General features: G+C 42.5%; 15 protein-coding genes across 15 annotated transcripts; 6 read left to right on the top strand and 9 right to left on the bottom strand.

Annotated features, from left to right (window-relative positions):
- Positions 1-11,251: 11,251 nt before the first annotated feature.
- On the bottom strand, positions 11,252-14,264 carry K441DRAFT_653741 (uncharacterized protein). Its single transcript, XM_067647577.1, has 5 exons — positions 13,273-14,264; positions 12,808-13,209; positions 12,239-12,758; positions 12,062-12,162; positions 11,252-12,007 (listed from the first exon to the last, which is right to left on the bottom strand). Exons 1-5 carry the CDS (start codon positions 13,917-13,919, stop codon positions 11,704-11,706), a joined length of 1,974 nt encoding a protein of 657 aa, XP_067508021.1. The 5' UTR covers positions 13,920-14,264; the 3' UTR covers positions 11,252-11,703.
- A 1,301-nt stretch (positions 14,265-15,565) lies between these two features.
- Positions 15,566-16,616, bottom strand: K441DRAFT_423801 (uncharacterized protein; the record flags this gene model as incomplete). The annotated part of the gene is made up of 2 exons (XM_067641565.1): positions 15,566-15,986; positions 16,057-16,616. Coding segments are annotated over 2 exons (981 nt in total), but the record flags the coding sequence as incomplete, so codon positions are not given.
- A 204-nt stretch (positions 16,617-16,820) lies between these two features.
- K441DRAFT_452279 (uncharacterized protein) lies at positions 16,821-17,126 on the bottom strand (the record flags this gene model as incomplete). Its single annotated transcript, XM_067641705.1, has 1 exon — positions 16,821-17,126. A coding segment is annotated over one exon (306 nt), but the record flags the coding sequence as incomplete, so codon positions are not given.
- Positions 17,127-17,907: 781 nt separating this feature from the next.
- Positions 17,908-18,902, bottom strand: K441DRAFT_653738 (uncharacterized protein). Its single transcript, XM_067647576.1, has 2 exons — positions 18,557-18,902; positions 17,908-18,501 (listed from the first exon to the last, which is right to left on the bottom strand). The coding sequence occupies exons 1-2, from the start codon at positions 18,870-18,872 to the stop codon at positions 18,089-18,091; spliced, it is 729 nt and encodes a 242-aa protein (XP_067508018.1). The 5' UTR covers positions 18,873-18,902; the 3' UTR covers positions 17,908-18,088.
- Positions 18,903-19,233: 331 nt separating this feature from the next.
- Positions 19,234-19,983, top strand: K441DRAFT_653737 (uncharacterized protein). The gene has a single exon (XM_067647575.1). The coding sequence runs from the start codon at positions 19,252-19,254 to the stop codon at positions 19,732-19,734; it is 483 nt and encodes a 160-aa protein (XP_067508017.1). The 5' UTR covers positions 19,234-19,251; the 3' UTR covers positions 19,735-19,983.
- Positions 19,984-20,027: 44 nt separating this feature from the next.
- K441DRAFT_653736 (uncharacterized protein) lies at positions 20,028-21,135 on the bottom strand. Its single transcript, XM_067647574.1, has 2 exons — positions 20,463-21,135; positions 20,028-20,404 (listed from the first exon to the last, which is right to left on the bottom strand). The coding sequence occupies exons 1-2, from the start codon at positions 20,859-20,861 to the stop codon at positions 20,288-20,290; spliced, it is 516 nt and encodes a 171-aa protein (XP_067508016.1). The 5' UTR covers positions 20,862-21,135; the 3' UTR covers positions 20,028-20,287.
- A 149-nt stretch (positions 21,136-21,284) lies between these two features.
- K441DRAFT_287109 (uncharacterized protein) lies at positions 21,285-23,067 on the top strand. The gene is made up of 2 exons (XM_067640965.1): positions 21,285-21,433; positions 21,486-23,067. The coding sequence occupies exon 2, from the start codon at positions 21,543-21,545 to the stop codon at positions 22,785-22,787; it is 1,245 nt and encodes a 414-aa protein (XP_067508015.1). The 5' UTR covers positions 21,285-21,433; positions 21,486-21,542; the 3' UTR covers positions 22,788-23,067.
- On the top strand, positions 23,068-25,662 carry K441DRAFT_287110 (Ser/Thr protein phosphatase family protein). The gene is made up of 2 exons (XM_067640966.1): positions 23,068-25,386; positions 25,455-25,662. Exons 1-2 carry the CDS (start codon positions 23,348-23,350, stop codon positions 25,489-25,491), a joined length of 2,076 nt encoding a protein of 691 aa, XP_067508014.1. The 5' UTR covers positions 23,068-23,347; the 3' UTR covers positions 25,492-25,662.
- On the bottom strand, positions 25,398-27,009 carry K441DRAFT_653732 (uncharacterized protein). Its single transcript, XM_067647573.1, has 3 exons — positions 26,946-27,009; positions 26,211-26,857; positions 25,398-26,157 (listed from the first exon to the last, which is right to left on the bottom strand). Exons 2-3 carry the CDS (start codon positions 26,779-26,781, stop codon positions 25,715-25,717), a joined length of 1,014 nt encoding a protein of 337 aa, XP_067508013.1. The 5' UTR covers positions 26,782-26,857; positions 26,946-27,009; the 3' UTR covers positions 25,398-25,714.
- A 385-nt stretch (positions 27,010-27,394) lies between these two features.
- On the top strand, positions 27,395-27,664 carry K441DRAFT_653731 (uncharacterized protein; the record flags this gene model as incomplete). Its single annotated transcript, XM_067647572.1, has 1 exon — positions 27,395-27,664. The coding sequence occupies one exon, from the start codon at positions 27,395-27,397 to the stop codon at positions 27,662-27,664; it is 270 nt and encodes an 89-aa protein (XP_067508012.1).
- A 154-nt stretch (positions 27,665-27,818) lies between these two features.
- K441DRAFT_456136 (uncharacterized protein) lies at positions 27,819-28,040 on the bottom strand (the record flags this gene model as incomplete). The annotated part of the gene is made up of 1 exon (XM_067641738.1): positions 27,819-28,040. A coding segment is annotated over one exon (222 nt), but the record flags the coding sequence as incomplete, so codon positions are not given.
- A 7,366-nt stretch (positions 28,041-35,406) lies between these two features.
- Positions 35,407-37,483, top strand: K441DRAFT_653729 (uncharacterized protein). Its single transcript, XM_067647571.1, has 5 exons — positions 35,407-35,655; positions 35,727-35,902; positions 36,041-36,585; positions 36,635-36,849; positions 36,901-37,483. The coding sequence occupies exons 1-5, from the start codon at positions 35,479-35,481 to the stop codon at positions 37,030-37,032; spliced, it is 1,245 nt and encodes a 414-aa protein (XP_067508010.1). The 5' UTR covers positions 35,407-35,478; the 3' UTR covers positions 37,033-37,483.
- Positions 36,899-38,065, bottom strand: K441DRAFT_693332 (uncharacterized protein). Its single transcript, XM_067652644.1, has 2 exons — positions 37,786-38,065; positions 36,899-37,705 (listed from the first exon to the last, which is right to left on the bottom strand). The coding sequence occupies exons 1-2, from the start codon at positions 37,810-37,812 to the stop codon at positions 37,256-37,258; spliced, it is 477 nt and encodes a 158-aa protein (XP_067508009.1). The 5' UTR covers positions 37,813-38,065; the 3' UTR covers positions 36,899-37,255.
- Positions 38,066-38,545: 480 nt separating this feature from the next.
- Positions 38,546-44,070, top strand: K441DRAFT_674117 (uncharacterized protein; the record flags this gene model as incomplete). The annotated part of the gene is made up of 2 exons (XM_067650715.1): positions 38,546-43,204; positions 43,342-44,070. 2 exons carry the CDS (start codon positions 38,546-38,548, stop codon positions 44,068-44,070), a joined length of 5,388 nt encoding a protein of 1,795 aa, XP_067508008.1.
- A 156-nt stretch (positions 44,071-44,226) lies between these two features.
- K441DRAFT_287010 (uncharacterized protein) lies at positions 44,227-45,081 on the bottom strand. Its single transcript, XM_067640964.1, has 2 exons — positions 44,948-45,081; positions 44,227-44,866 (listed from the first exon to the last, which is right to left on the bottom strand). The coding sequence occupies exon 2, from the start codon at positions 44,828-44,830 to the stop codon at positions 44,384-44,386; it is 447 nt and encodes a 148-aa protein (XP_067508007.1). The 5' UTR covers positions 44,831-44,866; positions 44,948-45,081; the 3' UTR covers positions 44,227-44,383.
- Between the last annotated feature and the right edge of the window lie 23,003 nt (positions 45,082-68,084).

Here is a 68,084-nt window from a genome sequence, read left to right as displayed (position 1 = left end):
TAACTCTACCTACTAGTAAGATGTCCGGGCCTATAACCTAGCCTTTACCTAAGAAGATGCCTGCCGCGAAGCTAGAAAGAACTCTATACTAATAAAGATACTCTCCTAAAGCACTATATTTAAAGGGGACTCTATATATAAAAGCGGGATAGATAGTTACATAGATAATATCTAAATTGCGTAAATCTAACCGGTATAGAAAAGAACATATTAATAGGATATAAGGGATAACCTTTAAAAGATGCGATAGGAGCTAAAAGGAGTAATAATAACGCTAGTACCCTAGAAGCCCCTAAAGTTATATATGCCCCCTTTATTATATAACCCCCCTATAATAGATATTACCGTAATTAGTACTATAGTGTTCTACTTTAATATATACCGAAAGGATAATAAGGTTTTTATAACAAGCCTATATAAAATTAACCAAATTATTAATAATAGGGAGGAAAAGCTAGCTGAGGAAACCGATAAGGAACTAGTTAAACGCCTTCTTCTTACTATCTATATAAATTATAAGGATATATTCTTAAAAGCAGCTTTAAATAAGTTACCCCCTTACTAGATATATAATTATAAGATTTAATTAGAAGCCGATAACTCGCTAGGCTATAGCCCCCTCTACTAATAATTAATGGATAAGCTAAAAGCAATAAAGTAGTACTTGCTTAATAACCTTAATAAAGGGTTTATTAAGCTAAGTTAAGCCCCTTTTACTTCCCCTATCCTATTTATAAAAAAGCCTAGTAGAGGCCTTTGTTTTTATATCGACTACTAGAAGCTAAACGCTATTACTTAAAAGGACCGATACCCTATTTCTTTAATTAACGAGACCCTTACGCGTCTAAGTAGGGCTAAGATCTTTACTAAGCTCGATATCTGCTAAGGTTTCTACTAAATTAAAATAAACCCTATATCTAAAGATTTAATAATGTTCCGTACCCGTTATAGGTCCTATAAATATAAAGTTCTTCTATTTAGACTAATAAATAGACTGGCTACGTACTAAAGGTATATAAATAACGTTCTTTTTAATTACCTTAATGAATTCTATACGGTATACCTAGACGATATTCTAATATACTCGGACAATAAACTTAAATACTAAGTTTACGTTAAGAAGGTCCTAGAGAGATTACGGAACGCAGGCTTATAAGTCAATATTAAAAAATACGAATTTAGGGTAAAACGTATAAAGTACCTTAGGTTTATTATAAGTATGGATAAGATTAAAGTTAACCCTAAAAAGGTTAAAGTAATCTATAATTAGAAGCCCCTATATACTATAAAGGGGATCCAGTTCTTCCTTAGCTTTTGTAATTTCTATTACCGGTTTATCCGTAACTATAGAGTTATAGTAAAGCCTCTTATACGACTTACCCGGAAAGATACGCCTTTTGTCTTTAATAATGACTATATAGAAGCCTTTAAAGAGTTAAAAGATTGGCTTATCTCTTCCCTAATCCTTTATTACTATAACCCGGACCTTAAATTAATGTTAGAAACGGACGCTTCTAATAAAGTTATAGCGGGAATTCTATTACAGCTATATCTAAATAGTAAATAGTACCCTATTGCCTTCTTCTTAAAAATAATATACTTAGCTAAGTGTAACTATAAAGTATACGACAAAGAAATACTAGCTATTATTTAATTACTATCCTAATAGTGTGTAGAGCTTAAAGGTACGAACTCCTGGATTAAGATATATATAGACTATAAAGCCCTAAAGTACTTTATAACTATAAAGCAGCTTACTAAACGATAAGCTTAATAGGCTAAAATACTCTCCTAATTCTTCTTTACGATTATATATCGTTCTGGCAAGTAAAACTTTAAAGCTAATACCTTAACCTAAAGAGAACAAGATATAGGACCCTAGGATAAGCTAAAGACTTAATACCGGACGCGTGCCCTCTTTTATCCTAAATAGCTTAACCTACGGATTCTTAAGGAGCTAGACCCCTAGTAAAATAAGCTAGCACTATTAAAGGAGTCCTTAGACGAACTAATAGGGCTAGTTAACCGCCTCCTAACTATAAACCGCACGGCGGACGACCTAAAGGCCCTCCGCGATTAAGCTGTAAAAGGAGACCCCAATTTTAAAATAGAGGAAGGATTGCTCCTATACTAGGAGCGGCTTATAGTCCCTAACGTTAATAATTTACGGACTAAGCTAATCCGTAAAGCTTATTGCTAAGTTTCTACGGCCTATTCTAGCAAGAATAAGACCTATAAGATTATTAATTACCGCTACTACTGGCCGAGAATGGCTGTAGATATTAATTGATATATATAGAACTGCGAAGACTATTAGAGAGCTATAACCCTATAAAATAAAACCCTAGGACTACTTAAGCCACTCTTAATACTAGAGCGCCCTTAGCAGTATATCTATATAGACTTTTATAAACTACCTATAGACTGTAACGGATACGATATGGTTATAGTTATAGTTAACCGCTTTAGTAAACGCCTATTCTTAATTCCCTATTATAAGAATATTAATGCTAAAGAAGCAGCCCGGTTATATATCTACTACGTTTACCAAATTTACGGACTACTAGATACTATTATGTCTAATTATAGGCTATAGTTTATATCGGCCTTTTAGAATAAGTTTACCTAGATTTTAGGCATTAAGCTAAAGCTTTCTACGGCTTACCACCCCTAGACAGACGATTAGACGGAGATTGTAAATTAGTACCTAGACTAAAGGCTTAGGCCCTTTATTAACTACTTCTAGGATAACTAGTCTAAACTACTACCCTTAATAGACTACGCCTAAGCAACCCTACCCTATAACTCTATAGGGTTTGCCCCAATTTAGCTAGAAAAGGGATACTTACCCTATATAAGCTTTGACTAGAAAAGGCTAGAAGAACCCTAGACTATATAAGAGAAGCTATTTTATAGTAAGGCCAAATAGTACGCCAAACGCTTAGAGACCTAGATAGTAGCCTATAAAAACCAAAAATAGCCTAAAGGTTAATAGAACAGCAGGCGAACAAATACTATTAAGAGCCTAACTTTGCTTCTGGCGATAGGGTCTAGGTTATAATAAGGAATTAGAAAACTAAACGACTAAGCCATAAGCTAGACTACTAGATAGTAGGACCATATAAGGTCCTTAAAAAGTTAGACAACTTATATAAAGTAAAGCTCCCAGATTTAATAAAGGTTCACCCTATTTTCTCGCCAGATAAGTTATAAAAAGCTATAAACAACCCGTTGCCCAGATAAAGAAATAAGCCTCCCCTACTAATTTAAATAAACGGTAATGATAAATAGGAGGTTAGTAAAGTACTAGCTAGTAAAATAGCATAGGGAATGCTAAAATACCGTATCTAATAAAAGGGCTATAATCCGGACCTAACCTAGTACCCTACGTAGAACTTTATAGGCTACCCCTAGAAGCTTTAAGAGTTCTACGGCTAATACCCTAATGCGCCCGGACCCCCAAAGTACCTAGACGAGTGGATAGTATGCTAGTATAATAAAGATAATAAGTTACCGGAAGAGTATAGGGACAGGAACGCCCTAAGGCCCTAATATAAGCAAGAAAAAAAACAAGGCCTACTACGATACACGTTTACCCAAATTCGCGCGTTACGTAAGACCTCTAGATGTCTAGGAACTTTGACCGCCGGTTAAAGTTATCTAATTAGTTAGATCCTCGCCAAGATTTATAGCAGCTACTCTTTATAGCCTAGTGTTTTTCACATAACCTACTATTACCTTTTGCACTTAGTTAGGACGTACTTACGCTTTTTTTCCCCCTTATCCTATGCTTGTAGTATTACGTTTTGTAAGCCTAGTGCTATCTTATTCCTAACTAAGCCTAAGGGCAGGCTTTCTTTCGAAGAGGGGGGTGATGTAATGGCGCTACGGCACGCCACCTGCTAAATTCTGCCATATTCTGTCGACCTGCGATTGACTCGCCTACTGCTAGCGCCTTAGCGGCTACCCCTATATATTTGTTTACATCAGTCCTAGCATCCCCTTTTCCTTTCTCTTTAGCTTAGTATCTTCGTAATACAGCATTCTACAAGCTTTGGTTTAGAGGCATTTGTATAAGCCGTAACAATACTATCCTAAACTAAGTAAAAGCTTAAGCTTAATATATGAAAGCACTAAAAGAACTAGTATTTTACTATAAAAAGGATATTTAAAGAACCTAAACCTAAATCTAATACTAACTCTATATCTAATATTAAACCTAAAGCCGAATAAAAAACTATATAAGAAACTATAAACAACTTAAGTAAGCTTAACTATTAGGACGTTAAGGCCCTAAGGGTATATAGCAACGTAATAACAGTAGTGGAATGCAATAGGTATCTAGTTCTTAATAAAGTAGAACTATAGAACTAAATTCTGCCGTTTTCTGGTGCGGGGTAACTACGTTTTATAGGCGCCTTGCCGGCGCTAAGCCGGTTACGGAAAGTGCGTCTCTACGGCCTAATAATTGCCCCCTCTTTCTTAAGCGGCTATCCTTAGCCGACGCTATTATATAATAGGAGTGTTATTACTATCCTTTACCAAATAAGAAATGTGCAGTATAATTTAATTTAATTTAATAATTAGATAATAGGACAATAGGATAATAGAACGCTAGGGGCCTATAGAGACCTATAAAGGTAGAAGTCCCCCTAAGGTAAAACACCAGATTTCCCTTCCTATTTTAATTTAATTTATTTAGCCTATAACTCGCCCTCCTTATAACTTCTAATTAACTATAAATCGTAAGCGTTACGCCGCTAGTTCGCCTACTAGTAAGCTTTCCGTAAGTATTCTCTATATTAGCTTATAGTCGTTACTAATCCTACTAAACGCCGTTTAAGCTCCCTTATAGTTCGTAAGGTACTCCTCTAGCCTTACTTAAACTAATTTACCTCTGCTACGCTAAGCACGTAGCTACTACTAGGCGGGCTATTTACTGCCAGTAGGCTAGCCGTAATTACCGTTACTACTAATAACTAAATAAGTTATACTAAGCAGTAAGTCTATATGCGTTAGTTTAGATTCTAATAGCTAATAAGACTAGGTCCCTAAGGCCTTCTATAGCCGCCTAAATAAGTTACTCGCCCTTATTAATAGGGCTAAGCGCCATTAGGTTACTAGCGGGGATATAGCTAACCTTAATGCTTGCGTTACTGCCGCCTAGAAATTCTTTATAAAGGATATTAAGGCCTTAGTGCGTACTGGTGCTAAGTATAGTCTCCGCCAGCGCCTAAAGGACAAAGACTTTCCCCTACTCTAAGTATAGGAATTATAGGCTATCCGTTAAACCCTTAAAGGGATTCTTAATATAATGCGCGCTTTAGTACGTGTTATAGTATAGGGGTTTTGCCGGCGTAGTATATACTAACAGTACTTATAGGCTAATATGCCTCCTATTATAAGGAATAAGGAGGAGAATAAGAATAAGAATAATAAAGAGGAGGGAGAGGAGGATATAGAGAAAGAGGAGGGGGAGGAAGAAGAAGAAGAGGAGAAAAGGGAGGATTTAATAAAGCTATAAAGTATTTATATTTCTATCGGCGTACTACTATCACCCCGCCGTTATTCCGTTATCGTCCCGCTAGTAGGGCGTAATCCTAGTTATAATTTAATTATTCTAGTTTTCCCACCTACTTTCTTTTCCGTTTACCCCTTAGGGTAAAGTAACTATTATACGTCTCCTTTGCGTCTTTATAATATCCTCTACTAGAACCTATTAGTTATATTTTTCTAGCTAGCCTTTTTACTTAACTAGGTACTATAGAGTCTGGTTATATCCTTTTCTTCTACGTATTTCTTCTACCTTATACTAATCCTCTTAGTCCCCTTAATTGTCTAGCTTAATAGGCCCTAGTAATAGGTCTTTAGTAGCGCCCTTATATTATTTATATAGCTTTAGTAAGCTAATATAGAATATAGGGTAGATATAGTAAGATATGGGTAAATATAGCTAATATGCTTGCTTTTTAATTGGTTTAGCTATACTAAAAGGTCTAATAAAGCGTACTGCGAGCTTCTTATTTAGCCTTTTCTATTTAAGGTTTTTAGTTAATCGTAGGACTAGATCCCCTATATTATATATTTATAGTTAGTAATAATAATTATAGTATTTCGTCTACGCCTTAGCGGCGCTTTCCTAGCGTTTTGCTAGCGCTTTATATTTAAGGGATATTCTTTTAATTCTCTTAAAGGCGGCTAGGACTAAACTACTATCGTCTGTCTTAACCTTATATTCTAGACGTAGGTGGAACCTATAGCAGGTATAAAACAGGCTTACACTTATTATACTATATTTAGCATTATTATAGGCGAATTTAGCTAGTAATAAGAGGCCTACCTAATTACTTTGCTTTTTATTACAGAATATATAGAGGTAATACTCTAGGGTTTAGTTCTAGCGTTTTATTTACCCGTCCATTTATAGGTAAAAGGCCATACTTAGCCTATGTTTTATCTTTATAGTAAAGCATAGCTCTAACTAGAACTTACTAGTAAAAATACTACTATAATTAGATATAATCCCTCTAGAGATTCCGAAATAGCTTACTACTTTATTAAAAAAGAGATCCGTAAGTTTAGTTATAGTAATAGTTTTTACTATAGGTAAATATAAGGCCATCTTAGTATAGCGGTTAACTACTATATATATTACGTTATGCACCCTATCGCCTTATCTACTAGGCAGTAGGCCTATAATAAAGTTTATTATAATCTCCTACTATAGCTAGTTTAGGTAAGGCAGCGCTTAAAGCTTACTATAAGGGCGATATTAAGGCGTATATATACGTTAGCATATATTATAGGTATAGATATAGTTTATAACATCCGTATTTATACTAGGCTAGTAGTAATTACATAAGAGTAAATTTAGAGTCTTTTTCTTACTAAAGTGCCCAGCTAGGGTATTATCGTGGTAGATCTATAGGAGTTCTATATAAACTACTAGGTCTAGGGGTATATATAACCTCCTATAGTAATAAAGTGGTCTAGCGGAATTAAACTACTATACTGGCTTTAAGCGGGCGCGTTAACTGCGTCTTGCTATATTTAAGCTATTACTGCGCTTTTATTGTATAAAGTTATCTTTAGTCTAGGGTCCTTTAATAAGCTTAATAACTATTTCCGTACTAAACTTACAAGCAATTTCTTAAGTACCTACTTCTCTAACTTAGGTCCTTATTATATACTACTTAATAATATATATATAGGTTACCCAGTTAAACCATAATACTATATTACTTAGGCGTACCGCCGTCGGGTTGCTAGCTTATAGCCGTAAAAACAATACCTCTATAGAAGGTTCGCTTTCTTATATATCTAATAGGACTTTTAGCTTAGGTTAGTGGCCCTATATTTCTAAAGTCCTTTAGAGTAGTAGTAGTATAGTATCTTCTTCTAGTAGATCCCCTGCGCCTAGGGGTCGCCTTAATAGCGCGTCTTTGGGGTTTGTTTTTCCCGCCCTATGCTTAATTATAAAGTTATAGGCAGCTAATGCTGTAGCCTATCTAGCTTACCGTCTATTAAGGGCTTTTACTTTTATAAAACCCTTTAGATTATTATAATCTATAAGTACTTTTAGGCGGCTTAATCGCCCCTTAATATAGTGTCTTTAATACTTAAAAGCCTCTATAATAGCTAGGAGCTCTTAATTATAGGTCTTATAATTGCGCTTTACTAGTAAAAGCTATAAGGCATATTGGCCAGGTATATAGTAGGGAGTAGGTAAGCCAAGCATAAGTTATAAGGAAAGCCGATAGAAGAGGACGATATAGTAAAGAGTAGGTATGGCAATACCCTAGTATAGAGAGAGACGAACTAATAAGAAGGGAAGGGCTGTAAACTTAAGGAGCTTATAAGGAGGTACCAAGCCTAGCCTTCGGCTAGGCCTTAGCTACCCCTAAGAGCTCCTAGGCGATATAGCTAGTAAGGGGCTAAAAGATCCCTTATAAAAGCTTTTTAGACTAAAAGGCTATTAGGTGCCAAAGGCTATCTTTAAACAGCTGTAATATAATAGCTGCTAGGCCTTATATTAAGGCATTAGTCTCTAACTAGGTTAGTAAGCCCAGTATATAATATTATAGGAGCGGCGCCGTTATAAAGGCGTTATAGAGCTAGCGTATTACCTACTCCGTCTCTTCTAGCTAATTAAAAGGCCTAGCTTTACGGCCGTTCTTTACTCCCTTAAGGAGATTAGTAATAGGCTTCGTAATAGTAGAGTACTTATAGATAAACCGGTAATAGAATATTTTAGGAATTTAATCTCTTATACGCTAAACCTATACTTCTTAAGGTTTATATATAGTTAATATTACTATAACCTACGTAGTACTTCTAGTACGTAGCGCCAGTATTCCTTTAGATTTTTAAAGAAAATTAAAATATTATTAAAGTAGACTATATAGAAGACGTCTGCTAGTCCTAATAAGGCTTAATTAATATAGCCCTAAAAGGTCGCTAGTCTATTAATTAGCCTAAAAGGCAAAACTAAATACTTAAAGTGACCGTAATACGTACGGAACGCAATCTTTTACTTACTTCCTAATAGATATAAAGGCGGTAATACGTATTTATTAGGTCTAACTTAGTAAAGATTTTAGAACCTACTAAGCGGTCTAAGGTCTTACTAATTAATAGTAGTACGAGATAATTCTTAATTATTACCTTATTAAGGCCTTTATAGTCTATATAGAGCCGCAGCTTCCTATCTTTTTTAGGTATAAATAGGATAGGTACCTCTATAGGACTAGTACTTAATTAAATCTAGCCTTTAGCTAAGGCGTTATTTAAGTACTTTTTAGTTTCTCTAGCTCCTTAACTAAGAGGTTATAGAGCGGTCTATATAGGACATCCTATCCCTCTTTTAGGTCAATAGCATAGTCGCCCTAGTAGTATTATGGTAGCTTCCCTACTTCCTTATATAAAAAGATATTACTAACTTCTTTTAACTATAGGGGAAGGACCGGTAAGCTGCCGTTATTTTATTTACTAGGTATTAATCTAGCAATTATTAGGGCAAAGACCCTAGATTCCGTCTAAAGAGACTCTATAAAACCTTTAAGGGTTTATAGTAATAGGGACAAGCTATCTAGCTTCTATTACTACGCCTTTGCCTTATAGTTAATAAGAAGTCGGGCCTTCTTTAACCCTAATATACTTAGGGTAATAGTAGGGGATACGTTAGCTATTTTATAGCAGATAAGGGTTACTTCTCTAATCCCACCCTAGCTATTTTTTATTCTTAATAGTACCTTATAGGCTTTATAGCAATATGCCTAAGTTTTATTTAACTAGAAATAGGTAGGCAATTCCACGTCTAGCGTTTTAAAGTTGTACTCTATAGCAAATTACTAGTTAATTATATTTACTTTAGCGCCAAGATTTAGTATTACTAAGGCCGCCTTCTAGGTCTACTTAGATAGGACTTTACCTAAAATAGTAATAGCTTCCTTATAATCTAGTAATAGCTTATGCCCTAAGGGTATAAGGGGCTCTAAGGGCGCCTACCTCTTCCCAGCGTAGACATAGCGCTTGCGCTATTTAAAGGCGGCTGCTATTACTATTGCTACTAATATTCTAGCTTACTATAATTTTTACAGTTCCCCGTAGATTAGGTTAAACCCCTAGCGGTTTTACTTCGCCCTACTATTAAGTTATTAGCGGTAGTTTTAGAGCCCGCTTTCCCTACATTATCTAATAGGGTAGTCTTTATATTTAAGTTCGTGGCGCGCCTATTATTTCTAGCCTATAGGGCGCTTGCGCTTTTCTAGTTTTCCTTTAATAGGGCAGCTAGGGAAACTAGCTAATCTTAAGTTTATAGAAATTCCTAATAGTTAGTAATAGCAAGCTATAGTTCTAGCTATAGCTTCGCGAATAGGTGTATTATTAAATGCTTTATATTATAAGGAGGGTTAATTTACGCTTTTAAGGAGGTTAGGTAAGTAGTAAACTTATTTATAGGTTAATCGGTTCGCTATATTGCCCTTATATATACTAGGGCTATATAGAGTTCTTAAATAATAGGACTCTTAATCTAATTAAGTAAGAATTCTATAAGATCCTTCTAGGTAAACTATATATCTAAATGGTTATCTGTCACACGGGGATATAGGTGTATAGTATGTGAGGACTCTATAAGGTGGAGTAGTTACAAAGGATGAGAATATATACAACAGGCGAAAGCAATCACGTGATCTTAAGAAGCTCTTGTGGATGCCCACGTAACCCCCCCCCCCTGTTAGCGACTCAGTCAATCGAGGCACGAGCACGGCAAGAGGGACGCGCAAGCCTGTACGATTGGTAGTCTATTAACGAGAATATCAAGACGAGGACTAGAAGAAGGTCAAGGAAAGGACACGTCTATATACACAGCGCCAAGTCTCCAGCCGAGCCCCTGACTAGGGTCCGTAATAGTTCCGTAACGGTGCCGTAACACCCCCCCTATTAACATTATCTTTATATTATAGCCAAAGGGTTCTATTAGTCCCCTTTATATATTACATAGTAAATATAACTTTAGTATCCTTATTTGTAAAGGCGTTAGGCTCTAGGCGGAATGCTAGCTTTAAGCTATTATGGAAGTTTTAGTGCTCTTATATAGTCTTACTATAATATAAAGCAATCTTCTCTATTTTAACGGCCCGTTTTAATAGAGCGCCTATTATATTAGTAGCCTTCCGCTTAAGGTTTAAACGCATTAAACTACCGTCTAAGTACTCTAATAGGATACTTTAAGGTAGCAGATCTAGGTTAGGAATAGGAATTAACGTCGCCTTATTACGTTAACGCCGTCTTAGCATTTCTACCTCCTCCCTAAGCAACTATAATTTTCCCTACTCTAGGAGTTATAGCTTCTCGTTTTTTAGCCATTGTATCTCTTCCTATATAGTGTCCTTATCTATAGCTTCTAGTTCTATCTGGGATATAGGTCCGCCCGCGTTATCCTAGGGCATCCCTAGACTTAGTACTATACACTGCGTTAGCGTTACGCCTACGTCTTGCCATTAGGTTAATAGACTGCGATATAGTTAATAAATATAGGTCGTCTTTTTAATAGAGGGCTGTCGCTATATAGTCGCAGCCTTAGCAGATCGCTATATTGCCAGGCCGCTACGTTAGGGAAAATTTTACCAGCATTTAATTTTACTTTTTTGCTATTTTAGCATTTTCTAGCATTTAGCTGCTAAATGCCGCATTTATAATGTCAATGCATGGACGAGATTAATACTGGGCTGAGCAAGAACGCATGTTGGATCTGAAAGGATATAACTGGCCTAGCGTCTCTAAATCTACTTCTCACTAGAATGGCAAGAAACTCCTCTTTGGTTACCGTAATACTCATTCTAACTTGCACTTCCAGTCCCGCATCGATCGGAGCCCATGACTAAAAACCTTCCGCCGCAACCTCAGCCTTTCAGCATAAAAACCAATTCATCCTTTTTAGCTCGGATGAATGCCTAATCCGGTGATCACATCGCACCCAGAAGCCTTAGAGGGAGCTTTACTCAGGTCATATAAACGTTACTAAGCCAGTTATTATATCGATTTTCTACGAGCTTTATACTTACTTAGGGAAATCTTCTTAAAGCGTCTAACGCTATCTTATATTAGCTTAAGCGTTTCTTAGATAAACTCGTTATTTGGGTATTTATTAATTATAATCTATTTATAAATCGTCCGCCTACATAACCTCTCGGGGGTATCTTAACCTCTTTTTCTCTTCCTTTCGCTTTCCTTGTTGGGGTTAGTGGATATAATATGGGCGTTCATTAGGTCCGGCGCCATTTCCATTGACGCGGCACTCCGCGGCGCAGAAAGTGGCCGCGGCACCGGCACAGAGGAAACGGTTGTACCCATAGGAGTAGTGGCTCTGATGGCGTTAGGATCTCCGCCGATGCCGCATTCAATCTTGTATCCAGGAGGTAAGAATGTGTTGAAGCCTTGGATAAGATTTGGATTGCCCGCGAAAAGTGTGGAAACCCTATCAATTACGCCCGGCGTGTCGATGCTAAAGGGAAAGCATAAGCAGGCTTTTCTGGAAAACAGAGGGCATAGTACTTACGCTTCACTCTTGAAGTCCTTCATGATGTCTAGAAAGCGGTTATAGACATCCAGGTGCTCTAGAAATTGTGCCCGAATCTGGTCGAGGTAGCTCAGAGCGTCCTATTGTCGCATTAGCCACTGAACGTGATTCCGTATCGGATCTATTTTGGATCAAGACTGGTCAATAGGGACTTACATTGATGGGATGTTGAACTTGGCCCGTTCCTAAAGGTCCAGGCTGCATATTAGGGCCACCAAAAGGCATAAACATAGACTGTTCTGAAATTTCATCGCCGTCTTGTTTTGGGGGGGAGGCCGGCGGTGACGTGGCTTTGGCGTCACTATCCAAGGTGGGGCCTGGGAGGCTACTAGAATATGGGTTGAGGTTGCGGTGCGCCGATGCATGGTAAGGGGAGTCGTGGTCGGCGGGATTAGAAGTATCCAGAGGATCAAGGAAGTCGTAATCAGAGGGGTTTAGAAGATCCAGAGGCTTAAGAGGCTCCATTGGAAGCTCCTCGTGAGATAATCTCACATTCTTGAACACGCCCACATCCTCCTCGACAGCTGTGAGTTTAGCTCGTTTGCTAGCTCTCCTAGTGTCGTCAGGCTGATCTTCGCTTGCCGGTGACTTCGATAGCGTAGAGATTGCAAATAGGAGATCGTGGAGCGATCTTCGTTTCCTTTCAGTTGGTGAGAACCACACATTGCATTCACAGCTTTGATATAGTCAGTCATATACCCATAAATAACGTGAATAGCACGTACCAGATCCTACCACCACCAGGGGACTCGGCGGTATGGATGGAGCCGCACTTCGGCATAGGGCAAGTCTCGTCTGTTAATGTTGGACGAGCCACAATAATAGCCATTGTAATGGCCGTTCCTGGGAGCAACCGGCTGGCCCTCGAGAGCACATCATTGCTATTCTTCGTCCTAAAGTACTCGTAGTTGCCGGCCCGGACATCTAAAGAGCCGGGTCCAGTGTTAAACCTTTGCTTAACGACAGCGTCCAGGAGATCAAAGTCGTACTCCGATGGCGCTGGGATCTTACAACCGAGGGCATCTTCCACAACCAATGGAGCCTGGAAGAATGACCATCGTGTGTCTAGTCCTGCTAGGGAGATCTTGATCTCAAGCACCATAGTATATGTTTGCTGGGTAGAGACACTGCATACTTGTTAAGACAAGCTCAGGGGTTAAAAGTTGGATTACGGCTGATTAAGTACCTACCATACTTTAGCCACCATCTCTCCTAAAGACCTCCATGAAGTCCTAAACTCACCGCTTATCATTTCGAGCAGCCGCGCAAGCATATTTTGAGTGTTCTTTACCACCAGAGCCTGCACCGTCAAGCAGCCGCTGATCTTCTTGATTATACCGCGAGTGTCTTCTAACCTCTCCCGAATATGGAGCTGATGAGCGGCAGCCCTATCCGACGTAAGACCCATCTTCTCCAAGCCATGCTCGGCTAACAGGAGGTTGATTGCCCCAACGTGAATATTGAGGTAGCTCTGGAGCTTGCGGACCTCTTCTTTTTGACCGAATCCCCATCGTAGCTTGTCTGCGGTACTCTTTATAAAACCGTCCTTCCCCCATACCCCAAGAGATGTATCATACTTCCGGATCTTCCCCAAAAATTGTTCAAGAGGGCGCAGACAGCTCAGCGCTGCGTATTTGATGGAATCGAGGTTCGTGGACGAGGAGCCACCATTCTGCAGCTTGTCGAGGTGGTGCAGGGCTTGCTGGAGGCATTCGAGCTCGCGTAAAAGTTCTTGATACTCCGCCTCCGAGCCTCCGGCGTCTTGAAGACAGGAAGAAATGTCTTTGATAAGGTTACCAACAGCGACGAAGTCGCCAACAGAGAAACCGAAGGACATTATGACGTCGGAGCGAAAGTTCGATCAGGGTGAAATAGGAGGGGTTACATAGCTGCAGCGGATCAACTCTGTGAAACGATTTCGAAAAGTAAATCTTCGTCGACGATTAGACAAGAGACGTCGAAGGCATTTCGACCGAATCCTCAGCCTTGCGCCGGGATACCACTGGGTAGGAAACGTCAGCTGCGCCTCGTTTTACTGCTCCTCCGCTTGTGCCGCCACAATGAATTCACTGCCATATATCGAAACACCAAAGTAGTCCTTGCGCTGGATTACTCCACTTGCCTATGCCGTAAGGCCATAAGATTGGGTGCCATGGCAGACGTTGGGTCAGGATGCTTCCGGGAGGTTGGCGTACACAGGAACCTTCTTCCCTTGACCCGGTGGCGTCCTAAGAGGATATGGCCCGTGCACAAGCCTTAGGAACATTAAACAAATCTAGCTTTCTAATTGGCCAGTTCCTTATCGATAACTACAGGACGAATTCCACTGTGTTAAGGGATTTTAACTCTACTGAAATATATAATACGTTCAGATAACTATAAATCGTGTTGCCTCCCTCTCTACGTACCTAAGTACCTCTTTACGCGCTCTTACGCCTTAATACCTGTATTCAGTGCTTCGTAACTCGTTATTAGATTAATGCCAATCCTTTTTGGCTAGCGTCGGAATAACAGCCGGGCCGATTCCTTCTTGTTAAGTTAGATTACCTCAGCAAGCTCAGACCGCCGAAAACGCACGTGCCACAATTCTGAGAACAATATTATTGGTGCAAGGGATACCGCCACCAAGCCTTCCAATCGTGCTAGAATTAATGTAGACCTTGTCTAGAAGACTTAATATAACGTTCCCCTAAATAAGACGGCGAAAAATAGCTCCCTCTAAACCCTGGCCGCTGCCCGAATTCGAACCTCTCTATTAATAATTAGGTCGACCATAGTTCACCAAACCTCCCTTCTAACGTTAATACATATGATCCTCCTAAGTTATTCAGGCTATCCTGTACGGGTGAGATTATAGGTAAGCTTATAGGGTGGGCAAATGAGCACGCGGAGCTCTATCCGCCAGATAAGGAAGTAGAACACCCACGCATATGGCTGCTAACATGCGGGCAGGAACTCTACGCGTACTTCGGAGTGCTTGTTCATATGGGAATTATTATAGAGCCGGCTATCAAAGACTACTAGAAGGATTTAAACACACACGGCAGCCTCATATTCCTGAGTACGGGCACCAAATTTAGCTGGTTGATCATTATCCTTATCGATAACCCGAATTGACGTGTTAAGGGATAGCTCCAAAAGTTCGATGTAGTATCAGATTTTTCCGGAGCAAAGCAATTGTTCCGGAATACAACCTCAAGGTGATACACGAATTGTTCCTCTTTGAGGACAACTTGTTCCGGAATGAGGCAGAAATAATCCGGAATGAGGCGTGTACCGGCATGAAGCGGAACACCTCCTCTTATTACTTTCAATGGTCAATTTGGTTTTGGACGATTTGGATTGATGGTCGAGCGCGCACGGAGCACTGCTGCTGGGTTATGACATCAACGCCCAAGACATGCGAGCGCCGGACACGAATTTTCATAAAGTGCGTCCAAACGCACAAAAAGCAGCACCGATAACAAGCCCATCTCACACTCCCAACCGGTTATTGAGACAGCGATTGCAAAGCCGTGTACTGCATCTCTCACACGAATTCACGAATCGCAGATGGTGCTGGCAGATAGAGCATGTTGTGTCGACTCCGGCGGAGCGAAAAATTCTTTCCCACTGATGCACACAGCCACCCTGTTCATCCGTCTCCTCTTCAGGCTCGCCATCCATAAGAAAACCACTTGCGACGGTAGCAAGACGTAGATGCATGTCCGCAGCGACTTCGCGGACCGGGTTGGCCTCGGGCATCTCGCGGCGCTCCGGCATGGCGATCTGGTGGGCAAGAGCGGGCCGGACGGCATCGTCCATGCGACCGATGCGGAGGAGGCGCTCTTCGTGCCATTGGGGGCAGGTGCAGGTTTTCCAGGGCGCGGCACAGAGGTAGCAGAACTGGCCGCCGCAGCGACAACTACGTATCTCTTAAACCTCTTTATACTGTGATATCGCAAATTCGGAGAGGAGCGGAGGGGGGAACTTACTACATATGAAAGCAACCGACATCCAACTCGACCATAGTGCGGCACTTATAGCAACGCTGCCACCTCTTCTCCTCAGCCACATCGATTAGTTGCTTCACAGCTGGGTCCTCAGGACACAAGCCCTTGTGCTCTGGATTCTTGCAAGTCGTGCATGTCTTCTGGTCACAAACACCACATGTTGCAATCGCCGCTTCGATATTTGCCGGCGGAATAAACCTCGCGCATGACCGGTTGCTGCAATATGTCGGATCCGGCGTCCTCAATTCCTCATCCTTCTCCTCAATCCTTGTCACCAGCTCTGGGGTGAAAAAGTGGGCACCAGCATACAATGAAATCCGCATTCCACAGCAGCGCGGTGGAAAGAGCGATGTATCTGTGAGCGAGCACTCGAACAGGTCGACGAGACAAGTGCGGCAGTAGGCGTGGGGCGCGATATCGTCTTTCCGCTTGCATGATAATTCGAGGACGTCGAAGCGCGGGTGACGGTCCATGCAGGCGGAGCACAGGGCGTGCGTAATGCCATCGTCCGAGATGACTTGCTTTGTCTTGCCTTTGCCTTTGCCAGTGTAGCTGGATGAGGAGGTGAATGTGCTGCTCTTGGGTCCCTCGGCCACGTTGAGGGCACTTCCGCTATCCTCGTTGAAGTATAGGTTGGTTTGTGTAGGATCGGCGGCGTTGAGTATGCGAATGCTAGTCGTAGAGGATACTGTAATTTTATCATCGCTAAAGTAAATATCTTTAGTTGGGTAGGCGAAAGTGGGCGCCGGGGTTGCCTGGGTAGCGGGGCCAGCAAGTTGACAGGCGAGTTCGTGATCCTGAGCTGCCTGTCTCTCTTCTTCCACAAGGTTTACAAATTGGACTCGGTTTGCGTGGTCTGCTCTGAGGATGCCGAGAGCGAGCACCTGGCCCTCCAACACCTTCAGGATATCTTGGTAATTGGCTCTCGTGAGTACAAACGCCTCGTGCAGATCATCCCGTTCGTTCAATCCATAGATAATCTCGTCAATGTCCTCGAGCTGCAACTCCACTGCCAATTTGGCGGTAGCCGGGTCCATACCAACAACATCCATGATAAAATCTAGTGAGAGAGATGGATCGAGAGGAGGAAGAGAGATTTTAGAGTGTCTCTGCTAGAGATAATGATGTGGAGGTGAGGGTAGAGACCACAGTGAAGGACGGCTAGCTGGGGATTGGAAGTGACTAGTCGCGGGGTGCTGTGAGAGAATGCAGAACGGGAAAACAGAGAAGCGAAGGGAAACGAATGTACGATAATGACGCGGTCCTACGCCTCACTTCTCATCCGGGTGAAACGAAATGTTTCAGCCTTGTTCCTGGACATGACTCAAACCATTGGCCTGTGAGGTTGGTCTACAACCGCAGTATTTTTACCCTTTCAGCTTTAATGATTCCCACCATACCACATGCGGGCTTCCCCGCAGTATAGCTCCCACTGCGATGAGATCTCGGCTTCTTGGGCGTTCTGGTATTGACCGCTCGGCTGAGCGCCCGCTCCCCCAAACCAACCTTAATCTAGTACTATGCCTCCCTTTGTCTTATAATCTAGTTTTATTAACTCCAACAATAATTCTAACGCCCAGCCGGATATCTAAGCTTAAAAGTAAACATTTTAAAGACGAGAATCTAACGAAGAATCCAACACGTTATCCTCTACCAAAACACCTACCGACTCCTCCCTCGAATCCTTCGAACAGGCCAATAAAAAACGGAAACTTCGGGCAGTAAATATCGAGCGATCGGAGTGCTTAAAGTTGTGGGCAAGAGGAGGACTTGTAAATGGCTGGAGGAGAGAGCTACTGGTAAATGTTCAAAGGGGCTTCAAGGGAGACGTCGGCTACATCGATTTAGTACTACACCATGCCAAGACTAGTGATATCTACAATATCGCTATTATCCATTCATATCGCGATATTTTGGCTGGCTTACGAATTAAATATTGGGCCTATTTATTCATTCATTCATCGTTGCCAACGCTGAATAGTTTCCATTCGATGCCGACATCAGCCAATATTCTTCATGCCATTATGCCAGCTCTCATACCATAGGTATGTAGGCATTCCAATCCAATCAAGAAATTTAGGAGTTTTAAACCATCACTACTAGCATCAGTGGAACCATTAAACCCCGTACTGGCACTACCTTTCCAGTCGTTAAACCTCAAAACACTACCGTCAATGTGCTTAAGCTCTACCTCCCAGCATACTTTAAAGCCATCTGAGACTCTCGGTGGCGGCATACCAAAAATAACAGTAATGCGGTAGAGGAGAAGCTGTGATGAAATTCGAGCCGAAAACCCAAATTCCCAGGGCGTGGAACAACCGCATCGACCCAGGTGGGTTGTGCAAAGCCCTAGATCCGAATCTGCCGACTCGCCATGGAGATCGTAGCTATGCCAACTCGTGTCACGCTTGAACGTTGTGCTAGTCTCTGTAATCTCTTGTCAACTCTTTGGCTTTTCGAACTGTCCTTGAAACATATTTACCGTGCTCATTTTCACTGTACGACCACTTTTCTCGAAACATATCCATTTGTTTGTATCCATCATCTTCACCATCTGCATCATCTTCGGAACCGCCTGGCTCAATCCTAGTGGATGGTAGGTGAATCTGGGTATCTAAACGTGGACACCATGTCAATCGACACCAGTCTTTCTCTATTTCTTGCAGGCGAGCAATCTCTATTCGTAGCGTGTGAAACAGTGCTTCCTGCTGGCCAGGTTCAAGAGATTCAAACTTTGAAACCGTAAGATCCTGAAGTGATGGCGGAGTCGGTAACGAAGAGGCTTTGTTGTTGGACATATTGATCAGGATGAAGATAATCTAGAGCCAACGGCCCAGGGACGCGTTTAAATAAATATTAGAATTATGATGTGGATTAGGCACCAACACAATGTAAACCCGTTTTAGAGTCAAACCCCGTGGATAAGGCTGCCAAGTATGGAAATGAGTCACCGACCCAGTGAAGTAGCTAGTAGTTCCTAAAAAACTTCTCCATTGTGTTGGGATTTTTACCGTTTTAGTCATTCGACCGGGTCTAGTCCTCCTACATAGATCCAGTTGTCTCTAAAGGCCGCTCTGGGCCCGCTTTAGTCCTCATGAAATTTTAAATTTTAAATCCAGCGTGGTGTATTTCTTCTCTCGATTAGAAAGCTCACACACTCACGCAGAAAGTTCCGACATGTCACAGCAAATCCCCCCGAACTCATTTCTATCCTCCGACGGGAATGTGTATTCCAATGATGGGATGTACGTTCTTGTAAATAATCGATGGGTCCAGCTTCAAAGCGCAAGCAGCAGCAGCACATCGAGTCAGCAATCTCTGCAGCCTCTGCAACCTCTGCAACCTCCGCAACCTCAACAACCTCAACCAGCGCCGCGTGCCTCGTACACCCCCACGACATCCTACCAGCACCCAGGAACACCGCTTGGCCCCATTTCCGGCAATGACATAGCCGCCGCCATGCACGAACAATTTGGGCTAGACCCCTCAACCACACAGCTGCCGCAGCAGCAGTCGACATTTGGAACATATCTGGCGACAAGCACAGCAGCTGGTTTTACGATGGACGTGGACCCAAGCATTAGGGCCGCGGCGGGTCGGCACCCGATGATTGGTGCCTTCGTCGAAGCCTTGGACGAGCTGTGCGGCCGCCTGGCTTAATTGGGGAGTAATAAAATACGGTGGTCTGACTTTGAAGGGTTTATTACGGAAGGATAGCTTACCGTGCCGGGCCAAGGAGGAATAAGAAAGCCAGTAGTTATATTCGAAAATGTGTATAATATGGACCTCTATGTCCTCTTGTGCATCGTGGCTTTCGAACACTAAATTCTAAATGCAACCTTGTTGCCCATCTTCTTTGACTCTCAAGTAACTTGGTTTAGATTGTTCCAAAGTCTAACCATAAAACTGCCATATTATTATAGCTTAGTGAGACGCGTTACAATTCTGTTAACGGAGGCATGACGTGATATTTTATATTTTATATTCAGCTGCAAATAATCAGCGACTATGGTTAATGTAAAGCGGTTAACTAAAGCTACCTAAGGAAAATTACTGCCATCTTTCCCCATCTCGGTGAACGCGTCTGAAAACCTTCACTCTGTACCTACAAGGGGTGAGTTCTAGCATAAAACCCATTGGCGTCGTAAATCCAATAAGCTTGCGCAACTCTATTTCGCCAATCTTAATCCGCGATTTCGAATCTACCTGCGCTCTAGCAATCAGGCAGTGGGTTTTGGTCTTCGGATATTCCGTGCTCGTCGCAGCGATGCCTCATCCGGTCTTCCCAGAGACTGCAAACCGTATCGCACACGCCGCACTGTATAGGCGCCTAATCTGAGTTAGCCGGCATTATTTCACGTCTACACGTTACAATAAGGTCAATTTACCGTGTTGCGTCTAATCAGCTCTTCCGGAGTCCACGACATGTCCTCGTCGTACACGACATACCTCGAGACGCCCGACTCGGCCTGGAGCGACCTGCGCAGACCTTCGAAGGCGGGTGGCACTGGCTTTTGCAACTCACCCTCAATCTCTCTCGCGGCAAGCACAAAGATCCAATCGCAGCAGACGAATAGGTACTGCGAGTTGTTGAATCCGGTCGCATACGGCACGAAAACTCTAACTTCGCAATCGACGCCTTTGGCCCTAAAGAGCTTCGCAACATCTGCCGCCTCGTGAGGGAAGAGCCGGTATCCTTCAGTCGGGTTGAGTCCGTTGACCATAAGAAAATTGTCAAACTTGGCGACACTGAGTTTGAAGCCTTGAACGACGGCGATTAAGCCCATGCTTAGTAGGAAAATGCTTTTTTGTCGGGTGCAAGGTGAAGGGAAGGTAAGAGAAAGACGGGATATGGTTGGAGAGAGAGTGTTAGTAGGAAACTTAGGATTTATCTTATAAATCAGACCCCCGGTGGACCATTGGTACATGTACTACGCGCACGTGCGGGCATACTGCTCTTTATCACCAACGAATTCTCCGCCGAGGTCTGAGAGCTTATGGCCGTCGTTTTGGTGGTACAGTGGTATTTTAAGCCGTCGTGGTTAAGCAATTCAACCGAGAGTATAGGGAAAATCGTAGAAAATGTCGGAAAATCAGACGTGATTCTGGTGGTCTCGCACAAATGTAGTTAGTCAGCTTGCGGACCGATTGAAAATCCGCACCAACGGAATCACGTCTGAGCTTGCTGAGGAACGATCCCTCGCAGGGGTCACACCCACCTTTACTGGTAAGTCATACTTTTAGCCCTTATACTCCAAGTGGTTGCATCTCTTTCGAATCGAAGAATACAGCAATTATCCATGTAGTGCGACATTGAAGTTTCCCACCGGGTGGCTTTGCACCTCAAGAATTTCAAGGAGTGTGTGCTGCAATCCTTCTGCTGCTGGCAACCGTCGCTCACCAGACAACAGTTGCAACTCTTATCCTCCGCGACTGTTTATAGCCTCTCTGGGCTTTACGGAACCACAATGTCCTCCCTTGTCGAGCTACCCTCAGAACTGATCGATGCCATCGCTACGAGTCTCCCATCTAGCGACCTCTTGAACCTTCGTCTCACCTGCGCGGAACTCGACGCAAAAAGCTTCCACCAATTTACAGAAGGATACTTCAGGGCAAAACAATTCATGTACTCTCGCTATGCTCTGGATGCTCTTGTTGAAATATCGAAATCGAGGCTTGGGCGTTATGTGCGCGCGGTGTCCCTCGGACCCGAATTTTCCCAACCCGATTTAACTGATAGGGGCCACATGGGCGAGGCTCGAAATAGGATACTTGAGTGGCTGAAGGAGTATGAAAACGATAACAGACAAATGGAACGGACTGGCCTGGACAATTTGATGCTCCACGAGGCCTTCCAAAATCTACCCAATTGCGAAGGAATTGAGTTTCGCGATTACAGCCTCGCGGACTACGGAACGGATAGCTTTGGGGAAGCAAGTTTTAACAGGAATGTTGGGCAAGACATTGTTAATTTGAGAGAACCTTACCCATTCCGCTCGTTGTCAAGAGCATTTACCTTGACCCTCGAGGCAGCGCAGGCCGCACGGTTGTGGATTAAATGGGTTATAGTACAGGTCGCCGATACTTATGAGCTTTGTCGGCCAGCCCTTGAGTTTCCTCGGCCCCCCAAGGAATTAGATACTTTTACGTTCAGCCATCTACGCGTTTTTAAAGTATCAATAAATAACGGCTACGCGCAAACGGCTGAAGACGACTCACTACGTCGCTATACTGATTTTCTCGCACGTACACCACAACTTCGACTCCTTGGTTTGAGTTTTCTTTCTTATTATGATACTGCCGAGATTTTTAATAGACTGGTATCCGCCTCTAAGAACTTGACCGAATTGGAGGTTATATCCATGTATGTATCAGAGGACGAACTACTAGAACCTATCTTACGTTTGGCTCCAACATTGAGGTCGCTGCGCATTTCAGGAGTGATTCTCCACACAGGCACTTGGCAGTCAGTATATGGCCGGCTGCGAGATGACATGCGCCTCACGAAAATTGAAATCGAGTGTGTTGAAGATGTCAATCCAATCAGTTACCTGGGAACCGACAAGGTAGCAAGGTACAGTGGACAAACCGAGATTTGTTACGATGGACCTGATATGAAACATTTCCTGAATAGCCTTACCAATTGTATAGTCAGCACTGACGGCAACGGGGGCTCATTGACTGGAATTGATCCACGTTATTTCGTTGTTTAAGGGAGGCTAGTCAAGCTGTGAACTTTGGCCACTTTCGTCATCGTTTCAATGGAGTGAAGCGAGGATAGGAGTCCTCCCAAGGGGCCCCATGCTACTATTTACTTCGTTTTACTGGTCATGTGGAGAATGGTGGATATTCTCTAAGGTCAGGTTTCTACTATCTATGCGCACCATCAAAGCTGAGGCCTGCCTTGGACGCCAAGCTTTTAACGTCCTGCCAAAACGATAGCAGCGGCTCCGATGCATTGGGATTACTCAACCAGAGGCACCGATGTCATGGTACGCACGTTTTCCGTAAAAGCGTTCCTGAGGTAGCTCCGTGCAGCTCTCAATACAGGCACGTGCTCGCCAAGGATCAGCGATTGGTGTCCTCTCTAGACTGAGGATGTGCATGCTAGGATGCTCCCGCATCCACGCATGAACCTTGCCCTACTATACGCGGTTGGAGCGTCATCCTGTTTTATTTATTTTGCCCATCCAGCCCGCTTTCTGATGATGTTTTGGAACCCGCTCCAACAGGACAAACCTCGTCAGCCTCGCTCGGTCACCAACACCACAACATGGACTCCCGCCATGCGGTGTCTTTCTTTGCTGTCCTATGTCTCATAACCTCTGCAGTTGCTGACCATAAATTTCCCCCGGGTGCCACTTCGTTCGTTGCTTCTGCTGGATTTCCGACCACGGCCTTCTCTTCGTACTACTTTCCGCCTTCCGCGACAAAGGAGCCACAGCCCATCCTTCATGATCCAGTCCTGAACATAACTTTTCCACTCAACCTAACAAATCCAAGCACCATCCCGAGCGAGGACCTGGATCCCATTATCTTTCCTAAGCCACTGGCAAACATATCATCATCTGCCGCGGAGTCCTTCATTGACCAGATTCTGGCACAGATTTCAGAAATTATAGAAGGCAGTACCATATCTGGAAATTGTTCAAAATGCATAGCTTCTCTGAGTGTCGCAAAGTCCGCCGCATTTTTCGCCCCCGAGAGTGTTCCCGATGCAATGGTCAGCCTTTGCAAGAAGTTCAAGTTTCAGTCAAACTCATCTTGCGAAGTAGCTTATGAAGCAACTACCTACGGCGCAGTCTGGACGCAAATTCTGAGGTACGCGGACGTTGGAGGCCTTGACGGGCAATATATCTGCAATTCTTTAAGTAGCACATTTTGTTCAAAACTGCATACAATTCCGCTTAACGTTACCGGGCTGTTCCCGAAGCCTAAGCCTGCTAATGCCACTGCCCCACGTCCTAGTGGGAAGCGGGTGAAAGTCCTTCACATATCGGATTTTCATCTGGATCCACGTTATGCCGAATCGTCCGAGGCCAATTGTTCTACAAGCATGTGTTGTAGAACGAATGTGGCAAACTCAGCGTTACCGGAAGGACAAATTTCACTTCCAGCTCCGCTCTATGGTGCATACAAATGCGACACGCCTTATGATCTTGGACTCGCTGCTCTCCAAGCGGTTGGTCCATTAACCGGCACCGGAAAGGGACCGGGAAACGAGTCACTTGGCTGGACTCTCTACACTGGGGACCTTGTTGCTCATGATCCTCAAAATCAACTTTCCCGTGCTTTCACAGAGTACACCGAGACTAGCGTCTACGGTATGTTCAAAAGCTATATCACGGGACCAGTCTTTGCCGCGCTCGGCAACCACGACAGCAATCCATCCAACACTGATGCACCTCATAGTCTTCCCGGGCCCTTAGGGGAACAACAAAGCTGGAACTATGATCATGTATCCGGCCTTTGGCAGCATGAAGGTTGGATCACCCCAGAAGCAGCCGCAGCAGCTCGCTTGCATTATGGGGCCTATTCCATTAAAACACATTACGGCCTCCGTATCATTACATTCAATACGGACTTTTACTATCGCGGAAACTACTTTACCTTTATCAATACTACAGACCCTGACAACTCGGGAATGTTCTCCTTCATGATCTCTGAACTTCAGGCTGCTGAAGACGCCGGTGAGCGCGTCTGGATCGTTGGCCACGTCCTCTCAGGTTGGGACGGCACAAATCCTCTTCCAAACCCTACCGATTTGTTCTACCAAATCGTTGATCGGTATTCTCCCCACGTGATCGCAGGCATTTTCTTCGGCCACACCCACGAAGACCAGTTCATGATATACTACGCCAACAACGGAACCGTCCAAAACACTGTCAACGCCCTAGCAACCGGTTGGATCGGGCCAAGCGTCACGCCGCTCACGAACCTGAACTCCGGGTTCCGCCTGTACGAAGTCGACACTGGATCCTTTGACATTTACGACGCCTGGACTTTCATCTCGAAGGTGTCGTCCTACCCCACGCTGAACGACACCGGGCCTACATTTTCGCTTGAGTACTCGACTAGAGAAGCGTACGGTCCACAAGCTGGGTGGCCAGAGGATGCGCCTCTAAATGCTACGTTCTGGCATCAAGTTACGGAGGCGATGGAAAAGAATATCACGTTGGTGAGCCAATTCAATACGTATCAAGGGAAGACCTCAGTGAAGAGCCCCAACTGCACGAGCGTGGCATGCGCGATGGCGAAGATTTGCTATATGCGGAGTGGGAGTGTGGCTTTAGGAGAGCAGTGTTCGCAAGGGTAAGTTATATCCTTCATATTTCTTGAATTCGTGAAATTGAATTACCCATATTGATAGTTCTGCCTAGGTATGGATCGGTACAAAGCGCTTTTATAGGCAGCTAAGTCCGCAGTCTGAATTGCTGAACGCCCAAAGCCAAACGTAGCGAAAACCGCAAACGCTCAAAACCTATGATAATGTTATAATGAATGGCAAGGAACGCCGCTTCCGTATCTTTGGCGCACCAAATGCAGTACATGTGAAACCTCCAAGTTATCATAACATCGTAAAGTGCCAAAATTAAGTAAAGAATTGGTCGTGACACGTAAAATTCCGTTTCTGAAGAACTTAGGCTGTTCTTAGTCTTTGCGTGGAGTGAGGAATCCGACACTCCTCCGCCCTCTCCGCCCTATCCCCCGTCTTCACACAATCCAGGCAAAGGCCCCTAACAGACAACAGAACATTATCAACAGCTTTGACAAGCGTCGCCTTGATATTCGTGCCAGCCGTGATATCCGTGCCAGATGCACCCCGGCAAGACCCGTAACAACTCGTCCCCCCGCAGCTCGTCCCGACAGCGATGGAGGCGATTTTCGCCTTGATATCGGCGACTTTCAACTTGCCGATGGCCTCGGAGGGCGGCCATAGCCCGGCGCTGTACAGGCTCTGGAAGTATTTGCCGACGACGCTGCGGTGGTCGCAGCAGGCGATTTGGAGCCAAGGTGAGACGGCGGTCTCGATGGCACGGCAGAGGCCCAGCCGGATCCCCCGCTGCCTCTCGCGGAGCTGGTCTGGCGCAAACCCTGTTAGTTCACGTTTTCCTGCAGGTGATGGAAACACAAACCCGTTAGGTCTAGTGGCAGGATATCATATCCCGTGCTCTGTGCGTCTGCTTTTGGTAAGCTGCCGCAGTCCTTTGAGAGGGCGAGCGTCACTTCCGAGAAGGCATCCGGTAGGTCCAGCGCATAGGTGATGAAGAGCAGCTTCCCAAAGCCGTCGTCGCCAGCGTGCGGTAGCCACCGGGGGAGCCATAGCATGCTCCACGGCCTGACGCAGTCCGCGCAGTCGTACTTATCACACAGGATCGCGAGGTTAGCTAGCGCCGCCACTTCCAGCGTTGTCGGGATGTCTATGGTCCGGAAGTGCAGGATCTTGCAGAGCAGGGTGAGCGCCGTCGGGTCGTCATCTGGTAGCGGGATCAGGCGCGGAGAGCTAGAAGACAGGTTCTCGCCCTCGCGGAAGCCGTGGGTGAACATGGCGGTGAAGACGAGCGAGGCGAGACTGAGAACTTTGGAGGACACGAGCAGGTGCGATTTTGTGGCGTCATCTTTGCCTAGCTCGAATAGCACGTCACCGTTCTTGTCCATGATAGTCGTGCTAGGCGGGCTGTCATCTTGAGCCGTAGGTGCCGCCATGACATAGTAGCCTACTCTGGGCGTGAAGCTTGATGCTTATCTTAATGCTTATCTTAATGCTTATCTTAATGCCTATCTTGATGCCGCGTGAATGAGCAGCTGAGAAGCTTGACCAAAAGAGAAAAACACTCAAAAATGAGTGGAAATGGAAATCATCTGCCTACCTTGATGCTTGGAGCAGTTTAATAGTGTATAGCTCCCTGATGCGTTGAATATCTACCCTTCGTGCCCACACAACATGGCCAGAGGCTAGGTCATCTTCCACGGCCTCATCATAAGCTAATCACGCAAGCGAGGACCAATCGCACGAAACGCTTGCAGGAATCCCGACCTGCCACATTGTGGGGTATTTCTTCTTCTCAGACAGGTTCTATTTCAACTCCGGCGATTGTGCTTAAATTCGCTTCCTGACGGCTTGCCGTGTACCAAATTGCGCGGTTACTACCTTGCCACGTGCTTGCTTACTTATGTCCACTAGTTTCGCACGACATACCCGTAACTCCTGCTCTCGCGGACAATATAAGATAACGCCTGGCTTTGCGCTGAGAACTTGCTTTGCATGCAGGCGTTCCTGCAAATCTATTGTGGTTTTTCCGTGGTCGGCATGGTAGAGATGCTTTCGCACAGCTGCGAATCATTGTTGGTTGCCGGACTTCAGCTAATGAAAGACGAAGCGCCCGCTTCAGCCGAATCCCCTCCCTTTCTGGGACCATACGTTGGCATCAGCATCATGTACACGTTCATCAGCTCCGATATTATTTACCAACGTGGAAATACTCTATTAGAGACCAGTAGCACTATCCACCGCAACTGCGGCATATATTATCGTACCAACGACCCCAACGGCAACGCCCCCCTACGCCCGCCCCAACACCAATTATAGCACCCCCCGCCGCACGAGGTAGAGACGCAGCACCGAGAGACCCCCCGGCCACGGACGGAGCTGGCAGAGGTGATGGACTTGGAGCCGGCCGCCGTTCATACCGGTCATGTGCCAACCGCCAATAGTTTTCTAGAAGATGATTGTGCTCAGGGGCAATCATCCCTATACTTAGAACTTTAACGTTGTGCTCAACAGTGTAAGTTTTGCGGAAATTAATCCTTGAGCATACATTAAGCACCTCACTTCCATCGGTAACCACTCTAAGAGCCTGCTTTGTTATACCTTCTCCTTCAAGAAGAGCTGGTGGAGCCTCGTATTTGTCGCCTGTGTATATTACTGCGTGATCTACAGTAAGTATACCAGCTCTAGTGAGACCTTAACGACTGTATGTCTGAATAAGTCTAGTTTAATTAGTATATACAGGATAAAGAGGAGACAAGGCCTAAAGACTGTAACTTACATACACTGACTAAAAGCCCCTTTATACGAACCACCACAAACCTTCTAATCTCGGAGTACGCAGTTTCGATATATTTAGGCACGCTAAAGTAAGTTCGGCCCTTGAGTACGGTCAGGATTAACTTGTCCAGCAGGCTCTGTCCAGAGCATTATACCTATTCACTTAGATTGTAAGCTTAAAAATTAACATATAATTACAGAAACAGTAGATAAGGCATAAATAGATAAGATGTAATACCCGGCCATAACAAAAGAACTTCGTTTGAGATCGCGGGGGTGGCGACGATTAGCATATAAGTATTCGGCGGAGCCCATCTTCCAGCGTGGTTTTCAATAAGCGAAATCCCAGCCAATAAAATATTGGCATTTGTCAATATTTGCAGTGTCAATATTAAATATTGGCAATAGTTTGGATATAATTACTATAGTAGAATATACTTACTTTAAAAATAAAGATTATATAAATTATTGGCATAGATTGGCAGTTATATAATAACATGCGGATCGTTGGTACCCCCCAACGAAAAATTTGACCCGAGTTTATGATTAATAAGCCGATTAATTAACCCAAAACTTTAATTTAGAGCCTTATTGTATAGAGCTTAATTAACATATACTAGTAGGTATGGATTTGTTTCGTAAATCCTATGCCTCCGTCGTGCTTCGCAGTAGGGGGTAAGCTTTAATAGAGCCTTGTGTAGAGCTTTGGCCTCGTGCGGAGCTTTGGCCTCGTGCGGAGCTTCGTGCAGAGCCACGTGCAGACGTGCAGCCGTTTGTTCTGGCGATTAATTGCAGAGACATTTATAGAGACGATTGTATAGGCAATTGTATAGGCGTTTGATTGATCGTTCGTACGGGCGTTCGTATGGGCAATTGATTGATTGATNAATTGTATGGACGTTTGTAGAGCTGTGCGTAAAGCCGTGCATAGAGCCATTTGTAGAGACGTTCGTAGAGACGTTCGTACGGGCGTTTAGTTGATTGGTTGATTAATCGTATAGGCGTTTATATAGGCAATTGATCGATTAATCGACTAATTATATGGGCGTTCGTACGGGCGATCGTGCAGACGTTCATAGAGCCGTTATAGAGCCGTTTGTGTAGACGATTATAGAGCCTTCCTAGTATATCAGTGCTGCATGTTAGTAGAGCTTTAGAGCTCCGTATTAAGCTTCAAGTAGAGTTTCGAGTAGAGCTTTAAGCTCAAGGGGGAGACCCCCTTAGACCCCCCCCCCTGGGGACTGCGTGCTCTATTTACCGCGTGGGCAGGGCTCTTGCAGAGGCTTTGGTAGAGCGTTTGGTAGAGCTTTTACAGAGCTCTATGCAGAGCTTCGGTAGAGCTTCGTGCAGAACTTTGGGAGAGCTTCGTGTAGAGCTTCGGTAGAGCTTCGTGTAGAGCTTCGTGTAGAGCTTCGGTAGAGCTTCGTGCAGAGTCTTGTGCAGAGCCACATGCAGGCGTTCGCACGGGCGATTAACTGCAGAGACGTTTGTAGAGACGATTGTATAGGCAATTGCATGGACGTTTGATTGATCATTCGTACGAGCGTTTGATTGATCGATTGTATGGGTGTTTGATTGATTGATTGATTGTATGGGCGTTCGTACGGGCGATTGTACAGACGTTTGTGGAGCCGTTTGTAGAGTCGTTTGTGTAGACGATTATAGAGCCTTCCTGGTATATCAGTGCTGCGTGTTAGTAGAGCTTTAGAGCTCCGTATTAAGCTTCGAGTAGAGTTTTAAGCTCAAGGGGGAGACCCCCTTGGACCCCCCCTGCGCACTGCGCGCTCCATTTACTGCGTGGGCAGAGCTCTTGCAGAGGCTTTGGTAGAGGTTTTGGTAGAGGCTTTGGTAGAGCTTTTAGTAGAGCTTTTGCAGAGCTTTTGTAGAGCTTTAGTAGGCTCCATGCAGAGCTTTAATAGAGCTTCGAGTAGAGCTTCGAGCAGAGCTTTGTATAGGCGTTCGTGTAGGCGTTCGTACAGACGTTTGTAGAGACAATCGTATATACGTTCGTACGGACGATTGTATGGGCGATTGTAGACGTTCGTAGAGACGTTTATACGGGCGTCTGATTGCGTTTGATCGATTGATCGTATAGACGTTTAATTGATCGATCGTATGGGCGTTCGTACGGGCGATTGTGTAGACGTTTGTAGAGCCATTTGTAGAGCCGTCTGTACGGACGATTGTACGGGCAATTGTAGAGCCGTCGTAGGTGTTTGTAGAGATGTTCGTAGAGACGATTATGAGACTTCCTAGTATATTAGTGCTGTGTGTTAGTGGAGCTTTAGAGCTTCGTATAGGGCACTAAGCAGAGCTTCGAGTAGAGCTTTAAGGGGAGACCCCTTGGACCCCCCTGCGCACTTCGTGTTCTATTTCACTGCGTGGCTAGTACACTGGGTGGGTAGAGGTGTTGCAAAGCCTTTGGTAGAGCTTTTGGTAGAGCTTTTGTAGAGCTTCGTACGGAGCCTCGTACGGAGCTTTTGTAGGGCGGTAGAGCTTGGTGCAGAGCCCTTGCAGAGCTTTCGGTGTTTTGAAGTTCGTCACGTGGATTCTGCCATAACTTACCGCGCGCAACTTTTTTTCTAACCAATGAGAAGCTAGCTTTCTAACCAATTAGAAGCTGGCTTGGTGGGAGTTTGAATTCCAGGACCCCCAACCCGAAAATATAGACCACTCGTACCTCGGGTCAATAATTAAGCTCGGGCCCTTCGCGAGGACCTTTGCGGACGAGCTTAGGGGTAAGCTGTGCACGGAGCTGTGCACGAAGCTCTGCGTAGAGCTCCACCAAAGCTCTACAAAAGCTCTGCACGAAGCTCTACTTAAAGCTCTTCTTGGAGCTCTACTTAAAGCTCTACTTGGAGCTCTACTTAAAGCTCTACTTGGAGCTCTACTTAAAGCTCTGCTTGAAGCCCTATATGGAGCTCTAAAGCTCTACTAACACGCAGCACTAATATACTAGGAAGGCTTTATAATCGGCTGTACGAACGCCCATACGATTAGTTGCCATATAATCGTCCCTACGAACGGCTCTATAAATGTCGCACGATTACCCGTACGAACGCCTATATAATTAATTGACTGATTAATTAATTACCTATATAAACGCCCGTACGAACGCCTATACAATCGTCTATACGAACGTCTCTACAAACGTCTTTATAAATGTCTGCACGAACGCCTGCACGAACGCCTATATAAAGCTCTGCTTGAAGCTCTACACTCCACTCCACTCTAAGCTCTACTAACACGCAGCACTAATATACTAGGAAGACTCTATAATCGTCTATACGAATGGCTCTACAATTAATCGATTTATCAATTAATTGCCTACACGAACGCCTATACGAACGCCTATATAAACGCCCGTACAAACGTCTGCACGTCTAGATATATATATGTCTACATGCCTGCACGCCGCACGTGGTTCTGCATAAGGCTCTGCGCGAACCTCTGCACGAAGCTCTACTAAAGCTCTACACGAGGCTCTGCCTAAAGCTTACCCCCCGCTGCGAAGCAGCCCCCGCAGCGCAGCACGACGGAGGGATAGGATTTGCTTCGCAAATCCCTACCAACTAGTATCTATAGGTTAAAAGTCTTTTTTTACTAGCAGTTAAACAACTCCTCTATATTAAAAAGTAATAAGTCCGCTTTAGAAGCCATAATATTTAATAATTTATCCGTATAATGCTGAAGTTAAAAATTTGTTGGCCACGGAGGTAGCCTTACTACAGAGGTGCGACGGGTGCTGTTCGACATCGGTGTCAGTTCAGTTTCAACGTGTATCATCACTCTCTAGGGACCCCTGTAGGGGGTCAATTCTCTTATGTATATTAGGGCTCTTAGAGCCACCTTCGTGATACCTGCCTGGCTGAAGTTATGAGCCCGGTAACCTTCTAAGCACTAGGGAGATCTTAGTGGCCAGACGATATACCACTAAGCCTCTTTAAGCATAGTTTGTCACGAATATCGCGTACTTTACGCGTAAGCGCGTCTCTTTACGCAACCTTAAAATAAAGCCAATATAGTTAACCAAGGACTCTACAAACCCTCTTTTGCTAACCTAGAAAGACTGCCTTTATGGTTTTAATTTATCCGGTCAAGAAGTAAGTTTTGCGAAGATTTGGGACTTATATGGACCCAGATAAAAGCGGAGAACGAAATTAAAGGAAACACTAAGCTAGAGATACTTTCGATAAGCCGACGCACTAGCAGCTCCTGCAGGCACCAGCAGTAGCTCCTGCAAAACAGCCAGCAGCAGCACCTGTTAACACCAGCAACAGCTCTATAGCACCAGCAGCAGCTTCCCTATAGCTCCAGCAGCAACTCCAGCGTCTACTAGAACCGTCTACACTTAGACTTTACTCTTGAATCAGCAAACCAAACAAACTTCCACAATTAATAGAGACACAGAGAATGCTCTTTAAGCTCTACAAGCTCTAATAATAAGATTACCTAAAACGGGAAGAGAAGCTCTACACCTTTACAGCACTATTGTATGCCACCATAGGCACCAATCTTCTCTAGGTATCTCTAAAAAGACCATCACTACTTATACCATATTTCGGTTCTAAGACAGCTAAAAGAAGGTAGCAAAGCCATCTCAAGCTACGCTACAGCAAATGGTATTAGACGATCTCAAGAAACGGAAATAAGGCCTAAACATTAGACTCTGGAATCTTGCTTTAGCTTTATATTACCATTATACAGAACGGCGAGAGCTAGAGGAAGGTTAATAGAGGTAACGGAAAGCAGCGTTATACGAGCCTTTGTCCAGGACTGTAAGAAGGTCTGTCCAGCTCTATATTATGCCTTCATTTAAAAGGTAGCGAAGAGGTCAGAGAAGCTCAAAATGGCAACAATAATTAAGGAATTTAATTTGCTTTATAAGCATCCGAATTCTAATTACAACGGAGTTCCTACAACGGAAGGCACCCCGGAGTCTGCGACAGTAGTTCCTGCAATAGTAGGCATTATAAAGCCTGCGGCAGTAGGTCCTACAATAGTAGGCATAACGGAAGCCCTATAACAGTAGGTATAACGGAAGTCCTACAACGGAAGGCAACTACGGAGTCTGCGACAGTAGTTCCTGCAATAGTAGGCATTATAAAGCCTGCGGCAGTAGGTCCTACAATAGTAGGCATAATGGAAGCCCTACAACAGTAGGCATAGCGGAAGTCCTACAATAGTAGGCATAACGGAAACCCTATCAACGATAGGCACCCCTATAACACTCTTGCGCTTATATAGCGTAACCATTTAAGACGCTTGCATCGTACTGCTTAAGACACTTACATCGTACTGCTTAAGACGCTTGCATTATACTGCTAAGGACAAACGCTTGTATCGTACTGCTAAGGACTAACAATCAATCACAGCAAAAGCTCACCACCAGCTCGTCTATCCGACTGCCTAATCGGTAATTCTAGCTCTGACGCTCCTGCGCCAGATCTAAGGGGGTATGTTGGCTACGGAGGTAGCCTTACTATAGAGGTGCGACGGGGTGCTGTTCGACATCAGTGTCAGTTCAGTTTCAACGTGTATCATTACTCTCTAGGGACCCCTGTAGGGGGTTAATTCTCTTATGTATATTAGGGCTCTTAGAGCCACCTGAGCCACCTTGAATAAGACAGATCGCTCCTTCAATTCTGTGTCTCTACCTATCAGCTGGCCTATGTCATCTATCGTGATACCTGCCTGGCTGAAAAAATTTAAAGGGATGCCAAGAAGATCTGCCATCTTCACTCACGGACACTCACGAGGCTGAAATTCTGGGCCAAGCGAGGACCAACTATTTTGCATATTGAGCAGTGCGAGAGACGCGCAATTCCCTTCCTGACTATCCCTTTCAACAGTGAAATTCGTCCCGCGGTTACCGATAAGAGCTAGCCAATAGAATCAATAGGATTAAGGCTCCGTGACCATTCGCGTACTTTTGATTCTGATGTTCGCGTATGGTCTGTTGGAAGGGATAAGATAAGCTTCGCTATTTAGAGCTCGAGCACAATTGCCGAATCACCGCTATTTATTCCGCGCATTTCCATTCCCGCAATGCCGGTGGACTGCCTTAGTCCATAATTCAATTGGATATCCGAATCTCCACATTATTCACCTCAACTACCATTAACTCCAAGCTCAGGCCGAGGCTCGGTGAAAGTCTTGCGAGAACTCGGATATGTTTCGCAGCCGCATTTAAGAGCGAACGTCCTCCGCAAACTGCGAAACGGAGAATGAAAGTCATCCCGCATCTTTCGTAGTCATACACCATAATCCAATTCTCCTGCCGCTTTCATCTAATTGAAGGGCCTGGTAAGCCTTGGCAGCGGCAGCGATGTTATGAAGATTTCGCTCTCCCCACCTCAACCAGGAAACATTTTCCGGGCTGAGGCTGAATTCTGGAACGCTGTAGGGCGTTTTCGGAAGCCACTAGCATTTTTCCAGAACATGATATCTGCATGAGGTGTACACTGAGCTTGAGAAGGAGGTTTGATACTCAAATGCTTCATATGGATATACCAAAAACCGTGCCTCAACATGGGCGTCTACTCCGCCCCTGAATGGCAGATTGCTAGATTAATACCTAACCTTCCGTTATCCTGTGCAGTCTTCGCATTTCTCGGTACCTAGTTGCGGGATCCAATGTAAGCTCGCTGTGCTGAGCATCAATGCCCTCCAGATGTTTGTCTCTGGCAACTAGTGTTGTAGCTGATCGATGTATTGCACTTTCTCGGATTTCCGCCGTCTTCTCCGTTTAGGCGTGCAATAAAGCATTTTGCCAATTGCGGAAGGGACGTGGTGCGAGGTTCCGCACGTCAGACAAGGTCACATCGGCTGCAGCTTGGGGGGCGTAGACCCGAATTGGCTTGTGAGATGAAAGGTTCAGGGAATCCTTCATTCGCTGTAACCCCGCATCATCGGTGGTGGGGAGTAATTCCCAGGGGATAGCTCCCACCTGACACCCATGACGAACCCAAATGCTCCGCCACCATCTAAGACCGCATCTTTATTCAGAATAGTCTAACTTCGGAGCGTGGGACCTTGTCTACCCTTGTCTGACTGTCAGGGCCATTATATATATAAGAGGTCCCCCCGCCCTGAGATGGAGATATATCTCAGTCCTCTGACCAGACTTGCCGTGCGCGTAAGCTCCAGCTAGCAGCTAGAAGATAATACCTACGCGACGTCACGTCTCGCTGCAAAAGGTAACTGATACCCTCTAAAAGCTCCGCGGTAAATATGTCCAGAATTGACTAGTTACGTCAGATACCATCCAAGCCCCTTTGCTTGTACATATATCTACTAGCGCGAGCCGTCTTGTCTTGTTCTTCACTTGAGCTTCAACAGCGTCTTCACTCATCATGGTATTTACCCGCTCCGCCTTGCGGCTTGTGCGCCCAGCTTCCTCCATCCTCTCCGCGCGAGCTGCTATCCCAGTTCCATCATGCCGAATTTCAATGTTTCATCAACCGAGCGGGGTCAGAACGCTAACAGCAACATCACAACGACAGGGTAAAGTTCTGCTTGTACTGTACGATGTAAGTGTCCAATTGACCTGATCGTGATCGGCTGGTTTTTGATCGGGTGTTAACCGCGCTTTGCGCTCCAGGGCGGCATCCACGCCGAGCAAGAACCCCAGCTTCTGGGTACCACCGAGAACGAGCTGGGCATAAGGAAGTGGATTGAGGAGCAAGGCCACACTCTGGTAACCACATCAGACAAGGAGGGCGAAAACTCCAAGTTTGACCAGGAATTGGTTGATGCGGAAGTCATCATCACCACACCGTACGTTACTACCCCGCGCTTCCGCTTCCGCTTCCGCTTCCACTTCCACTCCCAATATCACCCCGCAGTTAGCATGCGAAAATTTAATTAGCCTCGCCGCAATTACACATCCCAGTAACTAATAATTGTGTAATACAGCTTTCACCCTGGTTACCTCACCGCTGAGCGCCTTGCCAAGGCCAAGAATCTCAAGCTCGCTGTAACAGCTGGTATCGGATCCGACCATGTCGATCTCGATGCGGCGAACAAGACCAATGGCGGTATCACCGTCGCCGAAGTCACAGGCTCGAACGTCGTCTCCGTCGCTGAGCACGTTGTTATGACTATCCTCACCCTCGTCCGCAATTTCGTCCCCGCCCACGAGCAGATCGCCGCGGGTGAGTGGAACGTCGCGGAAGTCGCGAAGAATGAGTACGATTTGGAGAACAAGGTTGTAGGCACAGTGGCCGTTGGCCGTATTGGCGAGCGTGTGTTGAGGCGTCTCAAGCCCTTCGACTGCAAGGAGCTGCTGTACTTCGACTACCAGCCTCTGAGCCCTGAGAAGGAGAAGGAGATCGGCTGCCGACGGGTTGAGAATCTCGAGGAGATGTTGGCGCAGTGCGACGTTGTCACAATTAACTGCCCGCTGCACGAGAAGACAAGAGGTCTGTTTAACAGGGACTTGATCTCTAAGATGAAGAAAGGTGAGTTGCGAACAACCTGTTTTACTTTGGTATACTGAATTGGAAAAAGGCTCATGGCTGGTAAACACCGCTCGTGGTGCCATCGTTGTGAAGGAAGATGTCGCGGCGGCTCTCGAGTCCGGTCAGCTCCGTGGTTATGGTGGTGATGTGTGGTTCCCGCAACCAGCACCCAAGGACCACCCACTCCGCTATGCGAAGAACGCATGGGGTGGTGGCAATGCCATGGTTCCTCACATGTCCGGCACTTCGATCGATGCACAGAAGGTTTGTGTTCTATCCGTCTCTTAAGCTGGGCATGACTGACGTAAGCATTAGCGATACGCCGTTGGTACCAAGTCCATTCTTGACTCATACTTCTCCGGTCGTGAGGACTACAAGCCTGAGGACTTGATTGTTCACAAGGGTGACTACGCCACAAAGGCTTATGGGCAGAGAGCTAAGAAATAGAATCGGTCATGCGTGGGAGGATAATTTTCTGGGTTCTGTTTTCTAGGGACTGCGTTGTTTGATGGAGACCAAAATGAAACACATGTTGAAGCCACCCAAATGTCGGTAATATGCGATCTGCACTGCCAAATGCGCCATGCTACTATTGAGGTACTTTATGACCGAACATAGGGTATGTGAAAGAATCAGCCGCAGATGCAGATGTTTACACCATATCCAAATGCTACCGTGGATTCCTTAACCCCATCTCCTCCTCATCATCGCTATCGTCTTTGAAGCCTTCTTCCAGCTCCCGGCTCAGCCTCCTGTCTTCATCGCCAACACTACTCCTCCGCCTCTCCAATGCCTCTCTTCTGCGCTCATCGATGTCAAATCCCACCATCCCTTCGCCTTCCTCTTCATCAAATAATTCATCTTCGTTGTGCTCAGCGCCATAGGACCCATCCACTACAGTCCTGTGCCTATGCCGCCAGCTCGTAGGAATAAAAAGTGAGTAGAGAGCATCGGAAAGGCGATGGCGCAGAGACGTTGTACCGGAAGATATCGACTCTAGTCCGCCGTGAACAGGCAGGTACTGGTTATATTTATGACGATGACGACGCACGAATGGTAGGATGACATAGTTGAGGAGGAGGTAGACAATGAGTGCGATTAGGGCAGGTATGAAGATTGTCTAGAGGCAACTGTTAGTATGTTGCGGTAACCGTGGGTTTAAGTGAATAACTAGCATGATTGACATTGGCATGTACTTACTTTGAGAAAACCAAAGAAGCCTGACATAGCGAATAGAGCTACTTGAAGACAGCAGAGGGGAGGCTGAGGGCGTACAATAAGCTACGCGGCTATTGCGATTCCTTCTTATGTAGCTGTATGCGCCTGCAGATGCGCGTCAAGAGAGGGCATGCAGAGTCGCAGTGTGAAATGCCGGACTTTAGGAAGTGTCCCTCAATCCAACGCCGAGCCCGAAGCGTGATGCGAGAGGACAGTAACGAGTGTCGTGGCGGGTGCTGGGAGGACCTCCAGCCACGTGAAGTTCTCGGGGCAGGGAGCGGTGTTGGCTGCGTTTCAGGGGCGTTGTTCGGGTATTGAGACACTCAAAGCGGTAACACCCGAATACTCCCATCAGTCCTTCCCTAGACCCTGAGAAACACTGGCCATATCTTACCTGGACTACATACAAGACTTGATGCGCTGATGCGCTCGCAATACAGTCGCATCGCCATCTCTACGCCAAGGGCCCACAGGACTGTGGGCATTGATATTGAACCGAGTGAGCTGCACCTGGACACTTTTGTTCGACAACGCTTGAAGCACGCTGGGATCGTGTCACCACATATAACGCATAAGGCTGTATCAGCCTGACTCTAAAACAGTGGCCGGCATATACTGAGGAACCCCGCGCTGGGGGTCATCATATACACGCTGGAGGGATAATTTGAAGATCTTCAAGAGAACTACATACCGCAGCGAAGCGCCGTGAACAGGGATACCAATCCACGCCGAACCTCGAACAATGCCTTCGAGCGCACCGCAGGATCCGAAATCGAGACAATCCTCAGGCGGCAAATCTTTCTTTGGAAGGCGATTACACAAGGAGAGGCCGAGTAATGACGCCCACCTTATACCCGACACACCCAGTTTACCGAGCAGTGCGGCGGGATCGCAGTCCTCGAGACATTCACTTAGAGGGTCGGTGGCTTCGATAGAGAGGCCTATATCAATGGGGACAGATACAACTGGGCTGGCAATGACGGCAGGGGTAATATCATCAGTGCCATACGACTGCACGACTCCGGATAGCAGATCACCTATTGCCGTGAACTACCTACCAAAAGACGAACAACGGAGTATTAGACGCCCTGAGCCGCTCCCGCATCACCTAAATAAGGGCGGAGGGGAGTTTCATCAATATCCTTCTTTTCAACCTAGTCCTACGAATAGCTCTCAAAACCTCTCAGGACCTCGTCCACCACCACATGCCTCAAGTACCGTGATGTCAACAAGCCAACCTGGCGAACGAGGAGCTCCAATACAACAATGGGGCGGGGCACGCGCTGGCAACGCAAACGGCAACTATAACCAAATCTACACTTCCGACTCTTCAACCACCACACGCGCCTCCTCCGACCAAGCCAGCATCTACTCCAATGACTCCAAGCATCGCTCCAACATCTTCTCCTCTAACAACCCTTCACAAAGCACATTATCCTCCCTTGGCCTCGATAGCCAATCTCTCCTCCCAACCGCCGCTCCCATGTCCATATCTTTTAATGCCCGTGAATCGCATAGGCATGGCAACTTCCTTACTTCGAATCACTCATCAGCTTTCTCATCCACCGCTTCGTTTTCACCCGAAGGCTTTCAGCTACCAAAACCACCAGACCATGTGATTGAGCAGGAATTCATGAACTTGATGGTGAAACGCGGGTGGAAGAGTTTACCAGAGCAAGCCAGGCGGCAGATGGAAATGTACAAAATTGAGAAGAAATGGACATTAGTATATCAAGACAAGCTAGCAGAGTACCAACACGAGCAGAAAAAGAAGCAACAGCAGCGCACAACGTACACTGGGGCCGACGCTATGGGAGGCATACTCGGGCGCGCTGAAGAGGAGGGATCGCCGGAGTGGTACGTGAGGAGAGTCATGGACAACTCGATATCTCCGAAGCAACTACAGAGTTTGAGTGTTTCGTTAAGGACACAACCGATTGCATGGGTGAAGAGTTTCGTGGAGGCACAGGGACAGATTGCTCTCACGAATGTACTGGCTAAGATAAATCGACGGCAAGGCCAGGGGCCTGCGCCGCCGTCAGGCGCTGGGGCTTCCGCAGATAAAGACCTCGAGAGGGAGTACGACATCGTGAAGTGCCTGAAGGCCCTCATGAACAACAAGTACGGGGCCGATAACGCGCTTGCGCACTCGCAGATCGTGATGGCGCTGGCTGGATCTTTAGTTTCTCCAAGACTTAACACACGAAAACTGGTTTCTGAAGTGCTAACGTTTCTGTGCCATTGGGCGGATGGGCAGGGACATCAGAAAGTTCTACAGGCGCTGGACCATCTCAAGATGCAGCAGGGCGAAAATGGGAGGTTTGACGCATGGATGCGTATTGTCGAGGTTACGATTGACGGCCGCGGCAAGATGGGTTCGTTGGTTGGGGCATCAGACGAAGTCCGCAGCGGAGGCATTGGCATGGAGAACCTGCTCATGGAATACGCCGTCGCTTCCCTATTCCTTATCAACATGATTGTCGATGCACCGGAGAGAGATCTACAGCTCAGAATGCATATTCGGGCTCAGTTCATTTCATGCGGTATCAAACGTATTCTGACGAAGATGGAAGGGTTCCAGTACGAAATTATTGACAAGCAGATCGAACGATATAGGGCCAATGAGGCGATTGACTATGAAGACATTCTAGAAAGAGAGAATAGCTCCATGGTCGATAGCATTGAGGGCGAGGTTAAGGACTTAAATGATCCGACACAGATTACGGATGCTATCATGTCGAGGATTCAGGGGAGCAGAAGCCAAGACTACTTCATTTCGGCCATGCAACACTTATTGCTGATTCGGGATAACGAAGGTGAAGATCGATTACGCATGTTCCAGCTTGTGGATGCGATGCTCAGTTATGTAGCTATGGATCGACGGTTACCGGACATGGATCTCAAACAGAGCCTTAACTTTACAGTCCAAAGTTTACTTGATAAGCTTTACACCGATTCCGAGGCCCGCCAGATACGTGATGACGCCGTCGAGGCCCGCCAAATCGCCGACTCGGCCATCGCGGAGCGCGATGAGATGAAAGCTCAGATCGAGCTTGGCGCGGATGGTGTGGTAGCTAAGCTGCAGCGGCAAATGGAAGAGCAGGTTGCTATTATCGAACTGCGTGGTAGGCAGGTTGAGGCCATGNAGGCTGAGCTCGCGGAGATACAGAGGGTTCGGGCGCAGGAATTACAGCGGAACGAACTGGAAACGCGCGAACTTTATCTCATGCTTCGAGACGCCCAAGACGTCGCTGCCTCTGCTACTAAGAAGCCTGGCAAGGAGGAACTTGGCGCGGCGGATCCGACCCAGATGCAGGGTATTCTGGATCGCGAGAAGCTGATGAGTCGACTGGAGATCCAATTGCAGAGGGCGAAGACGCAGGCGCAGCTCGAGGGCAAGAATCTACAGCAGATCACGCCGTCTGAGAAGCTCCGTGAGCTCAGGGAGAGAATGGAGGGAGAGATGGGAACTTCTCAAGATCAAGACTTCAGCCATTTCGGCAATGGATACTTAGGATCTGTTACCAGGACTAAAAGTGCTACACCGAAGAGGAAGCCTGTTGGGGATGCACTACCTGAAGAAGACCGGGAGGATAGAGAGGAGCTTGATGACGATGCGATTATTGAGAAGCCAAGGCTTGTGGAGCTAAGGCGGCCAAAGATGAACGCGCAACAAGCTACTGGCTTTCTTGGAGAGATTTCTTCTAAAGTCAAACGGTATGATGGAAGCGATGATGAAGATGCAGAGGGCGATGGTGTTACGACTGGTCCTTCCCATCCAAGTCTCGAGTCTGATTCTCCCAAGACCCCCGCCGACGCCGATACTAAGTTTGATGGCCCACCTCCGCCTCCTCCAATGCCTGGAACTAAAGAGGAGGCTGGCGTAGTACCTCCCCCGCCACCGCCTCCGCCAGGAATGCTTGGATTTCCGGGCGCTCCTGGTATTCCTCCCCCCCCGCCAATGCCAGGCTCTAACGTTAACGGTAATATTCCACCCCCTCCTCCTCCACCGCCCCCCGGTATGCTCGGATTTCCCGGTGCTCCCGGCATTCCTCCTCCGCCTCCAATGCCTGGGCTCAATGGCTCTATGCCTCCGCCCCCACCTCCTCCCCCCCCAGGCATGTTCATTCCCGGAGCCCCGCCAATGCCTGGTGCCAGACGTGGGCCTGGATTCTTACCTCAACACAACTTCAATGCTCCTTCCTCCATTGGACTTGCTGTCGCCAGACCGAAGAAGAAGCTCAAAGCGCTCCACTGGGAGAAAGTTGATGCACCGCAGACCACCATCTGGGCCACACACGCTCCTACCCACGAAGCTAAGGAAGAGAAGTACCGCGAACTGTCGAAGAAGGGTGTTCTCGACGAAGTCGAGAAGCTGTTCCTTGCCAAAGAAATCAAAGCTATTGGCAAGAAATCATCTAAGAAAGACGAAAAGAAACAGATTATCTCTCGCGACCTTGTGCACAACTTCCAGATCAGCATGGCCAAATACTCCACTCTTTCTGTTGACGAAGTCGTACGCCTCATCATCCACTGCGACAAAGAACTGTTGGACAATAACGTTGTTATGGAGTTCTTACAGAAACCCGACTTTTGCGATATCCCAGACAACACGGCCAAGCTTATGGCGCCGTATAGCAAAGATTGGGCTGGCCCGAATGCGGTGGATAGTAAGCGTGAGCAGGATCCAAGCGAGCTGACAAGGGAGGATCAGATTTACCTTTACACTGCGTTTGAGCTGCACCACTACTGGAAGAGTAGGATGAGGGCGCTCGCGCTCACTCGCACCTTTGAATCTGATTACGATGAGATTGCAAGCAAGCTTCAGGAAGTCGTCAGAGTTTCGGAAAGCTTGCGCGACTCGACAAGCCTGATCTCGGTTCTCGGCTTGATTCTGGATATCGGCAACTTCATGAACGACGCGAATAAGCAGGCAAACGGCTTCAAGCTAAGCACACTGTCCAGACTAGGTATGCTGAAAGACGACAAGAACGAGTCAACCTTTGCGGATGTGGTCGAGAGAGTGGTCCGCAACCAGTACCCTGGTTGGGAAAACTTCGTCGAAGAAATCGGCGGCGTGGTCGCGGCGCAAAAACTCAACGTCGAGCAGCTTCAGGTTGACGCCAAGAAGTATATTGACAACATCAAGAACGTGCAGATGTCGCTCGACTCGGGCAATCTATCGGACCCGAGCAAGTTCCACCCTGAAGATCGGGTCAGCATCGTGGTGCAGAGGAGCATGAAAGATGCGCGGCGCAAGGCGGAACAAATGGGTGTATTCTTAGAGGAGATGACTAAGACATATGATGATATTATGGCGTTTTATGGTGAGGATCCGCAGGACGAGAACGCCCGGAGGGACTTCTTTGCGAAACTAGCCATATTTGTTCAGGAGTGGAAGGTACGTTATCTATTCACTGTTCTCTTGCTCATCCATCAATCTTACTCTCACACGCCTGCACCATACACCCATATACGGTCAATATTCGGCTATGAAAGTGCGTTATCAGGCCGCTTGGCTAACTCCATGTCTCACAGAAATCCAAAGAAAAGAACATCCAACTCGAAGAACAACACCGCCGCAATGAAGCCTCGATGCGCCGCAAACAAATCAACCCGGCCCTCGCCAACGCCTCCGCCGCCTCCGACACGCCTGCCTCGCCCGCTTCAACGGGCGCCATGGACTCGCTGCTCGAGAAACTGCGCGCTGCGGCGCCGCAGGCGCGCGACCAGCGCGACCGCCGCCGCAGAGCCCGCCTCAAGGACCGCCACCAGGTCCGCGTCGCGAGCGGCCAGAAGATCCCAGATGTGGGGGCTACCGGGAGCGAGGACGGAGATGCGGAGGGAGAGGCTGAGGCAAGTGGGATGCTGAGTCCGAAGTCGGAAGGCGAGGGCTCCGATACGGTGTTGTTGAGCCCGGTCGAGCCGGATGCGGATGTCGCGGATCGCGCTGCGAGTATGCTACAAGGCTTGCGCAGCGACGGAGCCGTAGAAGATGGTGTGAATAGGGATGAGAGTCTTAGGGTTAGGCGCAGGAGGGAGAACGCGGATGACGAGAGGAGCAGGCGGAGGCGGCGCAGACAAGCGGCAGGCGCGAACCAGGACGATCGAGGGGTTGCCAGTCCGCCGCCGATTGCAGAGGAGGGAGAGGATGGCGGGGGGGAGAGGGAGAGCGGCGAGAGGGCCCAGACGCCTGTCACGATTGTTAGCCCGCCGAGCCCCGTCGCGGGGGAGCCGAGGGCGCTACCGAGCCCGCCGTCTGAATGATTGCGAGCAAATTTCCTGATTGATTCGTTTACTTCTTGGAGGCAGTGTGTCTGACAGCCACGGGTTCGGAGTAGGATGATAGCATGGTGGTTGCGCGTATTGCCTTTGGCATATTTTCCTTTAGTATCGTCTTTGTCTGTTTCCTCGGCTTTCCTCTTTCCTCCATATCCTACTCCCCGAGCACGACCCGGGACGGCCGGTTTTCAAATTCTTGGCATAGTTTGCATTCGGAGTTCTCTATCCTCGTTTTTTTCTTTGTTTTTGAAGCGGCACCAGATGTGCTGAGTGCACGGTACACAGACTCTGCTTCTGATTAAGGGGTATACAAGTGTCTGTCTGGTTGGTTATGGGTGTTGTAACTGTACCCTACGCGGCGTTCTTTTTTTTGGGGGTGGGGGAAAGTGCAATATGTGGCGCACTGTCTCCCGCGTCCGGTGGAGGGATGCGGGATGGATGGTGGTGTTAGGAGTTGATTTTGTGGCTTTTGTGTCTCGTTTGGTGGTTGTGGTGGGATGGATTGGAGGACGCTGGGAGGACGAGAGGGTTGGGCGGAAGGGGGGAGAGGGAAAGCGAGGGAGAGAGTAGAGGAATTTAGAATAGGTATCTTAATTTTTGTTCGTGATGATTCAGTGCTGTTGCGTGCTCTACACTGCAAAGTTTGTTCGTATTGCATGCACCCATGGGTTTTGCTTTCTTGTACTGCTAAATCTCTTATAAGTACTGAATCCCTTGTGGTACTAAGTCTCTTGGGCGAAGTCATTCCTGAAGCAGTTTATCAAATTTGTTCCGCACGGCCCTACCTAGCTCTGTCAGATAATTCAATTCATGGGCTTTCGTACAATGCCGAAGTTGTGCTATGCAAAACACCTGAACCCACCTCCTATTATTTGCGCGCAGCATTTAGGCGACCCCGTACATTCTCCAAGCTAAAGCTATCCAGACGCTCCTTGGCGGTAGTTTATAAGTAGTTATTAATATGGCTTCTAAAGTGGTAGTAACCTGAGTTCCAAGGGTCCGAGCTTATACTGTATATACCAATTCGCTAACTAAAGCTTACCTTTGGGCGCCCTTGAAGGACCGTTAAACTGTCTGCTAGAGTTAATTTATAATCGTGAATCATGGTCTTTGCATAGGAGAGTTAAGATTGATAGGATGTCTCATCCCGGTCATGGATTAAGTACGATCCTTGGTGTTATATGCACGGGCCATATATTATCGATAACGGACCTAACGGGTCAATGCTTTACCTCAGTGGAGATTAAGAAATCGATTGCGCTGGCGCGCTAAACTCCTTCGGATATTTGATCGATTCTTGGTCTAAGGCACTTTGGCGAGATTTGTATGGAAGCACTTATCTCAGTTGACTCAGACCCTCGGAGAGAAAATCCGGGGTGCAGCTGAGCAGGGTCACGGAAAAGTTGAACAGGGTCACCGATGGTGGTCGGCGAAAGCTGAACGGGGTCACCGATGGAGCGCCGGAAAAAGGTTGGCAGGGTCACACCTTTACCCATACAGAACACGCATTGGTAGCCACATTTAACTTAAGCGACCGCACAAACCAAAATATCTAGGGCATATGCTACGTATATGCAGGTACACAGGACATACATATATACATATACACACATATATATATATATATATATATATATATTTACGCGTATTACAGTATATAAATAATAAGTGAAAACTATACTGAAGCAAACGAGAGTATAGTAGGATGGTTAAACGGCCTACTAGTTAGTATGCACAACTATATGCTACGCATATGCTAAGTATATACAGGCATTCCAGAGCCTACCTAATATTAAACACAAAGACGATAGTTCTTAAGATAATATAATCGGTGGAGAGGGTATTAAAGATAAAGAGGGTGAGGAGGAGGATAAAGAGGGCGAGGGTTAAGATAGTATATAATAGCGGCTTTTATTTTATATGGGTCTCTTTAAGGTAAAACTATATCCGACTCTGTGCATAAGCTATATATATGCTTAGAATAGCTAGGGAACACTCTAAGACTATAAAGCACTTATTAGCTCTAATGGTAAGCATTAAGTTATTGTCTAGGAGGTAATAGACTATATTATAATACCAAAATATCTAGCAACTAGGAAAGAAGGAATTGTATACTTTATCTATAAAGCAATACCTCTGCTATCTATAGATGCAGATAAAAAAATAGTATATAAGGTTATTAATCGGTATATATTAAAGGTAAGTAATATATATGTAAAGCATATACTATATTTATATATCTAGTAGATTTAATTCTTATTCTATTAAACTGGTAGCCTTAGGATTACACGACTATAGCTTCTTAGTAAAAACAATTAGGAGAGTAAAAAAGTATTCTACTAAGCGTTTAAATATAGTAGCATTAGACACTATAAGTACGCCTATAAGGATATGCTCTGTATATGCTTAGTATATAATAGGGTTAAGCTTAAATTAATTAACGACCTTTAAAAGCGTAGTAGTCGTTTATACTAGGTAGTAGAGATTAATGAAATGCTTAAGTAAAGTATAGAGAAGTAAGCATTATCTATATATATTAGGTATATACTTATAATATACAGCTACTACTACGGTGTTCTATAATTATGGCGGTAGTATATTTACCCTAGTATATAAGAACGTGTATATAGTAAAAGTAGACTAATAATATTTTTTTAGCATGGAGTACGTATATGTCCGGCGTATGCGTAATATATACTTATTATATATAGGTAGAGTTTATTAGTTGTTCTAGTAGCAGTAATACTAAACTATGGTATACTGCCTAGCCTTTATTATTGATAACTGCCTAGGTAGATATTTAATACCTTTGGTTACTTATTAAATATAGAGTTTAGGAAGTTAAACGAGAATATACCTATATTGGACATGCAATGTTAAAGCGAAAATATTATAGTATGTAATGTATATATCGTGCATGCGCTATGCATATACTAAGCTAACGTAGGATTTAACCACCTATAAGGCTAAGGTAGGGTAGTGGGCCGAATATACGGTGTATAGTTAGACTGCTATATTCCTGTTAATATAGCACGGTATCCTTATATTTACCTTATTACACGAAATTCTTATACACATTATTTACTATATTTAATAAAGCTACTAATCGACCTTGCTAATAATATAGTTAAAGCAATAAAGTAGGTGGATATCCTAAGCCTTACTATATATATGCTCCGTATATGTATAGTATATACGAATAAAACTACTTACTATTATATAGGTCGATTTATCCTATTGCCGTAGTACTATATTTTATATAGGAAGTATAAAACGCAGACACTACGTGCTGTATATAGTAGTCTTAATATTAAGGATTAAATTACTACTCTAATTCGGAAGGAAAGGATGCTATAATTCCTAGAGGGGACAGTATATGTAGGTAAGTATAGGCTAGACACATGTTAAGTATATATAGAGGCTAAGCGTAGCAGGTATACTATATAAGTTCTTTATTAATTAATATAAAGAGAACACTAAGTAATGGATTTGAGTAATTTATAACTTCGACAATAAGTATTTCCTTATTGTATGTTGTATGTATACGTAAGCTAAAGCATTTTAACGCGTAATATATATCGAAATAGACCTATTATTTAAGATGGTTTAAGGCAAAATGAATTTATTCTCAATTATAGGATAGGACGAGAATTCTAAACGTATGCATACCCTATACCATATATATGCTATATATAAGCTAAATACTTATAGGAATTAAGGTATAGGTATACGCCTTTCTTAACCTAGAAATACGTGCTATGTACGCAAAGATGTTTTAGCTAGTATTTAAGGTTTTAGGTAATACTGCTTAATTATCTATATAATTTGCATATATTTACGGAACTGGACTTTGTACTGCTATAGTTAATATATGTAAGAAATAAGCTAGCGGTGAGTATACGCTCTATATATGCTCTGTATATGCTAAGCATATACTTATAATATATAGGCTTTGGAGATTACCTATATATAATTAACCTATTCTATAAATAGGACGAATACCTTTAGTATATGTTAAATAAAACTTTATAAAGCGCTTTCGAACTTATAAAGTAAGATATATTATAGAGCAGATATAGGAAGTGAAGATAGAGTAGAAACTAATAGCGCGTATATAAAGTATATGCATACTATATCCGGAGCTTATGTCTTGGATAAACAATAAGAAGAAACTATAGATACTAGCTAGGCTTATAAAGGAAAAGTTAAAGGTTCCTTATAAGTGGTGGGCGTATACACGGAAGCATACTGGAATTAGTGAAAGTAGTTACTTTTAAGATAATAACTTTACCGGTTAAAAGTTATGCGTGCTTGCCGTAGTACTACGGTAACGGTATATGCTCTGTATATGCTCTATATATTCTAATATTTTAGTATAGGCTTAAACTTTGTATATAAGAAATGTTTAATCTATAAGAGCTATATAAAGAGACGGGAATAGATAATATATAGAAAAATTAAAGTAACTTAAAGCGGATAGTAGTATAGCTATAAAAACAATGTATGTATATATAAAGTATATGTAAAGTATATACTAAGCTTAAGCAGCGCAGAAACAGTAGAAATTAGCTAAGTGGCGAGCTAGAAATCCTAGCCTAAATCTTCCTTAGAATCCTTGGAATCTATTTAATACCCCTAAGCCTACTATATCTAGTGGCCAGATTATCTCGTAGATAAGTATAGTAGATAACGATATTGCATTAGTATTAGATACGTCGCGCGTATCTACCGCATATACAGTGGAGATGCTACTACTACTGTCGCGAAGTTAAACACCCCGGACTACGGGTAAAAGGTATAAATCTTACCTATCTATAAAGGAGCTAGAAAAGGAGGCATATATATTATGTATAGAAAATATAAAGTAACGAATTAATAAATTAAAATAAGCTAAAGACGTATATAATAAAGTAAAAGAACTAGTAGAGCTTAAGAAGTGGGTATAGGAGCATAATATTAGCATATAGGGCGTATATGCATAGTATATGCATAGAAAGTATTATATAGAGTTCTATGACGAATAAAGAATTGATTAATATGGGCCTATCGCCCCGTGCCCTATATTAGGTATATGCCTAGCCTATTTACTAAATAAACCCTAACAAAACTCCGACTATGTATAATATATACTATATACTATATACGCAGCGTATAGGCCTAGTATATACCAGGACTTATAGCTTAGGACTTACGCGGTAAAGGTGAGTTAAGTAGCGGGTTCCGCCCGCGGCTTATATAGAGTATAAGTATAATATACGTAACGGAAGGAATTAAACTTACTAGAGCTCTTACCTTTACTATGACGGCCTATTAGCTTTTTGCTCGCTAGTGCTAAATATTAGCTATATATATATAGGGTATGTATAAAATAAGCTTACCCCTTTGGCGGCGGGTGGACGGTAAGGGGGACTCCTCGCGGTCGCCTGGTGGGGTCGGGCCGCGCTATATATATGGTTAGCGTATGCCAAATATATGCAGGTAAAATACTAACCCTGCGTTTTAAGCTAATAAAGGGAGTAGATGGGCCAACGCGCTATTTCTCTTTTATTAGTATATACCTAGCATAAGCACGCGTTAACCTATGGTTAGTAGAAGACAATAGGGGTTTATATATGCGAAGTGTATGCGCGTATAAGCTAGCAATATAACTAAGTAGTGGTTTTGGTAATGTATATATAGGGCCTATATAAAATCGGACTTTGCTAGTCTCCTAGATATAAAGACGAGCGTTTATTTCTAAATCGGGTAGTAGTTCTAGTAGTAGCCGTGCTTATTCCTTATATATGCTACCCTTAGGCCTATAAGCACCCTTAGGTCTAAAATTAAACTTAGGGGGAATAAGTATATATATATATAGATAGATAGATATATTGGGGTATAGTACGTATATATAGAAGCAACACTAGTGCTCTTACCTCGCAATGGAATTGCCTGCTAAATTAGGTAGTAAACCCCTAGTCTTAAGCACTATATCTAGTTAGCTTAAGCTAGATATATGCTAAGTATAAAGTAAGTATACGCGATTAAAGTGTAGGCGTCTATATACTCTAAAATTCTTAACCCTAAAGGGCCACGGCTATGTGCAGTGTTAGTACTGTATATGTAGTATATATATATAACCTACCTGGGCTTATATAGGTACCTAGTATCCCGCTAGCTACTAAAGAGAACGAAACGCTTTAGGGCGCTGCGTTATATTAGCGTTATATATGCGTAGAATATACTAGGTATATACTTCTCCCCTATAATTAACTCTGCAGCCAATGTGTTAGTAGTAGAAGAGTTGGTTACTATATATAGTAAGTATATACCTTTAGTAAACTGTATAATAATATATACGGGCACCGCTGTGCTTATTGCGGACATAGCGGCGGTACTATAACTCTATTAGTAGGATGTAGATACTATATATATACGGAATATACGCTAGGCTAGGCCGTAAAGACCTAGCCGCACATTTGCGTGCTATTTACTGTAATGTCGCAGCTATGTTTGTTGTCAGTATATGCTATATATAAGGTGTAGATATGCGACCTATACTATAAAGTTAACAGTAGATAGTGCGGAGGTAGGGTTAGGTAGATCTAGTTTACGCTTAGCATATATGTACTCTTTACGTAGAGCCTTTCTGGCACCTACTTGCGTTGTCTTAGATAGTTACAGCTAGGGCTGTATAAGGTTAGCATATACTATAGGTATACGGCTCTAGATTTACGTACGCCTTCTACCTACTACTGCTGCGGCGGTGCGTGCTTTATCTATTATAAGTATATACTTTATATACGCGTTCTCTATAACTAACCTAGTATTACCTAGTTGGAGTTAAGGTTAGGGATTAAGCCTATGTACTTCTATTAATGTATGCTTTTTTTGGGTATATATAAAGTATATACTCACTATAGTAGTGCCTAAAGGCGCTAGGGTTGGTAGCACTGGCTACCTACGGATTATCAAAGTCTACGATTATGAGGCTTATGGTGAGCGTAGGCTGAGCGTATACTAAAGTGAAATTGAGATGTTAATATTGCCCTAGCTAGATGTTAGCATATGCAGCGCTTATATATAGGCTATATAGTACATACTTATGGCGTATACTGCGGTATTGTGGAGAAGTTCTAGTATAACCGCTGTTGTTGTAGATATATAACGCATATGCACGGTCTATATTTTAATAACTTAGCTTACTTACTTTATGCGGCAGCTAGTGGGGTGTATATGCCCCGCATATACAAGCCACGCGTTATTTAATATTCACGATTTATTATATACCGTCAATTATTAAGCACTATGAAATTTAATTAAAATTAAAATTATTTTGTATATGCGCTGTATATGCAGAAACTCAGCAGGGTTAGAAGCTGAGTATGGTTAGAAAGGTTCTGACCCTATTGAACTTTGTGACCTTGCCGAGTTTTTCCGTGACCTCGCCGAGCTGTAAGCCCCTGGGGTCGCAGCTAATGTACGCCGTAGGCGTTAGTGCTTGCGCTAGCTTTAGCAGCCAATTATAGAGCGCTAAGGTAGATTCCTCTCCGAGGGTTTAAGAGATTATAGGCGCGTTTTATAAGGGCTATACAGCCTTACTAGTGGACGACAGTTGTATCGCCTTTAATGTTATACTTCGACCCTTAATATAGCGCTTGTTGGCTCGCCAATACCTCCGTTTAAAAGCTTATCTCCTACCCTATATATTGCATTCGTAATAGAGCTTAACCGTGCCCCTAGTGCCCCTGTAAATGTCCCTATAAACGTCCCTATAAACTTATATAAACGTATACACAAACGCCTATATAAAGCTTTGCTTAAAGCTCTATATAAAGCCGTTTATAAGGCCTTTAAAAACAAGCCTAAATATAAGGTCTATATAGGGAAGCTCTTTACTTAAAGCTCTACTCCGCTTAAAGCTTTGCTAAAGCTCTGCTAAAGCTCTACTTAAAGCTCTATACGAGGCTCCACTTAAAGGTTTATTAAAGCTCTGCTTAAAGCCCTACCTAACGCTCTACTTAAAGCTTTACTTAAGGCTCTATACAGAGCTCTGCTTAAAAGCTCTCCTTAAAAGCTTTACGTAAGGCTCTACTTAAAGCTTTACTTAAAGCTTAATACGGAGCTCTAAAACTCTTCTAATACGCAGCACTAATATACTAGGAAGTCTCTATAATCGTCTACACAAACGGCTCTATAAACGTTTATATAATTAATTAACTAAATGCCTGTGCAAACGGCTTTATAAATGTCTATATAATTAATTAATTAGTTACCTATATAAACGCCTATATAAATATCTACACGTCTATACGTCTGTAATTTATACGTCTATACGCCTGTATATAGCTCTATATAAAGCTCTATATAAAGCTCTACTAAAGCTCTTACAAGCCTCTACTTAAAGCTTCCCTCCTACTATAAAGCAAATCTATATGTTATGGGACAACCCTATAACACCTTGCACACGTCTACCTGTTTCTACCGACTTAGCAATTAGAGACTAACCGCGAAATAGCAATCTAACGGAAATCTAATGGCAATCTAACGGCAATCTACGGCATTCTGCTATATTCTGCCAAGTTCTACTAAATTCTACTAAGTTCTGCTAGGACTATAACCTAAACCCTATTCTGCCTATATATGTATTAACTAAGTAACTAAGTTAATAATATATGCCCTTTCTTCCTATTTTCCTACCTTCTTTCCTTATATAACGTCTTAACCTCCTTATATAGTTTATATATATAGCTTAATAATATCTACCTTACTATATATTATCGTCGCTTATACTTACTCTGTAATACTACGTTATATTAACTATCTATACTACCGTTAATATGCAGAATAAACCTAAAGCCCCTATAACAGCCGCCGGTATTATATCCGCACTCTAAAAATAATTAGTAGGGATATAAAAGTCTTTTATAAACGCCCTTAAATAAAACTAAGCCACTTTAAATTAATAATAAGCCGAATAAGAAGTATAATACTAATAATTAATTAAGGACCTTTAAGAAGAAGTCCGCGCCCTTAAGATGCCTATACTAGGACCTTAAGACTAAACGCTATCTTTAGAGATAAATACGCGGAATATAAGCCCTAAACCTATAGTAGCTACTTGCCCTAAGCTAACTACTACACTAAAATAATCCGAATAACTACTAGATCCCTTAATATTTACTAATAAATAATAAAAGCTTTAATTATTTCTAAGCTAGCTTAAAAATAAGCTAACTAGTAATATTAACCGTTACCTAACTAAAGCTAACTAACTCTATTACGCCCTAAGTTAACTAGGAGGAGATATAGCTAACCTTATTAAACCGCTTTAGCCAAACTTAGTATAAAGCCTAGTTGTACTTCTTAAAGCTATATATAGTAACCTAAACTACTAAGCTACTACTTAAAGAAAGATAAACTATATAACTTAAGAAATAAAAAGTTTCCTAGTATATTTCTCTAAATTTAACCAATATATAAAGGAAATAGGCTAAAATAACTCCGTATTAATTAACAGCCTTATTAAATCCCTAAGCCCTAAACTAATAACCTCCCTAATAGGCGTAGACCTACCGGAAGCCCTTAATGCCTATATAAACGTTATTAATAAATAATATAATAATATACTACGCCTAACACCAAAGCCCACTCTATAATATAATACGGCAACCCTATAAACGTTTACTAAGTTATTATCTTAGCCTAAGCACCCTAATGCTATAGATATTAACACTAGGACCCTAGGGTACGCCTTACTAGGGTCCTTGAAATAAGAACGACGCATTAAGCTAGGCCTCTACTTTAAATATAGAAGTAGCTCTTACCTCTCTAATTACTACTTTATCCCTATGCCTAAATACAAATTATAAACGGCTAATACTAGTAGCTATTTACCGCATTGATCTTCTAGTTACTGTCCCTAATCTTTACCTAGTTCTAGCCCTATATCTAATAAGCACCATTTATAAGGATAAAGCTATAGTTAATATCCTATAAGAACCCTACCCTAATTACCTCTAAAAGGAAGGTCTTAAAGCTAAGTCGCTCTTTAGGACGGCTTTACTATAGGATCTTATTAAACGCATTTAATGTTATAAACTTTAACTCTTAGGACTGTAGTATAACTATTAACTGCCGTCTTTAGCAAAATAGTTAATAGGCTAATGCTTAAATTCTAATTAATATAGGAGCTAGTGGCATAGGATTTATTAACAAGATCTTTGCGTAAGATAATAGTTTTACCTTAACCCCCCTTAACCGGTATATTAACGTATTTAGATTTAATAGTAAACGCACTATTTTAGGCTATATTACCTATGTAGTATTTCTAAGACTCTAATACCTAAACTATAAAGAATTAATTAAACTTTCCGTTACCACCCTAGGTCACTTAGTGATCTTTAAACAACTCTAGATAAAGCTATATAAGGTAACTATTAATTAGGACAACCTTAAGCTTCTATTTACCGCCTCCCGTTATAAGTAGAAGTGCTTTATAACTTACTACTTAGACCTAAAACTAAAATCTAAAAAATCTACTACAATCCACTAGTCTAAAATTTCTATAACTGTTTACCCCGTACCTAAGGAATCTACCAGATTCCACTAACCTAGGAATTCTACTAAATTCTATTAACGTAAGATTTCTACTAATGCCCACTCTACGCCTAAGAATTCTATTAATATCCACTAAGGATCTAAAAACTTTACTAAATTCTATAAGTTATTACTAAGCACTATACCGCCCCAAGCCAAGCAAAAGCTTAAGCTCTATATACAAAAATACTAAAAGGACTAGTATTCTACTATAAAAAGGATTCTTAAAGAACCTAAACCTAAATCTAATACTAACTCCGTACCTAATACTAAACCTAAACCTAAATAAAAAACTATAAACAATCCAAGTAAGCTTGGTACCCTAGATATCTGTATAATTAGAGCTACCTTATTAGTGTAACTTACTAAGAAACCCAAGCATATAATCTTTACTATTACGATAGCCGATATTAAGAAGGCCTTAGTACTAAAGAAGCACACTAACCCTGCTATAAAGATACTAATAGAGTATTATTATCGCCTAGATATATTCTTATAAAAGGAAGCTAATAAGCTACTAGAATACCGACCATATAACTATAAGATTATACTTAAAGAAGGAAAGCAGCCTAGATTTGGACCCTTATATAGGATATCCTAAAATAAACTCTAAGTATTATAAAAGTATTTAGACGAGAACCTAAGTAAAGGATTTATTAGAGCAAGCTTATCGCCTATATCTATACTAGTAATCTTTGTTAAGAAACCTAGTAGCGGTCTGCGCTTCTATATAGACTACTAAGCTCTTAATGCCGTTACTGTTAAGAACTAATATCTAATCCCGTTAATATAAGAGACGCTAAACCAATTAAGTAAGGCTTATTACTATATAAAGCTTAATATTATCTCTATATTTAACTATCTTCGTATTATAAAAGGGGACAAATAGCTTACTATATTTTATACCCGATATGGACTATTTAAGTACTTAATAATACCCTTTAGCCTTATAAACACTCCGGGCTCGTTTTAATATTATATAAATAATACCCTGCGCCCCTACCTGGACATCTTCTATACTGCTTATATTAACAACATCCTAATATATAGTAATAACCTAACCGAATATTAGAAATACGTTAACCTTATTTTATAAGCCCTATATAGAGCTAGTTTATAATTAGATATAGATAAATGCGAGTTTTATAAAACGGAAGTCCTATACCTTAGACTCCTTATTTCTATAAATAGTATATAAATAGACCTAAAGAAAGTCGAAGTAATTATAAACTAGCAAGAACCTAAGAATGTTAAGGACGTAAGAGCCTTTATAGGATTTACTAATTTCTACTAACGGTTTATTAATAACTTCTCTACCCTAGTTTTACCCCTTATAGCTTTAATCTAAAAGGATAAAGTTTTTATCTTTAATAAGGAATGTAAGAAGGCCTTTACCTATTTAATGGTTATATTTACTAATACGCCTATACTCTAATACTTTAACTTAAACTAAATAAGTGTTATAAAAGCCAACTTATTTAACTACGTTACTAGAGGCATCCTATCACAATATAATGAGGATAGAGTATTATACCCTATAGTATACTTCTTAAAACGACTAAGCCTAGCTAAATATAACTACGAGATCTATAATAAGGAATTATTAGCCATTATTAGATATTTTAAATAATGGCGACCTAAACTAGAAGGCGCTGGATTTCTAATTAAGGTCTTTAGCGACTATAAGAACCTATAATACTTTACAACTATAAAACAGCTAAGTTATTATTAGGCCCGCTAGTTAGAATATCTATTTTGTTTCTAATTCTTAATTATATACCGCCTAGGCATCTAAGGCTAAAAGCCTAATACCCTAACCTAACGCTTACAAAACGCGTTAGCCCTAAAAGAAGCGTACTTTTACTAAAATCAGACTCTACTTCGCCCTAAACTATTTAACCCTCCTACTAAAGATCTTATAGTATACGTCCTTAAAATAACTAATTAATTAATTAAACAGATTATAATTAATAAATACCTAAATAACGAGTTTATTTAAGAGACGCTTAAGCTAATATAAGATAGCATTAGACGCTTTAAAAAAATTTCTTTAAGTAAATATAAAGCTTATGGAAACCGCTTATATTACTAGAACCGTCTAGTTGTCCCTAATTATAATAAGCTTAAGTTTAAACTCTTTAAATACGTATACGATCTACCTATCGCCGGCTACTTGGGCTAAGAAAAGACCCTAGAACTACTCTAACGGGAGTATTATTAGCTAAATATATATAATATAATATAAAGGTATATCTCTAGCTGCTATACCTACCGACGAGCTAAAGCCTTATATAAGACGTATAACGGTTTTTTAAAGCCACTACCTATTCTAGACTAAAGATAGAAGGATATTTTAATTAACTTTGTTATTAACCTTCCTAAGAGTAGAGGCTGCACGAATATTATAGTAGTTATAGACCGACTATTTAAAATAAGATACTTAATCGCCTACTCTAATATATTAACGCCTGCCGTCGCTTAACTATTCCTAGATTATGTATAGAAACTCTATAGACTCCCCAAAACGATTATCTCCAATAAAGGCAGCCAGTTTATCTTAGCATTTTGGAAAGAACTAACTACTTAACTCCGCATTAAAGCACTATTATCTACTATATATTACCTAGAAACGGATAGCTAAACGGAACGTATAAATGCTATAATAGAACAGTATATTTGGATATATATGTCGTATTTATAGGATAACTAAATTGACTAGCTTATATTTGCTAAGTTTACTATAAATAATTCCATCTTAGAAACTACGAAAGTTTCCCTATTTTTAGCCAATTACGGCTAACACCTATAAATGGGTTTTAAACCCTTTAGTAGTGTTCCTTACCCCGCTTATTACGCCTTATAAGTTATAGAAGTAAATAAATTCGTAGAGAAGATGGAGGAACTATAATAGTTCCTTACTAATAAGATAATATAGGCTTAATCTGTCTATAAAGCCGTAGCAAATAAGAAATAAACCCTAGCACCAGCTTACTAAATTAGTAATTTTGTCTGGCTAGATATAAGAAATCTAAACACGAAACAACCTACTAAGAAACTTAATTAGAAGAACGCTGGCCCTTATAAGGTTAAAAAGGTTATCTTTCCTTATGCCTACTAACTAAAGCTCCCTAATACGGTTAAAATCTACCCCATATTTTATACGTTAGTCCTCCGCCCTACTACCCCTATATTAGACGCCCTGCCTAAATAGATATAAAACCCTCCCCTACTAGTTAAAGTAGATAGTAAGAACGAGTACTTTATTAAAAGAATTAATAATATTAAGTATAATAAACGGAAACGCTAATATATATATTTTATAAAATAGAGAGGCTTTATTAAGTCCTTATAAGAACCTATTAACTCTATAGGACTTATATAAGCCGCAAAAGACTTTTATAAACTCCATTTAGAACTACTATAGCCCTATCTCGCAGAAGCTTAAGTTTAAAGGGGGGATACTGTTATAGGATAACCCTATAACACCTTATACACATCCACCTGTTTCTACTAACTTAGCAATTAGAGACTAACCGCGAAATAGCAATTTAATGGCAATCTAATAGCAATCTAACGGCAATCTACGGCATTCTGCTATATTCTGCTAAGTTTTACTAAATTTTACTAAGTTTTGCTAGGACTATAACCTAAACCCTATTCTGCCTATATACGTATTAACTAAGCAACTAAGTTAACAATATATACCCTTTCTTCCCGTTTTCCTACCTTCTTTCCTTATATAATGTCTTGACCTTCTTATATAGTTTATATATATAGCTTAATAATATCTACCTTGCTATATATTATTGTCACTTATACTTACTCTGTAATACTATACCTACTAATATAGGTATAGTATAATTAGGTAAGCTGTTTATAATAGGGTATAAGAGATATCTTAGGAAGTTTTAGGGTAAATAGAGGTATAGTAGTAAAGTACGGTCGCTATACTAATAAGGCTAGTTAGGCATAACTAGGTTTAAAAACGCGTCTTTAAACTTTAAGGCTGTACTTTACCCCCTAATACATTAATTAGCTAGTTAAATTTACTAGGATATACTAATAGAGGATATTATAATTTAATTGTATTAGAAACTGTTTATATAAATTTAATAATATAAGTAAGCTATATCTAGGGGCATGAAATACGTATAGTATTGTATACTCTTTTAGATGGTAGTAACTGTCAATTCTATTAAGGTAGATTACGTAGTCTATATACTAACGCGCCTTCCCCCTAATTAGTCAGCACTTTATAAACAAGTAGTTAGTGCACTAAACGCGTAGCTACGCGTTTGGTATACTACGTGCTATAATTATATAGAAACTGTAGCTATAGCCGCTATATTAACCCTATTATAGTTACTTAAAGTTAGTATATATTAAGCATTGCGCCCAGTTTATAGCAAATATACGCCTATAATCTCTTAGACGCTTTATAGAGGAATTTTAGGGTTATAGAGGGGGGCTAGGGGTAGCGCGACGTTCTATTAGCTTAGGAGTTCGTAGCAGTTAGTGCGCGCCGCTAATTGGCTTAGAAGTTCGCATAAGTTGGTAGAGTGGGGCTAAATTCCTTAGAGAAGTGGCTGAGGTACCTAAGATAAGGAAGTACAGGCGTTTTTATAAGGAAAACTTACAATTTTTAACAAAATTAATTAAGATTTCTACAACGTCTCTTATGGTAAAAATTATATCAAATTACTCGGGAGATTTAGCTCTATAGATTATAAGATTTTAGGCTTTTTATACTTTTATGCGGGCCCGTATATAAGGGTGCTTACGTTTTTAATAATAGGAATTTTAACTCTAACAAAATTAATCTTAGATTTAGGAGAGGATAATGTAATTCTAAGGTCTTTAATATAAAGTGGCCCTAAGATATATTTATAAACTTCTAAAGACCTTATTTTATTACGTTGTGGAGGAAATCCCCTTATAAAATTGCGAAAACTAATATTTTTAAACAAAGCTCGCTAAACTGCCTTAGACTTACCTTAGAAGCTTAGACCAAGAAATTAATTATACGGATATAGGAATATCCACACCATCCGCTAAGCTAATTTAGGACGGCAATCGTTTTTCTTAGTTTAAGGGACTTCGGCGAGATTTATAGAAAACCTAAACACTGTTTATATAATAAGACTTTATTAACTTTAACAAAATTAATCTACCCTCCTATAATGCCTATTAATATTAAACGTACACTAAATTATAGAGAAAAGCCTACTCTATAAAGCTATAAAATCCTTAGCTCCTTATACCCGCGCGATATTAAAAGGAAGTTGTCGCGGTAGAGGCTATAATTCCACCTCTATATTACCGAGCCGCATAGTGTTACAGTGCTGCAATGAAGTAGACTGAATAACTACGTTATAGTATGAAGAGGGGAAGAAGGTGGAAAGGGGGTATTGTATACAAATAGTAGGGCCGGCCGCTAAGTCGCTAGTGGTGGGCTAGCCAACAGTAGGAAATAGTACAAGATAGATGAAATAGTATGCGTCAGGTCAGTGCCGTGACAGTACTCCTCTCCCATAGATGGTTTGGTCCCTAAACTAAATAGATAACTTAAAAATAGGCAGTATACGGGGTTGCCTATTTTTTACCGCGAAGATATTAATTCCGCTTACCGCCCTTAACTAAGCTAATGGCAATTTTCTATACCGGGCATAGAAAATCCTAATTAGTTAGTTTAGTAAGTAAGGTTGGCAGAACTCTATACCGCTACCTAAATCGATCCGTGTGGCGTTTCTTAGCAAGAATTTGGCCAATTAGATAACTTTAACCGCTGGTTAAAGTTCTATAACATCTTAACCACCATAAATTTTAATACGGTAGTTGGCCGCAACCTTAGCGTAACTTTTCTTTATCTTATACCTAGTCTGGGAGTCTTAGCTTCTTAGGGTATTGCTTATAAAAGCGCTATATAGCTTATTTACAACCCTTTAGGTCTTCCTCTAGCTACTAAGTTATATCCTTATAATATTTCCATTTAATCTTATAAGTTAGGCCCTAGGGGTCTTTATTATATACATTAAGGATTTTCTTAAACTCCTATTTATCTTCTATGTTGCCATTATTATCTCTCTCTGCTACTCATCCTTGTATATTACGGCGCTTTATAGTATTAATATTTACTTAGCTAGAGATCTCTTTAGCAGCCTAGAGGCGGACCTTAGATATATAAAAGGATTTATTTACTTAGATATAGTCTAGGAGGTTTACTATAACTGCCCCTTAGTATACTGCGAGTACGGGGTACAGGCCGTCCTATTTATCGTCCCATTTCTTTTTAGGTTTATTTATTTTTATATTTTCTAAGCTAACTATAACTATATCGCCTTTGTAGAATAACGCGCTCTTATCTTTACGGGTATTAGCATTATCTTTATAGCGTTACTATAAAATCCGGGCTAGGGCCTTAAGCTATATTAATATCCGCTTAAAGTAGTTAGCTATAGAGTCTGCGCGGAAGAACTTCTTCTTTACTTATACTAATAGTGTTAGTAGGTAAGGGCTAGTAGGCTTAATTCTAAGGCGAGGGTTAAAGCTATAGTTTGTAAAAAACGGGGAGATGCCTATACTCTTATTAACTTAGTTATTCGTAGCAAACTTAGTAAGCGGCAGGTAGTTAACCTAGTTATTCTATATAAAGCTAACAAAAGCATAGAGGTATTTATTTATAGCAGCGTTAATAATTTTAGTTTAGCCGTCCGTTTCTAGGTGCTAGGCTAAGCTTAGTCGCAAGGTTATCTTAAGGTATTTACTTAATCGTCACTAGAAGTCGCTAATAAATTATATGCCGTAATTAGAGATAATTATACTTAGTACACCGTAGAGCTTATACACATTATTAACAAAGCCATTAACTAGCTCCTTTATTAAGAGTCCTATTACTAAAACGAGGTATTATATTTTAGTTAGGCGGTCCATAATAATAAGGATATATTTATATACCTTGCCGTAGTATTAGTATACTGGCAGTGTTATAATATAGTTAATTAAAATATCGGTTTATAGGCGAGTAGGTAATTTTAGTAGCTTTAGGAAACCGGGCGGGGCAGAACGGGGGGTCTTAGTGCGAAAGTATAGGGTGCAGTCTTTAATAAAGGTAGCCGTAAACTAGGAGATTCCTAGCCACTAGTATATTCGGTTTAAGAGGTTAAAAGTCTTAACCCGGCTAAAGTAACTAGCGGGGCCACTACTATAAGAGCGATAGGTAACTTCTAGGTAGAGGTCTAGGGCGTTAGGGACGAAGAGATGTTAGCGGAAGTAGATCTGTCTGTTAACAATACTGCATTCTAACTTATTGCAGCGGAATAATTTCCTAATCTTCTTTAGCTAACGGCGAGCTTTCCAATTACGTAGGGCTGCCACTATATCTCTTATAAGTTCGTTCTCCTAGTATCCTAGCTAGATTAACTTATTTAGTGACTTTTTAGCTATTTTAGGGTCTAGAGCGGCTATAAACTTTATGTCGTTAAAGTTACGGGACTTATATAGTAATTCTTCTAAGATTATAGGGTTAACTTTCTAGGGCGGTATAACGACTTGGGCTTAGTAGCGGAGGCGTTTATTATTAGCGTCCTTAGGCCTTATTTCTGGTAGCTAGCTTAGGGCGTTAGGGAGCGTAGCTTTGCTGCTGGGTCTGTATATAATTATAAAGTTAAACTATAAAAGGAACTCTGCCCACTAGACTTGGCACTAGTTTAGCTGCTTAGTAGTTATAAACGTCTATAGGTTCTTATAGTTGGTAATAATTTTAAACAGCTCCTTAGTCCCTTATAGCTTAGAACGCTATTTCTTTAAAGCCTTAATAATAGCTAAGAGTTCTTTATTATAGATCTTATAGTTATATTCCGGCGCAGAGTGCTTTATAGAGAAGAATGCGACCAGTCTTAATTTTCCGTTATTATTATACTGGGAAAGGACTCCGCTAAAAGCCTAATTTAATACGTCTGTCTCTACTACTGTTTTCTTCATATAGTTATAGTATACTAGTACTAGTACTAAAGTAAAGGCTCCCTTAAGGGCCTTAAACGATTTAGCTTATTCTAGTCCCTATAGCCATCCAATATCCTTCTTTAGGAGTTTTATTATAGGTATAGTAATAGTAGAGTAGCCTTAGATAAATTGTTAGTAGAAGTTCGCGAAGCTAAGAAATTATTATAGTTCTTTAATTAATGTTAGGTGGCCGTCGAAAACGGACTCTGCACCTGTACGTGGTGACGGCTACGAACCTAAGTCTTCGAAGTTCAGACTCAGAGCCAACGCAGAGACGTCGCACAGCGTGCGATACGACCTAGTGGTGGTGGTTATAGGTATTGTGGGTGGTAGTGAAAAGTTTTCACATGGGATGGTGAGATCTTGAAAATAACCACTAAGTGCCCCTTACAGCAATAACAACAACACTATTCTCCTATTAAGGCACCTGTACGATCCAACATGGATACGCGGCATTCGATAATATCCCCTAACCCCCAGTAGAGAGCATTGACGACCTCTTACGTCGACGAACGAGCGATTGTAAACGAGCAACGAGCAAATATACGGCCCCTCCTAACCCCCAGGGCAATCGCCCGCGGAGCATGCGGTTACTTGCCATTAACTATTAAATACTACCTAGCAGCCTAGACAACACCGTACGGTTTTCCTGTCTCCTCTTAAGGAGTGGTAACCCTTGGCGAGGGCCTAGTGACTAGGGCCTAGGCACAAAAGATACTTAGGCACACACGTCCCGCTCGCCTTTTGGTATAGTGGTTTATGGATAAATCCCCCTTACGCCTTCGATAGGCCTTAGGGGGGGGAGGCATGGCGTATATGGCAATGGGTAATAAGAGATGGCATATGGGGGGTGGTTAAAATACGGAATACAACCATAAGTGTACAGCAATCGAACGGCAAGGCCTAGCTAGGACGTAGTGAACCCTAGCTGGGATAAGCTAGAGAAGGAAGCAGTGGTTTCTAAGGAGTTCGAACATCTAAGGAGGACAGGACGTAGCCGTAGGCCCGTAGGGCCGCCGCTATGGACGAATATGGCAAACCGGGGTTTTTTATCCTACTGAGGTGGCTTATAGGGTTTTTCCTCCCCCAAACTGCAGGCTTTTCTTCCTATAAATTATAAGTTTTCCCCCTATGACGGAGTAGTCTGCGTGGGCCTAGATAGGATCCGTATCAGACGTTAATCAAGAATTACTACTACTAATTAATGTTAGGTCCTTCTATTCCTATAAGGCCTATACCTTCTTAAGGTCTATAGTTATACTATTAGTTAAGATAATTAAGCCGAGGTATTTTATTTTAGTAGAGTAGAACTTAGACTTATTAATATTAATCTAAAGTCCAGCATTACTAAGTCTTTGGATAATTTCATTTATATACTTAGTATGCTCAGCGTATGTTTTAGAAAAGATAAGGACGTTATTAAGGTAGGCAGTATAGTAGTCGTTAAGGGCGTTATATAGAATATAGTTAATATAGTTTTAAAATATAGCAGGTGCGTTATAGAGGCTAAATAGTATAACTAGTATCTTATAGAGTCCGAACCGGGTAATAAATGCTATAAGCTACTTATAGCCCTCCGCAATCTAGATCTAGTTAAACGCAGTAATTATATTAAGTTTAGTAAAGTACTTAGCACTATAAAGTGCGTTAAGTGTCTCGCGGATTAGTAGTAGTGGGTATTAATTTTTAATAGTGACTGTGTTTAGGCCTTGGTAGTTATAGTAGATTCGCATACCGCCGCCAGGCTTAGTAGTAAGGAGGAGTAGTGCGGTAGCTAATAAGGTTAATTTGCGGATAAAACCCTTATCTAGTATTTTATTAATCCACTTCTTTACACACCTAAGTTTAGTAGGTAAGAGTGGTCTATTTTTATAGTATAGGGCCTAGTTTCCGGGGGTAATCTTAATTTTATAGTCCCATAGTTAGTAAGGGGTAGCTTATCTACGTTTTTAGGGAGGAAGTGTTTAATATATTTACTAAACTCCTTTAGTAGGCGTTGTAGAATATCTTCGCGGGTTAATCCTGGTTTGCCTTTTAGAAATTTTTTAATATTAGTGTCGACTATCTTCCAATATAAAAGCTTAGGTTTAGTTTTTAGATTTATTTTAAGGAAGTTATAGAAATAGGGGGAGAGCACTTTACGGGCTTTCTTTATTGTATAGTTGCCTTCTACTAGCCGGCGGAAAGACCTTTCTAATAGGTTTAGTACTTCTATTAGGCTTATAGGCAGCTTTTTAAGCAGCTATTAGTGCTTATCTTATTTAACTAGTTCTACTAGCTCCGCCATATAGATCCTTATTACCTTTACATCTTTTTATTTATAGAACTAGGTAAAATTAATAGTATAAGTGTATTTAATATCGTCCAGGTTAGGGCGTATCTAGTTCTCTAGTGCTACGGCTAGGCTAGTACGGCTTAGTCGGCCTAGGGGGGCGGAAACGAGGCGGCGGCCCTATATAGTACGCGCGGGAGATAGGTATAAGGTTAGGCGTTATAGTGGCGCGGTTTCTATTATCTAGGTCTTAGTAGTTCTATAGCCAGTCCTTACTATAACGCGAGCTGTAGTGTGCGTATATAGTATATGGCTTAGTTCTAGGTATTAGGTTAGGCGGCTAGGGTTTAAATAGTACCTAGGTTAGGGTTAGATTCTTAATAGTAGCGGCGCAAAGCAGACCTTCTTCCTTAGTCTCGGCAGGGCTAGCTAGCCTATTGTTTTGGTCTTAAGTACTAGGGTAGTCCAGTCTTCTACTATCTTATTTCTTTACAGCTATACAGGCTCCCCTTTATTAGGAACGTCTTCTACTATTAGGGCTTTGTATATAGTCCTAAGCACTAGGCTTAGTAGTGCTAAGTATCTATATAGGGCGTCCCTACTAACGTTGGTTATCCCCTACGGGAGGTAGTGCCTAGAGTAGTAGTCTAAGTCGAAGCGGATCTTAAGTTTCCTAAAGCTAGGACGGGGCTTATACTTCTAAAGCCAGAGTATACCTAGGATAATTAGGGTAGTAGGCGAGAGTTTAGTAATAAAAAAGAGCATAGCTTTAGTATAGAGGCTAATTAATATTTAGGCGGTAAAGTAGTCCGTAATAAGCGAAGTTAGAATACTATCTGCGAGGCGCAGTAGCCTAGGTGCTAGCAGCTTCTTAGTTATAATATTATACTTTCTTATAATAGACTCTGCGTCGGTAAATGCCATTGCAGTACTACTAGAGTCTATTAGGCTTACTGTATTAATATAAACTTAGGGGTATAGGTTATATAATAAGGAAAGTTAGGTTTAAATAAAGATTAATTTCTTATTACTGTTTACTAATCTAAGATTAAGTGGCAGTTTACTAATAGAAAGGACTAATTAATCTAGTAACAGGGACCTAATCTTCTCGTCTTCCTCCTTATATGGTTTAGACCCTTAGACGTAACTTAGTTTAAGGGTCTGCCTTTTAACAACTGGGGTATAGGGCTGTATTGGCGGGGCGGTTTAGTGTCTATTTAGCTGGCGGTGTTAGTCTTAGTTTCGGTTAAGGTATACCTTGCTAACGACATAGCCGTGTTTGTATTCGCTAGCGCGAAGTCGCTAATACTAGGCGTTATTAACGGGTTGGGCTCTTATATAGGGTATGGTTTAGAGTAACTAAACCATAGGGTTAAAGGGGGGGGGGTTGTCCGCCGCGGCCATAATAGGCTCCGCGGTCGCCGCGTCTATAATAGACTCTACGGTCGCCGTATCCGCGGTTATTATTTCACGTTATTTAATAGGGTGGCATTAGGACTGGGTTTGCTGTCTTAGTGGGGTTATAGGCATCCTTCTAGTAGCTAGGTAGGCTATAGGTAAGGTATAATCTATTATTAATGCGGCGCTTACGCTCTATATCTAAGATTCTATTAAGGTCTATAGGTTCTCTAGTTACTATTAGGGTTAAGGTTAATATAGGGGTAGGGGCTTAAGCAGGTAGGTGGTAGTTGGCGTTCTTCTTAAGGTTGGCTTGGTGTATATAGTTTGCGAGGTTTTTAGTAAATATATCTATCTACTTACTCCAACCTATATAGTTGCTGTTATTAATTTTATAGGCAAGTCCAAGTACTAGCTCTTCTATCTTTAGAGAGATAAAATTTTAGAGTAGGTCTACCTTCTATTTATCTGTCTTCTTAGCGTAGACTATTAGCTTATTAAGCTCTCCCTTCTAGGACCAGTAATTATACTTACCCTAGGGGAAATAGTTAAGCTTATTCTTTGCGACCTAGGTTATATTAAGGACCTCATAGTAGGTAATAAGGTCTTTAAGCATATCTTCCTTAGTAGGCCATTTCCACGCAAATATATTGTTTAGGTTCTCGTGTATAAGCTCTAGGCCCTACTTAATAAACTTATAGGCCTTATCCTCTAGTATATCCGAGATGTAAAAGATCTGGGACTAAACTGTGTTAAAGTAGTCCTAGCCCCAGTTAAAGACTCCCTTAATTTTAATGTGCTAGGTTTTAAAATTAGCTTATCGTTCTAGTAGGGTGCCTTTTCCGCTAAATATTAGCGGGTCTTTAGATCTCCGTTTTTTCTGCTAGGTTACTACCGTTATTATAGGGGTTAATTGTTTTAGAACGGTAATAGTCTCTGCCTAAAAGTTAATAGTTCCTATTTAGAAAGCGATAAGGGCACTAAGGTTTTCGTTAGCTTTCTTATTGGCGGTGTTTATGTTATATATATACTATAGTCCTACTTTAATATTGCTAAGGAACTCGTTAGTATAGTTAATAAGGGTAAGGTAAGCTTTAGTAGGCTTAAAAGTCTTAGGGTATAGTAGGGAGCGGCGGATTGTCTATACAATATTGGGGTATATCTCTATAAAGAGGTCTGCGAAAACGTCGTAGGGGTTCTAAGTTTCGGCCATTTTGGCGTTATTAGTGTTGCCTATTTAGGCGCTAGGTAAAAACTAAGGATCGTTCTAGGACTATACTGGGGACGTATCGGTTTTAGTAGGGGCGCGTATAGGTCGCGATTGCTCTAGGGCGGAGGTTAATTAGCTAGGGTATAGGGAATTAGTGATTATGATAGGGCGTAAATTAAAGATACTATAAACTGTCACAGTGCTGTAATAAAGTAGACTAAATAACTACGTTATAGTATAAAGAGGGGAAGAAGGTAGAAAGGGGGTATTATATATAAATAGTAGGGCCGGCCGCCAAGTCGCTAGTGGTGGGCCAGCTAATAGTAGGAAACAGTACGAGACAGTATGAAACAGTATGCGTTAGGTCAGTGCCGTGACACATAGTAACCACTAATGCTAAACGCTTACGCCTACGCCGCCTACTATTTCTATAATTAGCGGATATTCTATCTATAGATATTCCGTTTACTAATATTCTATTTACTAGTTAGATAATAACGTTAAAGAATAAAAAGGTTAATATTATTAAGGACCTTCTAT

Source organism: Cenococcum geophilum (genome assembly GCF_001692895.1).
Source record: "Cenococcum geophilum 1.58 unplaced genomic scaffold K441scaffold_6, whole genome shotgun sequence".
In the NCBI taxonomy this organism is placed as follows: Eukaryota; Fungi; Ascomycota; class Dothideomycetes; order Gloniales; family Gloniaceae; genus Cenococcum; species Cenococcum geophilum.
This window is presented reverse-complemented; position numbering and strand designations above follow the sequence as displayed.

What these genes read in the sequence shown, in the direction of transcription:
- K441DRAFT_693332 (XM_067652644.1), bottom strand. Translation starts at nt 37,812, where the DNA reads ATGTCAGGCTTCTTTGGTTTTCTCAAA. An exon ending in GCTTCTTTGGTTTTCTCAAA is followed by an intron (nt 37,706 to 37,785) that starts GTAAGTACATGC and finishes AGTTGCCTCTAG; the next exon opens with ACAATCTTCATACCTGCCCT.
- K441DRAFT_653736 (XM_067647574.1), bottom strand. Translation starts at nt 20,861, where the DNA reads ATGGGCTTAATCGCCGTCGTTCAAGGCTTCAAACTCAGTGTCGCCAAG. An exon ending in AGCTGATTAGACGCAACACG is followed by an intron (nt 20,405 to 20,462) that starts GTAAATTGACCT and finishes AACTCAGATTAG; the next exon opens with GCGCCTATACAGTGCGGCGT.
- K441DRAFT_653738 (XM_067647576.1), bottom strand. Translation starts at nt 18,872, where the DNA reads ATGTCCAACAACAAAGCCTCTTCGTTACCGACTCCGCCATCACTTCAG. An exon ending in GTACAGTGAAAATGAGCACG is followed by an intron (nt 18,502 to 18,556) that starts GTAAATATGTTT and finishes AAGAGATTACAG; the next exon opens with AGACTAGCACAACGTTCAAG.
- K441DRAFT_653729 (XM_067647571.1), top strand. Translation starts at nt 35,479, where the DNA reads ATGGTATTTACCCGCTCCGCCTTGCGGCTTGTGCGCCCAGCTTCCTCC. An exon ending in TTCTGCTTGTACTGTACGAT is followed by an intron (nt 35,656 to 35,726) that starts GTAAGTGTCCAA and finishes TTTGCGCTCCAG; the next exon opens with GGCGGCATCCACGCCGAGCA. An exon ending in GATCTCTAAGATGAAGAAAG is followed by an intron (nt 36,586 to 36,634) that starts GTGAGTTGCGAA and finishes AATTGGAAAAAG; the next exon opens with GCTCATGGCTGGTAAACACC.
- K441DRAFT_287110 (XM_067640966.1), top strand. Translation starts at nt 23,348, where the DNA reads ATGGACTCCCGCCATGCGGTGTCTTTCTTTGCTGTCCTATGTCTCATA. An exon ending in GGAGAGCAGTGTTCGCAAGG is followed by an intron (nt 25,387 to 25,454) that starts GTAAGTTATATC and finishes AGTTCTGCCTAG; the next exon opens with GTATGGATCGGTACAAAGCG.
- K441DRAFT_653737 (XM_067647575.1), top strand. Translation starts at nt 19,252, where the DNA reads ATGTCACAGCAAATCCCCCCGAACTCATTTCTATCCTCCGACGGGAAT.
- K441DRAFT_653732 (XM_067647573.1), bottom strand. Translation starts at nt 26,781, where the DNA reads ATGGCGGCACCTACGGCTCAAGATGACAGCCCGCCTAGCACGACTATC. An exon ending in CCTGCCACTAGACCTAACGG is followed by an intron (nt 26,158 to 26,210) that starts GTTTGTGTTTCC and finishes GGTTTGCGCCAG; the next exon opens with ACCAGCTCCGCGAGAGGCAG.
- K441DRAFT_287109 (XM_067640965.1), top strand. Translation starts at nt 21,543, where the DNA reads ATGTCCTCCCTTGTCGAGCTACCCTCAGAACTGATCGATGCCATCGCT.
- K441DRAFT_653741 (XM_067647577.1), bottom strand. Translation starts at nt 13,919, where the DNA reads ATGTCCTTCGGTTTCTCTGTTGGCGACTTCGTCGCTGTTGGTAACCTT. An exon ending in GAGATGGTGGCTAAAGTATG is followed by an intron (nt 13,210 to 13,272) that starts GTAGGTACTTAA and finishes ACAAGTATGCAG; the next exon opens with TGTCTCTACCCAGCAAACAT. An exon ending in AAGTTCAACATCCCATCAAT is followed by an intron (nt 12,163 to 12,238) that starts GTAAGTCCCTAT and finishes ATGCGACAATAG; the next exon opens with GACGCTCTGAGCTACCTCGA.
- K441DRAFT_287010 (XM_067640964.1), bottom strand. Translation starts at nt 44,830, where the DNA reads ATGACTTCGCCCAAGAGACTTAGTACCACAAGGGATTCAGTACTTATA.